Here is a 72,089-nt window from a genome sequence, read left to right on the forward strand (position 1 = left end):
ATGACGCTATGTGCTGGACTAGCAGGCACTCTAAGGGAGCCTAATTGTAACGCCCCGGATATAACTTTCCCTATTTGTACTCCAACTCTTGCCGTTTCCGGCGTTAAGTATTATTTATTTCTCGGGTTCGGGTCTTTGTCTCCGTGTGTTGTTTTCATTTTCGTGCATCTCATATCATGTCATCATGTGCATTGCATTTGCATACGTGTTTGTCTCATGCATTCGAGCATTTTCCCCGTTTTCCTTTTTGCATTCCGGCGCTTCGTTCTCCTCCGGTGGTCATTTATAGCTTTCTTTCGTGTGTGGGGTTTAAACTTTTCCGGATTGGACCGAGACTTGCCAAGCGGCCTTGGTTTACTACCGGTAGACCGCCTGTCAAGTTTCGTATCATTTGGACTTCGTTTGATACTCCAACGATTAATCGAGGGACCGAAAAGGCCTCGTGTGTGTTGCAGCCCAACACCCCTCCAATTTGGCCCAAAACCCACCAAACTTTGCTCCATGTCCAAGAGCGTTCGATCACGATCGCGTGGCCGAAAATAAATAGCCCCCCCCCGTTTTCGGATCATCTCCTCCCACGAAACCCTTGTCTAAAAAAACAGATCCCTGCACCGATGGACATGTCCGGAGCCTAGCCGGACACGTCCGCCACGCCCCCCCTCAGCCTACCAGACGCTGCCACGTGGGAAGCGCCAACCACCGCCGCCGCCGGCCCGGGAGGCCCGATCCGGGCCCCCGCGAGCCCGTACGCGCGCCGCCGCCCGACGCCGCTCTCCCCGCCGCCTCTCCCATCCCCGGTGACCGCCGCCGCTGCGGCCGCCACCGCCGCCGCCGCCCGAGCCGGCCCCGCGCCACCACCGCTGCCCCCGTCCGAGCCCGGCGCCGCCTTGCTCCAGCCGGCGTGCCCCGGCCTCTCCTCGCCCGGCGACCCCTCCTACTCCGGCCGCCGCCGTCCTCAACGCCGGCCGTCATCGTTTTTCGCGCCGGTGAACAGTGCCCCGAAACCTTAGATCTGGATCCAGAGGTTGTTTTTTTGCTAAGTCCCGGAAATTTTTACTCCATATGCTCCTGTTCGAGGCCCCGTAACTTTGCATCCGTACCTCCCGTTTTGGACATATAATATATCAAAATGTTCATCTCGACGAGTACATCATTTCATTCCATTGCATCATTTTCATTTGAGTTCATCTTGATGCCCAAAATTCTGTTAGAAGGAGGCTTCGTGAGTTAATTGTCAGATCTGCTAGTTCATCTTAGACTTTTGTCATTTTTGCCATGATTAATGTGTGCATGATATGCCTGTGAGTCCTTCATATGTTTTGATAAGCATTTTGTCTTCTCTCCATAGGTGCAACCCATGCATTTTTAGGATGTGTGTGGTGACTTGTGCAAGCTTGCAAAGTGAGGCACCCGGTAAATCTGTTTCAGGGACTTAGTTGTTTTCACTAAGTCTGGGATTATTTAGTTCATGATGCCATATGTTCTGCTGGTTTCCTAGTGATCCGTGCCTCTTTTGAGTCAATCGAGCTCTACTTTTGCTTCGTGGTGAATCTGGGCAATTCGTCAACTTGTTTGCGATTTTGCCGATGCTATTGTAGTTGATCCGTGCATGCTATGCCTTTGTTCTTGCCATGTCTAGCTTGTATTTTGTGCCTTCTTAATGGATGTGTGCTTGCCTTGCCATGACTTGCACCGTAGTGAGTGCATCGAGCTCGTTTACATGCCTTCGTGAGTTATATTTCAGCATGTCTCAGTTTTCACCAAGTCTGAAAACTGATTGTGTTTTACTGTGTTCGTGTGCTTATTAGTATATTTTGTGAACCCTTTTGGCCTCAGGTCACTTTGGGTCTTTTGTTAAGCTTGTTAAGTAGCTCCATGCCATGTTCTTCTTTTTCATAATCAGATCATGTATCATGTTGTTTTGCTGCTCCGAAGAGGGCTTCGTGATCTGAAATTTCAGACAAGTGTTAATTTCACTAAGTCTGGAATCTGTATTGCATTTGCGTTTTTGCCATGCATTTTTGAACCTCATAATGGATGAATTGGCCGTAGCTCAGTGCTAGTCTTTTGTTAAGCATCTTGTGTGCATCCCTGCCATGTATTTTGTTGTCATTTTTGGTGTCTGTAGCATGTTCATTGCATTGCATTTAGATGCCTACTTGCTGAAAATCGCAGACCGGTGTCATTCTTAAAAAGCTTGCCATTTCCAAACCGTAACTCCGATTCCGGCGTTCTTTATATCGTTTTCAAGCGATTTCATCTCATCTTTCCAGTGGCAACCTTGGAATTCCATGTTGAGGCCAGGTTCATGCATTTCCTGTCATATCTTGCATTTTGCATCCCGCATCGCATCCCGCATAGCATGTCATCATTTCATCATATTGCTTGTTCTTGCACGTGGTTGATTGTATCCTTGTTGCTTGTTTATCTTGTCTGGGTAGAGCCGGGAGACGAGTTCGCTACCGAGGAGCCCGTTGAGTTTGCTTGTGAGGATCCAGTCAACTCTGACAACTGTGCAGGCAAGATGATCATACCCTCGAAATCACTACTATCTTTGCTATGCTAGTTTGCTTGCTCTTGCTATGCCAATTCTATGATGCCTACCTTTTGCTTGTCAGCCTCCCAATTGCCATGTCAACCTCTAACCCACCATGTCCTAGCAAACCATTGATTGGCTATGTTACCGCTTTGCTCAGCCCCCTCTTATAGCGTTGCTAGTTGCAGGTGAAGATTGGAGGCCGTTCCTTGTTGGAACATCATTTTTTTTTCTTGCTGGGATATCATTATATTGCCATGTTATCTTAATGCATATATATACTTGGTAAAGGGTGGAAGGCTCGGCCTCTCGCCTAGTGTTTTGTTCCACTCTTGCCGCCCTAGTTTCCGTCATATCGGTGTTATGTTCCCAGAATTTGCGTTCTTTACGCGGTTGGGTTATAATGGGAACCCCTTGATATTTCGCCTTGATTAAAGCTTGTCCAGCAATGCCCGACCTTGGTTTTACCATTTGCCACCTAGCCTTTTCTTTCCCTTGGGTTCTGCAGACTCAAGGGTCATCTTATTTTACCCCCCCCCCCGGGCCAGTGCTCCTCTGAGTGTTGGTCCACCTGTCAGCTACCGGTGGCCACCAGGGGCAACTCTGGGCTAGCCTACCCGTACCTAGGACAATCTAAGTGTGCCCTGAGAAAGAGATATGTGCAGCTCCTAACGGGATTTGTTGGCACATTCGGGCGGTGTTGCTGGTCTTGTTTTAACCTGTCGAAGTGTCTTGAATAACCGAGATACCGAGTCTGATCGGAACGTCTTGGGAGGAGGTCTATTCCTTCGTTGACCGTGAGAGCTTGTCATGGGCTAAGTTGGGACTCCCTGCAGGGTTTTGAACTTTCGAAAGCCGTGCCCGCGGTTATGGGCAGATGAGAATTTGTTAATGTCCGGTTGTAGATAACTTGAACCTTAACTTAATTAAAATGAATCAACTGAGTGTGTTACCGTGATCGGCCTCTTCCTCGGCGGAACCGGGAAGTGGACACGGTGTTGGAGTTATGTTTGCGCAGGTTGTTCCTTCTAGCTTTTCGCTTGCGCTTTGCCTCCTCTTCTCGCTCTCCTTTGCGAATAAGTTAGACACCATATATGCTAGTCGCTTGCTGCAGCTCCACATATACTTGCCTTATCCATTCATATAAGCTTAAATAGTTTTGATCGCGAGGGTGCGAGATTGCTGAGTCCATGTGGCTCACAGATACTATGACTCCAGATGCAGGTCTAGGTGATTCCGTTCCAGGTGACGAGTACGAGCTGAAGTGGGAGTTCGACGAGGACTCTCAGCGTTATTATGTTTCATTTCCCGATGATCAGTAGTGGTGCCTAGTTGGGGTTTGATTCAGGGCCTTGTCGCATGTTGGGTTCTTTTCTATTTTGGCGCCGTAGTCGGGCCATGAGTGTTTGTTTGATTGGATGTTATTTATGTACTCTGATGTGACGTGGCGAGTGTAAGCCAACTATGTATCTCCCCCTTTTATTATATATTACATGGGATGTTGTAATGATTGCCTGACTTGCGACATTGCTTTCAATGCGGTTATGTCTCTAAGTCGTGCCTCGACACGTGGGAGCTATAGCCGCATCGAGGGCGTTACAAGTTGGTAATCAGAGCCTTTGCCGACCTTAGGAGCCCCATTGCTTGATCGTTTTTAGCAGCCGAGTTGTGTCTAGAAAAATGTTTTGAGTCATTTAGGAATTATATATCGGAGAGCTTAGGAATTCTTTTTACTTCCCAGTCTCCTCATCGCTCTGGTAAGGCATCCTAACGTAGAGTTTTGACTCTTCTCTTCTCAAATTTCACTAAAAAAATTTTAGGATCACGCGAGTATCTTGGATTTGTTCCGATGGCTTATCATGAGAATACTGTCTTGGTGCCTCTTGTCAGGGGTTTAGTGGAAGTGTCCCGGGGAGTTGAGCTCTGAGGTGTTGTCATCATAGTTTTATCGTTGCAATTCTGGAATACTTGAGATATGTTCGCCGACATCAAAAATCTCTTTTATGCAGTTCGTTGGTGAGATAACCTCGACGCCACCCAGTACTGGGGCGGGAGTTCAGGAGTATCGCCATAACTTGTATAACGGATGCTTTTCGAAGGTTGAGGTAGATGGTTTCCGAAGTTTTCTTGGTTATGTGTTGAAGGATGGATACAGCTGGATGTAGGATTTGCTAGTTTGGGTGAGATATTATGCTTCCCCTGTATCCCCAACACCTGATTGCATAACCGGAAAGGTTCGGGAGTTTCATAGGTGGGAATTCTAGTAGCTCTAGTTCTTCTTCCACGAATATTGGTTTGAGATTGGGATTTCTTACCGATTATTCGTTCTTGATCCGTACCTTGTTGAGTTATTTCTCTACCTTAATTCTACGTGGCTTCTCAATTTATTGATATGTGACCATTTGAAGAGGAATGCATTCGTTCATTTTGTTCGGATGTGAAGACTATATGTTGCAATTTTCATTCCATTGGATTCAGCTTCAATATTTATCTGTCTATGTGCTAACGGTGGTCAACCTCTTCAGGATGGCTCCCGCTAAGAGCACCAGTCAGAACTAGAATCAAGATCCGCCACCGCCTCCACCTCCTCCAGAGGCATGGCAAGCTGTGATGGCCGCAACCAATGCAAACACTCAGCTGATCATGCAAATTCTTCAAGAGCGCAATCAAGGCAGTCAAGGGAATCAAGGCAGCAATCAGAGTCACTTTGCTACACTCAACCAGTTCCTTGCTAACGGGCCAAAGACTTTCAGCAATTGTGTTGAGGCAACCGATGCTGACGATTGGCTTGTGGATCTGTGTAAGCATTTCGAGTGCAGTAACATCAGGCCTGAGGACTTTGTCAAGTTCGCTTCCTTCCAACTCAAAGATCAGGCAGCAGAATGGTTCCAGCAGTACAAGGATTCCAGAGGTGGACGTGTTATCACTTGGGATGATTTCCGTCGAGATTTCCGAGCTCATCATATTCCGCAGAGTGTGGTTGAAAGCAAGCGTGAGGAATTCCGCAATCTGAAGCAAGGCTCTTTGTCTGTCTATGACTACAACAAGTTGTTCCAGAAGCTTGCCCGCTTTGCCAAGCAGGACGTGCCTGATGAGAAGAGCATGATATATCAGTTCAGGGGTGGTCTCAGAGAGGATATTCAGCTCGCTCTTGTTCTCTTTGATCCCTTGAGATACGATGAGTTCTACAACATGGCACTGAAGCAAGAGGCTGCTCAGTTGAGGTGTGATGCTTCCAGGAAGCAAGTCAGAGATGTTACTCCTTCTTCCTCTACTCAAGTGGCCAAGCAGCAGAAGTTTTGGCTTCCTCCTCCTCCGTTCCGTCAGCCGTATCAGTAGAAGAGCAAAGGTGGCAGTGGTTCTTCCCACCCACCCAACCCTGGCTTTCAAAACAAGACTTCGTCTCAACCTCCAAGATCGAGTGCTCCGTATCACCGTCCGCTTTTTGAGGTCACGTGCAACAAGTGCCAACAGAAGGGTCACTATGCCAACAAGTGTTTCAACCAGAGGCGTCTTCCTCCTCCTCCTCCTGTCAGATCGGCAAGTACAGCTGTGGTCAAGCATAACCCCAAGCATGCCAAGGTCAATTTGATGAATGCAGCTCAGGCAGAGGACTCGTCAGATGTGATCATGGGTAACCTTCCTGTTAATGATATTCCAGCAAAAGTTCTTTTTGACACTGGTGCATCGCATTGCTTCATCTCGAGACCATTCACAAATAGGCATGAATTGGTTTCACAAGTTTTGCCTAGTCCTTTAGCAGTTGTCTCTCCCGGTAAGCGCATGCAGGCTAACTCCATCGTTCCGGATGTTTCTATCACTTTGGGTGACTACAAGTTCTTGGCTTCTCCTACGGTTCTCGGTGACTCGGATATTGATCTTATTCTTGGAATGGATTGGCTTTCTAAACACAAGGCTCAGCTTGATTGTGCAGCCAGGCAGATTCAATTAACTCATTCGTCTGAGGATGTAATTGTCTTTGCCGCTCGGGATAATACTATCTGTCTGTTTTCTCTCAATGAGAAGGGTGAATTGGATGCCATCTCTCAAATTCCTGTCATTTGCGAATATCAAGACGTCTTTCCAGAAGAGCTCCCAGGAATGCCTCTGCACCGGCCAGTTGAATTCGTTATTGAACTTGAGCCTGGCACGGAACCTGTGTGCAAACGTTCTTACAAGCTCGGACCTGAAGAGTTGAAGGAGCTGAAGAAGCAACTCGATGAGCAAGAAAGAATGGGTCTCATCCGGCCTAGTTCTTCTCCGTGGGGTTGTGGTGTTCTTTTTGTGAAGAAGAAGGATGGAACGGACCGACTTTGTGTTGATTACCGTCCAGTGAACAAGAAGACCATCAAGAACAAATACCCACTTCCCAACATCAATGAGCTGTTCGAACAACTCAAAGGTGCCCAAGTATTCTCCAAGCTTGATCTCCGTATGGGTTATCACCAGATTCGCATTCGTGAAGAAGATATTCCCAAGACAGCATTCAGAACAAGCTTTGGTTCATATGAATACACTGTCATGTCTTTTGGCCTCGCCAACGCTCCTCCGACGTTCTCTCGCATGATGAACTTCATCTTCAACGCCTACACCAATGACTTCGTTTTGGTCTATCTCGACGACATTCTGGTTTTCTCGAAGAACAAGGAAGATCATGCCAAGCACTTGCGTTTGGTTCTTGATAAGCTCAGAGAACATCAGTTCTACGCCAAGTTCTCCAAATGTGAATTTTGGCTCGATGAGGTTCTTTATCTTGGTCATATCATCTCTGCCAAGGGCATTTCTGTGAATCCCGAGAAGGTGTCTGCAATTGTGAATTGGGAACCTCCTCAGAAGCCTACACCAATGACTTCGTTTTGGTCTATCTCGACGACATTCTGGTTTTCTCGAAGAACAAGGAAGATCATGCCAAGCACTTGCGTTTGGTTCTTGATAAGCTCAGGGAACATCAGTTCTACGCCAAGTTCTCCAAGTGTGAATTTTGGCTCGATGAGGTTCTTTATCTTGGTCATATCATCTCTGCCAAGGGCATTGCCGTGAATCCTGAGAAGGTGTCTGCAATTGTGAATTGGGAACCTCCTCAGAACGTGAAGCAACTCCGCAGTTTTCTCGGTCTCGCAAGCTATTGCCGAAGATTCGTTGAAAACTTTTCCAAGATCGCGAAGCCTCTCTCAAATCTTCTTCAGAAGCACGTCAAGTACGTTTGGTCTCCGGAGTGTGATATTGCTTTCAACACTTTGAAAGAGAAGTTGATCACTGCTCCAGTTCTGACTCCACCTGATGAATCCAAGCCGTACGAGGTCTTTTGTGATGCCTCTCTCCAAGGTCTTGGCGCAGTATTGATGCAAGAGAAGAAAGTTGTTGCTTATACATCTCGCCAGTTGAAGCCTAATGAGAAGAACTACCCCACTCATGATCTCGAGTTGGCGGCAGTTGTGCATGCTCTTTTGACTTGGAGACATCTTCTATTGGGAAGAAAAGTGGACATTTTCACTGATCACAAGAGTCTCAAGTACATCTTCACTCAGCCTAATCTCAACCTCAGGCAAACTCGATGGGTCGAAATGATTCAAGAGTATAATCCGAGTATCGAGTATACTCCAGGCAAGCAATGTGATCTACGCTATCTAAGCGAGACCTACAATAAAACAACTATTATCCAAGCTCTATCCCCACGAGCTATGATCAGACATTCCGCCCCTTCCTCTCCTTTGTCTTCATTACATCCCCACCTATCAATCTCTACATACACTTAAACACCCAATAAACCAAATCCTATCCAGCTATTTTTCCCAAAATCAGATCGACCATCACCTGCCTCCATCCACCTTACGATGATCAACTTAAGAATTGGACTCAGAAAGGACGCGCAATTCTAATGAGTTATGGTCGAGACTAAAGCAGACACCAAACCAGCAGGTCTCAACCTCTTGCCATTCAATGGAAGTTGACCACATTGAATGACTCGACCTTCCAAGTCAAGCGTGGCAATTAGCTAGTTCATCGACAACTCACCAAGTGGCTCATTTCTCCTATCAAAGAGTCGATCACTGCAGCTCAATTGGCGGAACTCTATACCTCTCGATGTCTCTCTGCACGGTATTCCACAAGTGATCTCTTCAGACCGTGGCAGCATCTTTACCCGAAGTTTTGGGATTCTTTTCAGAAGGCCATGGGCACAACATCCGCTTCAGCACAGCTTTCCATCCTCAAACAAGCGGTCAAGTCGAGCGTGTCAACCAGATTCTTGAAGATATGCTCAGGGCTTGTGTGATCTCCTCGGCATGAAGTGGGAGGATTGTCTTCCTTATGCTGAATTCTCCTATAACAACAGTTTTCAAGCAAGTTCGGGCAAGGCCCCATTTGAAATTCTGTATGGCAGGAAGTGCCGTACCCCTCTCAACTGGTCTGAAACCGGTGAACAGTGCTGGGTAATGACTTAATCACAGAAGCAGAAGAAATGTGCAAAGTCATTCGTGATAACCTCAAAGCAGCCCAATCCCGCCAGAAGAGCTACTATGATAGTAAGCACCGTGATTTGGCTTTCGAGATCGGAGATCATGTTTACCTCCGTCTCTCCTATGAAAGGTACTCGTCGCTTCGGTATCAAAGGGAAGCTTGCCCCTAGATACGTGGGACCTTTCAAGATTGTCAGCAAGAGAGGCGACCTCGCCTATCAACTCGAGCTTCCTTCAAACTTTGCAAATGTTCATGACGATGTTCCATGTCTCTCAGCTTCGTAAAGTGCTTCAAGACTCCTGACCGCAACGTCAACTTCGAGGACATTGAGCTCCAAGAAGATCTCTCTTATCGTGAGCACCCAGTTGCTATTCTTGAAGAGACTAACGCAAGACTCGCAACAAGTCAATCAAATTTCTCAAAGTCAAGTGGTCACACCATTCCGACCGTGAAGCTACCTGGGAACGCGAGGATCACCTCCGTTCTGAGTACCCGGCGTTCTTTCAGTCCTAGATCTCGGGACGAGATCTTCGTAGTGGTGGAGTGTTGTAACACCCCGGATGTAACTTTCCCAATTTGTACTCCAACTCTTGCCGTTTCCGGCGTTAAGTTATTTTATTTTCTCGGGTTCGGGTCTTTGTCTCCGTGTGTTGTTGTCGTTGTCATGCATCTCATATCATGTCATCATGTGCATTGCATTGCATCTTCGTTCTCTCCGGTGCATTTCTAGCTTTCTTTCGTGTGTGGGGATTAAACATTTCCGGATTGGACCGAGACTTGCCAAGCGGCCTTGGTTTACTACCGGTAGCCCGCCTGTCAAGTTTCGTATCATTTGGACTTCGTTTGATACTCCAACGGTTAACCGAGGGACCGAAAAGGCCTCGTGTGTGTTGCAGCCCAACACCCCTCCAATTTGGCCCAAAACCCACCAAACTCTGCTCCATGTCCTAGAGCGTTCGATCACGATCGCGTGGCCGAAAACCGCACCTCATTTGGACTCTCCTAGCTCCACTTATGCCTATAAATAGCCCCCCCCGTTTTCGGATCATCTCCTCCCACGAAACCCTAGTCTAAAAAAAACAGATCCCCGCACCGACGGACATGTCCGGAGCCTAGCCGGACACGTCCGCCCCGCCCCCCCTCAGCCTACCAGACTGCCACGTGGGCAGCGCCAACCACCCGCCGCCGGCCCGGGAGGCCCGATCCGGGCCCCCGCGAGCCCGTACGCGCGCCGCCGCCCGCGCCGCTCTCCCCGCCGCCTCTCCCATCCCGCGGTGACCACCGCGCGCCGCCGCCCGAGCCGGCCCCACCACCGCCGCCCCCGTCCGAGCCCGGCGCCGCCTTGCTCCGGCCGGCGCGCCCCGGCCTCTCCTCGCCCGGCGACCCCTCCTACTCCGGCCGCCGCCATCCTCAACGCCGGCCGTCATCGTTTTTCGCGCCGGTGAACAGTGCCCCGAAACCCTAGATCTGGATCCAGAGGTTGTTTTTTTGCAAGTCCCGGAAATTTGCACCGTAGCTCCGTATTTGACATATAATATATCAAAATGTTCGTCTCGACGAGTACATCATTTCATTCCATTGCATCATTTTCATTTGAGTTCATCTTGATGCCCAAAATGCTGTTAGAAGGAGGCTTCGTGAGTTAATTGTCAGATCTGCTAGTTCATCTTAGACTTTTGTCATTTTTGCCATGATTATTGTGTGCATGTATGCCTGTGAGTCCTTCATATGTTTTGTTAAGCATTTTGTCTTCTTTCCAGAGGTGCAACCCATGCATTTTTAGGATGTGTGTGGTGACTTGTGCAAGCTTGCAAAGTGAGGCACCCGGTAAATCTGTTTTCAGGGACTTAGTTTGTTTCACTAAGTCTGGGATTATTTAGTTCATGATGCCATATGTTCTGCTGTTTCCTAGTGATCCGTGCCTCTTTTGAGGATGATCAGTAAAGGAGTTTTGTTAATCATGTTATGCTCTATCCATCCATGTCTTTGTTTGCAATTATGGAGCATCCTAGCTTGAGTCAATCAGCTCTACTTTTGCTTCTGTGAATCTGGGCAGATCGTCAACTTGTTTGCGATTTTGCCGATGTATTGTAGTTGATCCGTGCATGCTATGCTATGCCATTGTTCTTGCCATGTCTAGCTTGTATTTTGTGCCTTCTTAATGGATGTATGCTTGCCTTGCCATGACTTGCACCGTAGTGAGTGCATCGAGCTCGTTTACATGCCTTCGTGAGTTATATTTCAGCATGTCTCAGTTTTCACTAAGTCTGAAAACTGATTGTGTTTTAGCTATGTTCGTGTGCTTATTAGTATATTTTGTGAACCCTTTTGGCCTCAGGTCACTTTGGGTCTTTTGTTAAGCTTGTTAAGTAGCTCCATGCATGTTCTTCTTTTTCATAATCAGATCATGTATCATGTTGTTTTGCTGCTCCGAAGAGGGCTTCGTGATCTGAAATTTCAGACAAGTGTTAATTTCACTAAGTCTGGAATCTGTTTTGCATTTGCGTTTTTGCCATGCTTGTTTGAACCTCATAATGGATGAATTGTGTAGCTCAGTGCTAGTCTTTTGTTAAGCATCTTGTGTGCATCCCTGCCATGTATTTTGTCATGTTTGGTGGCTGTAGCATGTTCATTGCATTGCATTTAGATGCCTACTTGCTGTAAATCGCAGACCGGTGTCATTCTTAAAACGCTTGCCATTTCCAAACCGTAACTCCGATTCCCAATGATCTTTATATCGTTTTCAAGCGATTTCATCCTCATCCAGTGGCACCCTTGGAATTCCAAGTTGAGGCCAGGTTCATGCATTTCCTGTCATATCTTGCATTTTGCATCCCGCATCGCATCCCGCATAGCATGTCATCATTTCATCATATTGCTTGGTCTTGCACGTGGTTGATTGTATCCTTGTTGCTTGTTTGTCTTGTTGGGTAGAGCCGGGAGACGAGTTCGCTACCGAGGAGCCCGTTGAGTTTGCTTGTGAGGATCCAGTCAACTCTGACAACTGTGCAGGCAAGATGATCATACCCTCGAAATCACTACTATCTTTGCTATGCTAGTTTGCTCGCTCTTGCTATGCCAATGCTACGATGCCTACCTTTTGCTTGTCAGCCTCCCAATTGCCATGTTGAACCTCTAACCCACCATGTCCTAGCAAACCGTTGATTGGCTATGTTACCGCTTTGCTCAGCCCCTCTTATAGCGTTGCTAGTTGCAGGTGAAGATTGGAGCGTTCCTTGTTGGAACATTTTTATTTACTTGTTGGGATATCATTATATTGCTTGTTATCTTAATGCATCTATATACTTGGTAAAGGGTGGAAGGCTCGGCCTCTCGCCTAGTGTTTTGTTCCACTCTTGCCGCCCTAGTTTCCGTCATATCGGTGTTATGTTCCCGATTTTGCGTTCCTTACGCGGTTGGGTTATAATGGGAACCCCTTGATAGTTCGCCTTGATTAAAGCTTTTCCAGCAATGCCCAACCTTGGTTTTACCATTTGCCACCTAGCCTTTTTTCCCTTGGGTTCTGCAGACTCAAGGGTCATCTTATTTACCCCCCCCGGGCCAGTGCTCCTCTGAGTGTTGGTCCCCGTCAGCTGCCGGGCTACCAGGGGCAACTCTGGGCTGGCCTACCCAGACTTTAGACAATCTGAGTGTGCCCTGAGAAAGAGATATGTGCAGCTCCTATCGGATTTGTCGGCACATTCGGGCGGTGTTGCTGGTCTTGTTTTAACCTGTCGAAGTGTCTTGAGTACCGAGATACCGAGTCTGATCGGAACGCAGCTACCGGTGGCCACCAGGGGCAACTCTGGGCTGGCCTACCCGTACCTAGGACAATCTGAGTGTGCCCTGAGAAAGAGATATGTGCAGCTCCTATCGGGATTTGTCGGCACATTCGGGCGGTGTTGCTGGTCTTGTTTTAACCTGTCGAAGTGTCTTGAGTTACCGAGATACCGAGTCTGATCGGAACATCTTGGGAGGAGGTATATTCCTCCGTTGACCGTGAGAGCTTGTCATGGGCTAAGTTGGGACTCCCCTGCAGGGATTGAACTTTCGAAAGCCGTGCCCGCGGTTATGGGCAGATGGGAATTTGTTAATGTCCGGCTGTAGATAACTTGAACCTTAATTAATTAAAATGAATCAACTGAGTGTGTTACCGTGATGGCCTCTTCTCGGCGGAATCCGGGAAGTGGACACGGTGTTGGAGTTATGCTTGCGCAGGTTGTCCCTCTAGATTCTCGCTCGTGCTTTGCCTCCTCTTTCTCGCTCTCTTTTGCGTATAAGTTAGCCACCACATATGCTAGTCGCTTGCTGCAGCTCCACATATACTTGCCTTATCCTTCCTATAAGCTTAAATAGTTTTGATCGCGAGGGTGCGAGATTGCTGAGTCCCTGTGGCTCACAGATAGTATAACTCCAGATGCAGGTCCAGGTGATTCCGCTCTAAGTGACGAGTACGAGCTCAAGTGGGAGTTCGACGAGGACTCTCAGCGTTATTATGTTTCCTTTCCCGATGATTAGTAGTGGTGCCTAGTTGGGGTTTGATTCAGGGCCTTGTCGCATGTTGGGTTTTCTTCCATTTTGGCGTCGTAGTCGGGCCATGAGTGCTTGTATGATGGATGTTATTTATGTACTCTGATGTGACGTGGCGAGTGTAAGCCAACTATGTATCTCCCCCTTTTATTATATATTACATGGGATGTTGTAATGATTGCCTGACTTGCGACATTGCTTTCAATGCGGTTATGTCTCTAAGTCGTGCCTCGACACGTGGGAGCTATAGCCGCATCGAGGGCGTTACACTAATGTAGTGCACTAGAATTCCTACCTGCCACCTACAATTTTGTGTAATGTACTACCTTTGTTCTTAAATATATATCTTGGTAGAGATTCTAGTATGGACCACATACAGATCTATATAGATGCATTTTCGAGGGTAGATTCACTCATTTTTCTCTATGTGTAGCATATAGTGGAATCTCTAGAAAGAGTTATATTTAGGAATGGAGGGAGTATCATGTATGACATCTACATATCAAATTCAGCCAGTAGTAGAAATCATTATCTGCACAAAGGGATTACTGGTTGAAAATCCTATCAAAGCAAGCTGGCAGGCACACAACAATATAAGAGAGAGAGAGAGGCACACTTACAAGATCATATCAATGCCTCAGTCCAGGATCTTGGTTGGCCAAGCTGATAGATCCAGAAGAAACATCGTCCTTGTAGTTTTTGCCAGCTACATAACATGTAACAGCGACCTGTTAGTATATTTGAAGTACATCGGGCAGATGATGCTGGACAGGCTTAAAGGTGACAAGTACCTAAGTCATGGCGTGTGCTTGGTATCTTGCCAGACAGTGGGAATCAGGTTAGAAACGTCAAGGGTGATGACGCTGCGCTGGCTGTCGGGGTCCGGTAAGGACATCTAGAATGTCGAGTAGGGTGTTTATGGAGTGGCGCAGGTAGGGTGAACTATGGTGTGGGCGAAGCAGATCTGAGGCCATGGATGAGGGCGTCTGTGAAGCTGCTCTGGTGGTTGTGTTCAGGACGGTGTCGATGATGCGGATTTGTGGCCGTTGACGGGGCGTCAGAAGCTGCTCCGGTAGGTTGGACGAGGGTGCGACGAAGCGGATCTGAGGCCATGGACTTGTGAGTGGGCAAAGCGGCCTCGGCAGGGTTGAGAATGGTATAGGTGAAGCTACTCTGGCAGGGTTGACGATGGTGTCGGCGAAGCGGCTCTGATAGGGTTGAGGAAGGTGTCGGCGAAGAGGATCATAGGCCATCGACGGGGGCGTCGGTGGGGCGGCTACAGGGGGTGTGGACGAAGCGTCTCCAGTGGGGAGTACTAAGGAGCCGCTGCAGATGCGCTGAAGTTGATGAGAGTACCGGCGAAGCAAATCTGGCACCATGGACAAGGCCGACACTGAATGGGTTGTGGTACAATGGTGGATGAGCAATCTACTTGTTTCTAGGGGAGGTGGGAGGGGTAGATGCGGCCGCAGAAGCAGATCCGGCGAGGTGGATGCCGCTGGTAGTGAATGGGCTCTGGTACACTGGTGGATGAGCAGTCTAGGGTTTCAAGATAGGAGGGGTAGAAAGGTCGATGGAGTACGGACGTCGTGATGTAAGATGCTCTGGTGTTGTGGAGTTAGTCATTTTTGCAGGAGGGGGAGAGGAAATGGAGTGCCATGTGGTGGGGGGAACCGGAAGTTACCAAAACTGCCCCGGCCTATTATGTAAATGAGGGTCATATTGTAATTGTTGTTCTCCGTGCACCAAGGACAAAAGGGGAATTTTGCATGCTAAAGACTAGGTGGCAGAAATTTTAGAAGGATGTGGGAGATTTTGCCGCCCGCGGGATCGTTCGTATCCAGTTTCAAATAAATTTTGGATAGTGCTAGCGGGAAGGTCATGCGAGACTTTGTACATGGGGCACACATCAGCAGTTAATAACTGGTGTGAAGTCCACCCAAAAAAACAATAACTCAGGCTGATGCACCGATAACTTGGACGTTCACACGGGCGCGACCAACTGTACGAGTGTAGAGGCGCGTTCACAAAAAAGAGATCAAACACTCAGCATGTGTATTTCTCGTGTAAATAGATAATTTATTACCATTGGTTATTTACTTTAAACATAATGCATTGACGTGTTATTGTAGAGGTGCACAAAAAGAAATGGATATTGTAGTCCCACAAAATAAATGGATATTGTAGTCCACTACTTAAAAGTGTTACCTCATATGATTACACAGCCTCTGAGGGAGTCCTGGATTAGGGGGTCTCCGGACAGCCGGACTATATTCATTGGTCGGACTGTTAGACTATGAAGATACAAGATTGAAGACTTCGTCTCGTGTTCGGATGGGACTCTACTTGGCGTGGAAGGCAAGCTAGGAAATACGGATATGTGAATGTCCTCCTTTGTAACCGACCTTGTGTAACCCTAACCTCTCCGGTGTCTATATAAACTGGAGGGTTTTAGTCCATAGGACAACATATAATCATACCATAGGCTAGCTTCTAGGGTTTAGCCTCTCTGATCTCGTGATAGAACTACTCTTGTACTACCCATATCATCAATATTAATCAAGCAAGACGTAGGGTTTTACCTCCATCAAGAGGGCCCGAACCTGGGTAAAACATTGTGTCCCCTGCCTCCTGTTACCATCCGCCTTAGACGCACTGTTCGGGACCCCCTACCCGAGATCCGCCGGTTTTGACACTGACATTGGTGCTTTCATTGAGAGTTCCTCTGTGTCGTCGCCGTTAGGCTTGATGGCTCCTACTATCATCGATGGCGATGCAGTCCAGGGTGAGACTTTTCTCCCCGGACAGATCTTCATGTTCGGCGGCTTTGCACTGCGGGCCAATTCGCTTGGCCATCTGGAGAATATTGAAAGTTACGCCCCTGGCCATCAGGTCAGGTTTGGAAGCTTAAACTACATGGCCAATATCTGCGGAGACTTGATCTTCGACGGATTCGAGCCTCTGCCTTGTGCGTCACGCGGTCACGATGGGTACGATTTAGCTCTACCATCAGACAGCATTCTGGAGATCGCACCGGCAGCCGCTCTGACCCTCAATTCATAGCCAGTTGCGCCGACCATGGATGGGGGGATGGACCCCGCCACGGAGGCGTTACCCTCAGCGGCGATCGACCCGAACATCAACCTTAACCTGCCCGAGAGCCGTGTTGTTAAACTGCCGAATTCTTCTCCGGCCACGGACTCTGAACCGCCTGCCCCGTTCCTATCGAATCTGATTTGGTGCCGATCATGGAGTTTACCTTTGCGGATATCTTTCAGCACTCTCCCTTCGGTGACATACTGAACTCATTAAGGCCTCTCTCCTTGTCAGGAGAGTCCTGGCCGAACTACGTCCGGCAGGACTGGGATGCGGACGATGAAGAAGTTCGCGGCCCACCCACCACCCACTTAGTAGGCACTGTCGATGACTTAACTGACATGCTCGACTTCGACTACGAAGATATCGACGGTATGGACGACGATGCGGGAGACGAAGAGGAACCACTGCCCACAGGGCACTGGACAGCCACCTCATCATACGATATATACATGGTGGATGCACCCAAAGAAGGCAATGGCAATGAGACGGCGGGGGATGACCCCTCCAAGAAGCAACCCAAGCGCCAACGTCAGTGGCGCCGCTCTAAGTCCCACCAAAGCAAAAGTGGTGATACCGGCAGAGGAGGTAATAACACTCCGGATAGCGCCGACGACAACAACAACCCCCTCCAGCAAGATTTAGAGCAGGAGGATGGAGCAGCTAGCCCTCATGAGAGAGCGGCAGACGGAGAGGCGGAGGATGATAATTACATGCCCCCCTCCGTAGACGAGGCAAGCCTCGGCGATGAAGAATTCGCCGTGCCAGAGGATCCCGTCGAACAAGAGCTCTTCAAGCGCCGGCTTATGGCCACAGCAAATAGCCTAAGAAAAAGCAGCAGCAGCTTCAAGCTGATCAAGATCTGCTAGCTGACAGATGGACTGAAGTCCTCGCGGCCGAGGAATATAAACTCGAGCGCCCCTCCAAGAGTTACCCAAAATGCAGGTTGCAACCTCGACTAGAGGAAGAAGCGTATGATGCGGCTGATCGCAACCTCGTGGCCGTGATAGAGAGGCATTCCAGCCAAAAGCTCAGCCCGCACCCCGACGCCATTCAAATAAAAAAGCATGGGGAAACATGCCAGACCTGTGACACGTATTGGAGGACAAAGCAAAACATGCAAGATCAATCTAGGATCACGAGGGCGCGCCACTATGCGAGACGATAAACGTCACGCCGGATACAGTAAAAGTAAATCCGGCCGGGCCGAACACAACGGGCAAGACCCATTTGAGCTACGTCGTGATATAGCCCAATACAGAGGCGCCGCACACCCCTTATGCTTCATAGACAAAGTAATGGATCATCAAATCCCAGAAGGTTTCAAACCTGTAAATATTGAATCATACGACAGCACAATAGATCTTGCGGTATGGATCGAGGATTTCCTCCTCCACATCCACATGGCCCGCGGTGTTGACTTACACGCCATCAAATACCTCCTGCTAAAGCTCAAAGGACCAGCGCGGCATTGGCTAAACAGCTTGCCAGCAGAGTCCATCAGCTGTTGGGAAGATCTAGAGGCCGCATTCCTTGACAACTTTCAGGGCATTTATGTGCGACCACCAGATGCCGATGACTTTATCCAAATAATTCAGCAGAGAGAAGAATCGGCCAGGCAATTCTGGACTCGGTTCCTAACAAAGAAAAATCAAATCGTCGACTGTCTGGATGCAGAGGCCCTAGCAGCTTTCAAACACAACATCCGTGACGAGTGGCTAGCCCGGCACCTTGGTCAGGAAAAGCCAAAATCTATGGCAGCCCTCACGACACTCATGACCCGCTTTTGTGCGGGAGAAGACAGCTGGCTGGCTGGGCAGTAACAATATGCCAAAGAACCATGGTACCTCGGATACCAAGGACGGCAATAGCAGGTCCCGTCGCAACAAACATAAGCGCCACATTAACAGCGATAATACTCAGGATACGACAGTCAATGCCGGATTCAAAGGCTCTAAACCCGGTCAGCGGAAAAAGCCATTTAAACAAAGTATGCCGGGACCGTCCAGTTTGGACCGCATACTCGATCGCTCGTGTCAAATACACGGCACCCCAGACAAGCCAGCCAATCACACCAATAGGGATTGTTGGGTGTTCAAGCAGGCCGGCAAGTTAATTGCCGAAAACAAGGATAAAGGGTCACATAGTGATGACGAGGAGGATCCCCGGCAGCCACACACTGGAGGACAGAAGAGGTTTCCCCCACAACTATGGACGGTGAACATGATATACGCAACCCACATCCCAAGAGGTAGCGGAAGCGTGCGCTCAGGGACGTATATGTGTTGGAGCCAGTCGCCCCAATGTTCAACCCATGGTCCTCCTATCCGATCACTTTCGATCGCAGGGACCACCCCACTAGTATCCGTCATGGCGGATTCGCTGCACTGGTTCTAGACCCAATCATTGACGGGTTTCACCTCACTCGAGTCCTTATGGATGGCGGCAGCAGCCTGAACCTGCTTTATCAGGACACACTGCGCAAAATGGGTATCGACCCCTCAAGGATCAAACCCACAAAAACGACCTTTAAAGGCGTTATTCCAGGCGTAGAGGCCCATTGCACAGGCTCATTTACACTGGAAGTGGTATTCGGATCACCGGATAACTTCCAAAGCAAAGAGTTAATCTTCGATATAGTCCCGTTCTGCAGTGGTTATCATGCACTGCTCGGGCGGACCGCATTTGCGAGATTCAATGCGGTACCGCATTATGCATACCTCAAGCTCAAGATGCCAGGACCTTGTGGGGTTATTACAGTCAACGGAAACACAGAGCGCTCTCTCCGAACAGAGGAGCACACTGCGGCCCTCTCAAGGCAATCCACCAGTTCGGCGTTTCAAGACCCGGACACCTTCAAGCGCGCTCGGAGCAATCGGCAACTAGACCGCCTAGCGCGATCTAAGCTCGCGTAGCAATGCGGCCCCCACCCCAGTCCCAGCCAAGCGACGAAACTCGTGCCACGCGTACATAATTACGCATTAAAAATACCATGGGCAGAGGCGGGGAGGGGGGCACAACTGCGGCACGCCCCAAGACGCGGCTTAAACCGCACTAGGGGCTTCCCGCTTGGTTATTTTTCTCTTTTTCAGGACATTAATATCTGGAAACCCTGTCCGGCAGCACTATTGCCGAACACATGATGCAGCAACCAAGGAGGCAGAAACCTACGTCACACCACAGAATTCCCAGGTGGATTACAGTAACGAGCGAAATATTTGATTTAATACTATTCCTCGGCATGCCCTTGGAAGGGACATGGTCCTACTCTTTTCTTATCGCACCATTTGTATCATTCTGCTTTAACAAACCTTTTTGAATAAACAATGCACATTACGACTATTATTGCATTCATGTTTTATATATATGTGTTCATTAATGACGCCTTGCAACTGTGCAATTTGGTACGGCCAATACACCAGGGGCTTACGTACCCCACAATATGGTGTGAAAAGTCCGAACACTTCCACAAGTGCGGCACCCCGAACTTATGGCATTATATGCATCAGCTCCGAATCATGTCTTTGGTCAAATGTTGGGTTTGCCTGGCTCCTATGTTTTGGTACCTTATGTTCCGCTCTATCGACTAAGGTAGCGCTAGGAGAACTACTGCGATTCTGCCCCGGTTCTGCTGGGCTAAGCACCTCAGTAGAGAAAGCTAAAACTGACTGTCATGATAAGGCGTGAGACTGGTCACTGTTCGGTGAGGTTTTCGAGTCCCTAAAGACTTATGCCGCTTAGAGCGAGGGGCCGGCCCTGTCCGGCTTAAAGGCGTGTATCGCACCCTGAATTCGGCCTTCCGAATACCAGGGGCTTTGCCGAAATTTAAAATTATAGAATTCTATGGCTAAGTGAGAGTGATAAAGCATTATTAGTCCGGTTGCCTTGTTCGTTGTGCTGAGCGCTTCCCTCGAAGGACCCAAATATGGGAACAAGAGTGCTCAGGTTTATCCCGAACACCCCAGCACTAGTGGCATGGGGTAGAAGCCGAGGACCAGCCATCTCTCAGATTGGATAAACAGCCAAACAGAAGGTAATATTTTAAATTCAAACAAGTGTTGCATAACGCATATGAAACAAGTTTTCATAAATACAGGATCACACGAGCAAGTTTCACTCAAATATTACATCTTTTGTACACTCGTCCGCTATGAGATGGGCACCCGGCAGAACACCCTCGTAGTACATCTCGGCGTGGCAGTGCTCCTTGCCCTCCGGCGGCCCTTCCTTGATTAGCTTCACAGCGTCTAGCTTGACCCACTGCAATTTCACATGGGCAAAAGCCCGACGTGCACCTTCAAGGACGGATCGCTTGACGACCTCCAGCCGCGGGCAGGCATCCACAAGCCGCCTCACCAGGCCGAAGAAGCTGTTCGGAAGGGCGTCGCCAAGCCACAGCCGGGCTATAAAGCCCGTCATGGCCTGTTCGGCCACCTTATTTAGCTCGACCAACTGCTTCAGCTGGTCGCTCATTGGCACCGGGTGTTCGGTCCCAGTATACTGAGACCAGAACAGCTTCTCCGTTGAGCTTCCCTCCTCGGCCTGGTAAAATTGTGCGGCATCGGACACGCTGCGGGGCAAATCTGCGAATGCTCTTGGAGAGCTTCGGATTCGGGTAAGTAATCGGTAATTTACTTTTACATGCTTGTTTTGCATATAGAATGCCTTACCTGCCACTATCTTCTTCATTGCGTCGATCTCCCAGAGGGCCTTTTGGGCTTCGGCCTTGGCACTTTTTACGCTCTCGAGGGCCGCGGCAAGCTCAGACTCTCGTGTCTTCGAGTCAAGCTCCAACGCCTCGTGCTTCGTCACAAGATCCTGGAGCTCTTGCTGCACCTCGCCCACCCGAGCCTCTTGCTTTTCTCGCTCGGTGCGCTCCTTGGCCGCTTTATCTTCGGCCTCGGATAGCGCTTGCTTTAGCGTCGCCACTTCGGTCGTGGCCCCTGGCAAAGTCATGATGATCCTGTCATTTTGCAATCGCATTCTTTTTATACATATCCATAGACTAGGTACTACTTACCTTTCTTCTCCTCGAGCTGCCCCTTGACAAGGCCGAGCTCATCCTGGGACCCTTTCAGGTCCTGCTTCAGTATGGCGACCTCCGCAGTCAGTGCGGCGGATGCCAGCAGCGAAGCCTACATATGCATATTGACATACTTATATTAGACTCCTGCGATATTGTTTGATCCTCTGTTCAGCTTTTCTTTGTGAACACCGAACAGAGCATCAGGGGCTACTGTCTATGCGGTAATATTTTTCCTACATTTTAAACACTTACCTCAAAGCCTGTTAGAAGGTTGGCACAGGCTTCAGTCAATCCGCTCTTGGCGGACTGAACCTTCTGGATCACCGCACTCATAATAGTGCGGTGCTCCTCATCGATGGAAGCGCTGCGAAGCGCTTCCAGCAGATTGTCCGGCGCCTCTGGATGGACAGAGGTCACCAGTGCAGGCGTCTTGCCCCTCTTAGAAGGAGGCCGCCTGCCCGAGTCCAGAACCACTGGAGGTTCCGGCGCGGTGTTCGGCCGAGGGCCGAACTCGGAGCCCTCAGGGGCCTTATCCCCTCTGCTCCTGGAGTCCAGGAGGCCGCCTTGAGGCGCCTCCGGGACTGTCTCCCCTCGACCCAGTGCCTCTTGAGACAGCACCTCGGCATCGTCCGCATGATGAGGGGAGGTGGCGGTCGGAACTGGATCGCTATCCATATCCGACGAGCCCAGGGAGCCGTCCGATGATACATCGATACTGGCTCGGGGCGGCCTGCATTATCACATTCGGTGTTAGGTAAAGTAGTGCGAAAAAGGGGTGCTATGAGTGGTTCTGGTATCCGAATACTTACGACTTCCCCAGGGGCTTAACCATGGGCAGCCACTCGTCTTCGCCGTCTGTGGCGGTGGTAAAGCTGTCCGGAAGGAGAGTCCTACCCTTCTTGGACCCTTCGGCCTCCCCAGTTGGGGCGGCCTTCCTTTTCTTGTCTCCCCCGTCTGGAGGGGGAGCATCTTCTTCTGCCTCCTCGTCTTCGGGGGAGGATTGCACCGTGGAGTCCTCGGACGGTGAGTCCGATGACGCCTGGCGCCGGGAACTCTTTCGGGTTCCCTTGGCCTTCTTGGTCTTCTCCGGCACCTTATAAGGAGCCAGGGTCAGCATCTTTGTCAGAAGAGCATTTGCTAAGCCTTCGAGCAAAGGAGCGGGACAGTCAATCTGTCCGGCCGTCTCCTGCCAGTCCTATCGAAGGTACGGGAGTTTAGATCCCGCATGGAGTCAAGCTATGAAAAACAAGTATCCTATAAGAGGTAAAGCTGCTTACCACACTGCCTTGGCGTTTCGCGCTGAATCCGCGATCCTCAGTAGTGGGAGGGGGGACCACGGCGCTCTTGAACAGCACCCTCCAGGCATCTTCGTGAGTTGTGTCGACGAGCCTGTTCAGAGTTCGGTGCTGCGCCGGGTCGAACTCCCACAAGTTGAAGGCCTGTTGTTGGCACGGGAGGATCCGGTGGTTGAGCATGACCTGTACTACGTTGACGAGTTTGAGCTTCTTGTTGACCATGTTTTGAATACATGTTTGGAGTCTGGTCAGCTCTCCCGAACTACCCCAGGACAGGCCCTTCTCTTGCTAGGAGGTGAGCCATGTGGGGAAGCCAGATCGGAACTCGGGGCCCGCTACCCATGTAGGGTCACGCGGCTTGGTGATGTATAACCACCCCGACTGCCACCCCTTTATTGTCTCCACGAAGGAGCCCTCGAGCCATGTGATGTTGGGCATCTTGCCCACCATGGCGCCTCCGCACTCCGCCTGGCGGCCGCTCACTACCTTCGGCTTGACATCGAAAATCTTCAGCCATAAGACGAAGTGGGGCTTGATGCGGAGGAAGGCCTCGCACACGACGATAAACACCGAGATGTTGAGGATGAAGTTTGGGGCCAGATCGTGGAAATCTAGGCCGTAGTAGAACATGAGACCCCAGACAAATGGGTGGAGAGGAAATCCCAGTCCGCGGAGGAAATGGGTAAGGAACACCACCCTCTCATGGGGCCTGGGGGTGGGGATGAGCTGCCCCTACTCTGGGAGCCGGTGCGCGATGTCATCGGGCAAGTATCCGGCTCTCCTCAGCTTCTTGACATGTCCCTCCGTGACGGAGGAGACCATCCACCTGCCTCCCGCTCCGGACATGGTTGGAGAAGGTCGAGGTGGGGAATGCGAACTTGGGTGCTGGGGCTCGAGTGTGCGAAGGTGGATGAGCAAAGGAGGAAGAAGGCATGGATGAAAAGGCAAATCCTTATCCCTTTATATGGGCGGACGAAACTATGCATCCCCACTAGCCTGGTAAAACTCGCTTGTCCCCCAAGCGCCGCAATCGATGGCGCGCTTGGGTTACCCACACCCGTATTGATGAGAATCCCGTGATAAGGGGACACGATCTCTGCTTTGACAAGACGTGTCAAAAAACTGCCTCGCGTTATGTGTGGGGCTAGTTAAAGGAAACAGTTCGAATAATCACCGGGCCGTGACGTAATGTCGTGTTGCCAAAACAAGTCAGCAAATTGGATATGTGGAAATATTATTCTCTCTACGGTGGTATGTGGAACTTATTTTGCAGGGTCGGACACTATCCTTGTATTCAAATTCTTTCGTGGTGTATTCGGATAAGGAACCCGCCTTGCAATGCCGAAGACAATACTGCACGCCGGAATCATCGTCATTGAAAGCCTGGTTCAGGGGCTACTGATGGAGTCCTAGATTAGGGGGTCTCCGGACAGCCGGACTATATTCATTGGCCGGACTGTTAGACTATGAATATACAAGATTGAAGACTTCGTCTCGTGTCCGGATGGGACTCTACTTGGCGTGGAAGGCAAGCTAGGCAATACGGATATGTGTATCTCCTCCTTGGTAACCGACCTTGTGTAACCCTAACCTCTCCAGTGTCTATATAAACTGGAGGGTTTTAGTCCGTAGGACAACATACAATCATACCATAGGCTAGCTTCTAGGGTTTAGCCTCTCTGATCTCATGGTAGATCTACTCTTGTACTACCCATATCATCAATATTAATCAAGAAAGACGTAGGGTTTTACCTCCATCAAGAGGGCCCGAACCTGGGTAAAACATTGTGTCCCCTGCCTCCTGTTACCATCCACCTTAGACGCACAGTTCGGGACCCCCTACCCGAGATCCGTCGGTTTTGACACCGACAGCCTCCGTTTCATAAATTGCGTACCCGTTGAATTCATATATGAGTATTGCATATATTACTTCATAATAGAACCTTAAATCAACCAAGACTAATGAAATTGAATGCAATCCTAACAATGGTGCATGTACATGCTAGCACAATTGAAAAGGATTATTTAGAAAAAATGTGATATGTGAGTGTCCAATCTTTATAGCGTTGAATCGATATTGTATATTTGGCCACGATACGAAGTAGATATTCCAAGGTCGCTAGATAGTACTACCTCTTGAGCTTGCGTTGGTTTTTCCCTTGAAGAGGAAAGGGTGATGCAGCAAAGTAGAGTAAGTATTTCCTTCAGCTTTTGAGAACCAAGGTATCAATCCAGTAGGAGAGAACGCACGAGCCACCGAATATCTCCACAAACAAACACCAACTTGCACCCAACGCGATAAAGGGGTTGTCAATCCCTTCACGGTTATTTGCAAAGTGAGATCTGATATAGATGGATAAACAGTAAATTAATATTTTTGGTATTTTTGGTTTATGGAACGGAAAGTAAAAGATTGCAAAGAAAGTAAATAGGAAACTAAAATTGTAGATCGGAAAGTTATATGATGGAAAGTAGACCCGGGGGCCATAGGTTTCACTAGAGGCTTCTCTCAAGATAGAAAATATTACGGTGGGTGAACAAATTACTTCCGAGAAATTGATAGAAAAGCGCAAAGTTATGACGATATCTAAGGCAATGATCATGAATATAGGCATCACGTCCATGTCAAGTAGACCGAAATGATTCTGCATCTACTACTATTACTCCACGCATCGACCGACTCCTGCCTGCATCTAGAGTATTAAGTTCATAAGAACAGAGTAACGCATTAAGTAAGATGACATGATGTAGCGGGATAAACTCAAGCAATATGATGAAAACCCCATCTTGTTATCCTCGATGTCAACAATACAATACATGTCGGTTTCCCTTCTGTCACTAGGATCGAGCACCGCAAGATTGAACCCAAAGCTAAGCACTTCTTCCATTGCAAGAAAAACCAATCTAGTTGGCCAAACCAAATCGATAGTTCGAAGAGACTTGCAAAGATATCAAATCATGAATATAAGAATTCCGAGAAGATTCAAATAATATTCATAGATAAGATGATCATAAATCCACAATTCATTGGATCTCGACAAACACACCGCAAAAGATTATTACATCGAATAGAACTCCAAGAACATCAATGAGAACAAGGTATTGAGAATCAAAGAGAGAGAAGAAGCCATCTAGCTACTAGCTATGGACCCGTAGGTCTGTGGTAAACTACTCACACTTCATCGGAGAGGCAATGGTATTGGTCTGGAAGCCCTCCATGATCGAATCCCCCTCTGGCAGGATGCCAGAAAAGGTCCCTAGATGGGATCTCATGAGTACAGAAGGTTGCGGCAGTGGAAAAGTGGTTTTGTGGCTCTCTTGGAAGGTTTTGGGATATTTGAGAATATATAGGCGGAAGAAATATGTCGGTGGAGTCGCGAGGGGCCCACAAGGGTGGGGCCGCGCCCTACCCCCTGGGCGTGCCTCCCGACCTTGTGCTCACCTTGTGGCTTTCCTACCGTGCACTCCAAGCCCTCTATATGTCTTCTAGTCCAAGAAAAATCATCACGAAAGTTTCATTCTGTTTGGACTCTGTTTGATATTCCTTTTCTGCGAATCTCTAAACAAGGAAAAAACTGGAACTGGCACTGGTCTCTAGGTTAATTAGTTAGTCCCAAAAATAATATAAAATATCACATAAATGCATATAAAACATCCAAAATAGATAATATAATAGCATGGAACAATCAAAAATTATAGATACATTTGAGACGTATCAGATAGTGGTACGTGAATGAATTGTGCAATCTCTCTCACACGCATACATATCTCATTTCTTCGTGGGCATCAGAATCACACACGCACACTTCGTGTATTTCTCTCCCTCCGTCAAGGTTAGAAATCGTCTTTCTACCCCGTCTTAAAAGTCTCTTACACAGAAACACACACAATCTCTCTTTCGAACATGCCCACACCTTTAATTCCTCCCACCCACCGCCACTAATGTCTCAAAGTATAATCATGTCTCTCACACATATGCCTAAGGTTAACTCAAGTCTCAAAACCATATGAATACATACAATAGGATTCCAGCAGAGCACCTTTTGTTTTGATACTTCTTGATACGTCTCCAACGTATCTATAATTTTTGATTGCTCCATGCTGTATTATCTACTGTTTTGGACTATATTGGGCTTTATTTTACACTTCTATATTATTTTTGGGACTAACCTATTAACCAGAGGCCCAACCCAGAATTGCTCTTTTTTGCCTATTTCAGTGTTTCAAAGAAACAAAATATCAAACGGAGTCCAAACGGAATGAAACCTTCAGGAACGTGATTTTCTCACCGAGCATGATCCAGGAGACTTGGACCCTACTCCAAGGAGCCAAAGACGCGGTCACGAGGGTGGGGGCGCGCCCCCTGCCTCGTGGGCCCCTCAGTGCTCCACCGACGTACTCCTTCCTCCTATATATACCTACGTACCCCCAAACGATCAGAACAGGAGCCAAAAACCTAATTCCACCGCCGCAACTTTCTGTATCCACGAGATCCCATTTTGGGGCCTGTTCCGGAGCTCCGCCGGAGAGGGCCGTCATCACGGAGGGCTTCTACATCATCATAGCCTCTCCGATGAAGTGTGAGTAGTTTACCTCAGACCATCGGGTCCATAGTTATTAGCTAGATGGCTTCTTATCTCTTTTTGGATCTCAATACAAAGTTCTCCCCCTCTCTCGTGGAGATCTATTCGATGTAATATTGTTTTTGCGGTGTGTTTGTTGAGACCGATGAATTGTGGGTTTATGATCAAGTCTATCTATGAATAATATTTGAATCTTCTCTGAATTCTTTTATGTATGATTTGTTATCTTTGCAAGTCTCTTCGAATTATCCGTTTGGTTTGGCCAACTAGATTGGTAGTTCTTGCCATGGGAGAAGTGCTTAGCTTTGGGTTCGATCTTGCATTGTCCTTTCCCAGTGACAGAAGGGGCAGCAAGGCACGTATTGTATCGTTGCCATCGAGGATAACAAGATGTGGTTTATTTCATATTGCATGAATTTATCTCTCTACATCATGTCATCTTGCTTAAAGTGTTACTCTGTTTTTAACTTAATACTCTAGATGCATGCTGGATAGCGGTCGATGAGTGGAGTAATAGTAGTAGATGGAGAATCGTTTCGGTCTACTTGTCACGGACATGATGCCTATATACATGATCATGCCTAGATATTCTAATAACTATGCTCAATTCTATCAATTGCTCAACAGGAATTTGTTCACCCACCGTAGAATACTTATGCTCTTGAGAGAAGCCACTATTGAAACCTATGGCCCCCGGGTTTATTCTCATCATATCAATCTCCATCACTTTAATCTTGCTTTGCTTTTTAATTTACCTTTTACTTTTCACTTTGCATCTCTATACCAAAAATACCAAAAATATTATATCTATTAGATCTCACTCTCGTAAGTGACCGTGAAGGGATTGACAACCCCTAATCACGTTGGTTGCGAGTAGCTATCGTTTTGTGCAGGTACGAGGGACTTGAGCGTGGCCTCCTACTGGATTGATACCTTGGTTCTCAAAAACTGAGGTAAATACTTACGCTACTTTGCTACATCATCCTTTCCTCTTCGGGGAAATCCAACGCAAGCTCAAGAGGTAGCAAGAAGAATTTCTGGCGCCGTTGCCGGGGAGGTTCGCGCAAGTCAAGATTTGACTCTCGACAACGAGCCATTTCTGGCGCCGTTGCCGGGGAGTCTGCGCAAAAAGTCAACATACCAAGTACCCATCACAATCCCTATCTCCCGCATTACATTATTTGCCATTTTCCTCTCGTTTTCCTCTCCCCCACTTCACCGTTGCCGTTTTATTCGCCCTCTCTCTCTATCCTCCCTCTCTATTTGCCTCTTTTGCTTGTTTCTTGTTTGCTTGTATGGTTGGAATAGTCATTTATTTATTACTAAACAGAGAACCTAAGATCTATGGATCCTCATCCGCTTGCTAATCTTCTTAAGAGATCCAATTATGGTGAACCAATTGCTAGTGAGTTCTGTGCACTAGGTTATCTTTATGAGGTTTGGCTTGAAATTCGTGAATCTGAAAAGTGTGATGAATTACTTTATGAAGCGATTCATGATAGATCTTTGAATAAAAAGCATGATTGCAATGATTTTACTATAAACTCTCTTGATGTCAATTGTGCTAATAATATGCAAAACCCTAAGCTTGGGGATGCTAGTTTTGCTATGTCCTCTACATGTTGGAATGATCCTGATTTGGGTGATTCTTCTTATGATATTGAAAATTTATTTAAGCCCCATGATGAATATGAGATTGATAATAGTGTTTGCAATATTATTGAAAGTGGGTTTGGAAGAGTGTCAACTTTAGATTTTGCCAGGGGCTTGGCCTTGGGCGGCCACTCCTCTTCACCGTCGTCGGCGTTGTAGTCCGAAGGAGGGGTTCTCCCCTTCTTGGACCCTTCGGCCTCCCCAGTTGGGGCGGCCTTCCTTTTCTTCCCTTCCCCCGCTGGAGGGGGAGGGGTTTCTTCTTCCTCCTCCTCGTCTTCACGGGAGGAATGCGCCTCGGAACCGTCGGCTGATGGATCCGACGCCTCCTGGCGCTGGGCACTCTTTCGAGTCCCCGCGGCCTTTTTCGCGGCCTTCTTCTCTGGCACCACATAGGGTGCCGGAACCAGCAGCTTCGCCAAGAGGGCATCGGCTGGGTCTTCGGGCAAAGGTGCCGGACAGTCGATTCATTCGGACTTCACCTGCCAATCCTGTCAAAGGTAAGGGAGCTTAGATCCCACACAGAGTTGAACTATGAAAAACTAGTGCCCTGTAAAAGGTACAAAAAAACTTACCGCGCTAGCGTGACGCTGCGTGCTGTATCCGCGATCCTTGGTAGCAGATGCGGGAGCCTCGGCGCCTTTGAAGAGCACCTTCCAGGCATCTTCGTACGTCGTGTCGAAGAGCCTGCTCAGAGTTTGGTGCCGCGCCGGATCAAACTCCCACAAGTTGAAAGCCCGTTGTTGACACGGGAGGATCAAGCAGATGAGCATAACCTGGACTACATTGACAAGCCTGAGCTGCTTGTTCACCAGGGATTGGATGCATGTTTGTAGTCCGGTCACCTCCTTTTTGCTGCCCCACGACATGCCCATCTCTTTCCAGGACGTGAGCCGCGTTGGGGGTCCGGACCGGAACTCGGAGGCTGCGACCCACTTAGGGTCGCGCGGCTCGGTGATGTAAAACCACCCCGATTGCCACCCCTTCAGGGTCTCCACAAAGGAGCCCTCGAGCCATAGGACGTTGGCCATCTTGCCCACCATGGCGCCTCCGCACTCCGCCTGGTTGCCGCGCACCACCTTCGACTTGACATTGAAGGTCTTGAGCCATAGGCCGAAATGGGGGCAGATGCGGAGGAAAGCCTTGCACACGACGATAGACGCCGAGATGTTGAGGACAAAATTCGGGGCCAGATCATGGAAATCCAGGACATAGTAGAACATGAGCCCCCGGACAAATGGATCGAGAGGAAAACCCAGTCCGCGGAGGAAATGGGGGAGGAACACCACCCTCTCATGGGGCCTTGGGGTGGGGATGAGTTGCCCCTTTTCGGGGAGCCGGTACGCGATGTCGTTAGACAGGTATCCGGCCTTCCTCAGCTTTTTGATATGTCCCTCCGTGACGGAGGAGACCATCCACTTGCCTCCCGCTCCGGACATAGCTAGAGAAGGATGAGGTGAGGAGTGCGGACTTGGGCGCTGGAGCTCGAGTGCGCAAGAATGGATAGGCGAAGGAGGAAGAAGGCGTAGGTGAAAAGGTGGATCCTTATCCCCTTATATGGGTGGACGCAAGTACATGTCCCCACCAGCCTGGTAAAACTCGCTTATCTCCCAAGCGCCGTAATCAAAGGCGCGGTTGGGTAACCCATGCCCGTATTGATGAGAATCCCGGAATAAGGGGACATGATCTCTGCTTTAACAAGACGTGCCAAGGAAACCGCCTCGCATAACGCGCTAAGATGGGACAGTAAAACGGTTCGAATAAAAGCTTGGCCGTGGTGTGATGTCACACTACGGAGTGCGTCAGCAGATTAGATTTGTGTAAATATTATTCTCTCTATGGAAATATGTGGAAACTTATTTTGCAGAGCCGGACACTACTTTTGTGTTCAAAATCTTCTATGAAGTACTTGGAGGAGGAACCCGCCTTGCAATGCCGAAGACAATTTGCGCGCCGGACTCGTCGTCATTGAAGCCTGGTTCAGGGGCTACTGAGGGAGTCCTGGATTAGGGGGTGTCCGGATGGCCGGACTATACCTTCGGCCGGACTCCAGGACTATGAAGATACAAGATTGAAGACTTCATCCCGTGTCCGGAAGGGACTTTCCTTGGCGTGGAAGGCAAGCTTGGCGATACAGATATTCAGATCTCCTACCATTGTAACCGACTCTATGTAACCCTAACCCTAGCCGATGTCTATATAAACGGAGGGTTTTAGTCCGTAGGACAACATACACATCAACAATCATACCATAGGCTAGCTTCTAGGGTTTAGCCTCTCCGATCTCGTGGTAGATCTACTCTTGTACTACCCATATCATCAATATTAATCAAGCAGGACGTAGGGTTTTACCTCCATCGAGAGGGCCCGAACCTGGGTAAAACTTCGTGTCCCTTGCCTCCTGTTACCATCCGGCCTAGACGCACAGTTCGGGACCCCCTACCCGAGATCCGCCGGTTTTGACACCGATAAACACCGATAATGTGCTTCACTTATATCTTTTGAGCTATGTAGTTTTGCTCTATGTGCTTCACTTATATCTTTTGAGCGTTATAAATTTGCTCTATGTGCTTCACTTATATCTTTTAGAGCACGGTGGTGGATTTGTTTGAAAGAAACTATTGATCTCTCATGCTTCACTTAAATTATTTTTAGGGTCTCTTAATAGCATGGTAATTTCCTTAATAATAATATGCTTGGTATTCAAGATTTGTGAAACTTTCTTTTGAGTGTGTTGAATACTAAGAAAATATTGAAGCATGATAATTGTTTTGAGATATGGAGGTGATAATATTAGATTCATGCTAGTTGAGTAGTTGTGAATTTAAAGAAAACGTGTGTTGAAGCTTGTGATTCCCGTAGCATGCATGTATGGTGAACCGTTATGTGATGAAGTCGGAGCATGATTTATTTATTGATTGTCTTCCTTATGAGTGGCGGTCGGGGACGAGCGATGGTCTTTTCCTACCAATCTATCCCCCTAGGAGCATGCGCGTAATACTTTGCTTTGATAACTTGTAGATTTTTGCAATAAGTATATGATTTCTTTATGACTAATGTTGAGTCCATGGATTATACGCACTCTCACCCTCCCACCTTTGCTAGCCTCTCTAATACCGCGCACCTTTCACCGGTATCATACACCCACCATATACCTTCCTCAAAACAGCCACCACACCTACCTATTATGGCATTTCCATAGCCATTCCGAGATATATTGCCATGCAACTTTCCATCATTCCGTTTATTATGACACACTCCATCATTGTCATATTGCATATCTCGGTACACCACCGGAGGCATTCATATATAGTCATATTTTGTTCTATGTATCGAGTTGTAATTGTTGAGTTGTAAGAAAAATAAAAGTGTGATGATCATCATTATTAGAGCATTGTCCCAGTGAGGAAAGGATGATGGAGACTATGATTCCCCCACAAGTCGGGATGAGACTCCGGACAAAAAATAAATAAAAGAGGCCAAAGAAGCCCAAAAAAAGAGAGAAAGAAAAGAGGCCATAAAAAAAGAAAAGGCCCAAATAAAAAAATAAAAAAAATGAGAGAAAAAGAGAGAAGGGACAATGTTACTATCCTTTTACCACACTTGTCCTTCAAAGTAGCACCATGATCTTCATAGTAGAGAGTCTCTCATGTTATCACTTTCATATACTAGTGGGAATCTTTCATTATAGAACTTGGCTTGTACATTCTAATGATGCGCTTCCTCAAATTGCCCTAGGTCTTCATGAGCAAGCAAGTTGGATGCACACCCAATTAGTTTCTTTTTGAGCTTTCATATACTTATAGCTCTAGTGCATCCATTGCATGGCAATCCCTACTCACTCACATTGATATCTATTGATGGGAATCTCCATAGCCCGTTGATACGCTTAGTTGATGTGAGATTATCTTCTCCGTTTTGTCTTCTCCACAACCACCATTCTATTCCACATATAGTGCTATATCCATGGCTCACGCTCATGTATTGCGTGAAGATTGAAAAAGTTTTGAAAAAGTTATAGTATGAAACAATTGCTTGGCTTGTCATCGGGGTTGTGCATGATTTAAATACTTTGTGTGGTGAAGATAGAGCATAGCCAGACTATATGATTTTGTAGGGATAACTTTCTTTGGCCATGTTATTTTAATAAGACATAATTGCTTTGTTACTATGCTTGAAGTATTATTATTTTTATGTCAATATAAACTTTTGTCTTGAATCTTTCTAATCTGAATATTAATATCACAATTAAGAAGACTTGCATTGAAATTATGCGAAGTAGCACTCCGCATCAAAAATTCTCTTTTTATCATTTACCTACTCGAGGACGAGCAGGAATTAAGCTTGGGGATGCCTGATACGTCTCCAACATATCTATAATTTTTGATTGCTCCATGCTATATTATCTACTGTTTTGGACTATATTGGGCTTTATTTTCCACTTTTATATTATTTTTGGGACTAACCTATTAACCGGAGGCCCAGCCCAGAATTGATGTTTTTTGCCTATTTCAGTGTTTTGAAGAAACGGAATATCAAACGGAGTCCAAACGGAATGAAACCTTCGGGAATGTGATTTTCTCACCGAGCGTGATCCAGGAGATTTGGACCCTACTCCAAGGAGCCAAAGAGGCGGTCACGAGGGTGGGGGTGCGCCCACCCCCCTTGGGCGCGCCCCCTGCCTCGTGGGCCCCTCGGTGCTCCACCGACGTACTCCTTCCTCCTATATATGCCTACGTACCCCCAAACGATCAGAACAGGAGCCAAAAACCTAATTCCACCGCCGCAACTTTCTGTATCCACGAGATCCCATCTTGGGGCCTGTTCCGAAGCTCCGCCGGAGAGGGCCGTCATCACGTAGGGCTTCTACATCATCATAGCCTCTCCGATGAAGTGTGAGTAGTTTACCTCAGACCTTCAGGTCCATAGTTATTAGCGAGATGGCTTCTTCTCTCTTTTTGGATCTCAATACAAAGTTCTCCCCCTCTCTCGTGGAGATCTATTCAATGTAATCTTCTTTTTGCGGTGTGTTTGTTGAGACCGATGAATTGTGGGTTTATGATCAAGTCTATCTATGAATAATATTTGAATCTTCTCTGAAATTTTTATGTATGATAGGTTATCTTTGCAAGTCTCTTCGAATTATCCGTTTGGTTTGGCAAACTAGATTGGTAGTTCTTGCCATGGGAGAAGTGCTTAGCATTGGGTTCGATCTTGCGGTGTCCTTTCCCAGTGACAGAAGGGGCAGCAAGGCACGTATTGTATCATTGCCATTGAGGATAACAAGATGGGGTTTATTTCATATTGCATGAATTTATCTCTCTACATCATGTCATCTTTATTAAAGCGTTACTCTGTTTTTAACTTAATACTCTAGATGCATGATGGATAGCGGTCGATGAGTGGAGTAATAGTAGTAGATGGAGAATCGTTTCGGTCTACTTGTCACGGACGTGATGCCTATATACATGATCATGCCTAGATTTTCTCATAACTATGCTCAATGCTGTCAATTTCACAACAGTAATTTGTTCACCCACCGTAGAATACTTATGCTCTTGAGAGAAGCCACTAGTGAAACCTATGGCCCCCAGGTCTATTCTCATCATATCAATCTCCATCACTTTAATCTTGCTTTGCTTTTTTACTTTACCTTTTACTTTTCACTTTGCATCTCTATACCAAAAATATTATATCTATCAGATCTCACTCTCGTAAGTGATTGACAACCCCTAATCACGCTGGTTGCGAGTAGCTATCGTTTTGTGCAGGTACGACGGACTTGAGCGTGGCCTCCTACTGGATTGATACCTTGGTTCTCAAAAACTGAGGGAAATACTTACGCTACTCTGCTGCATCATCCTTTCCTCTTTGGGGAAATCCAACGCAAGCTCAAGAGGTAGCATTTCTCTCTGTCTCTCTCTCTCACACACACACGCACACGTAGACATTGTTTCTCTCTTCATTTTTCCGACAATTGCATGCACACACCGCTTGTTTATCTCCATGATGCTTTAAGTATGCCTCGCACACATGCAATCTACCTATCCCTTAATATAGATATGTGTCACACAAACTCCTTCTCGCTATATCTAAGTGTCACTCCCCCCCACACACACCCACACACACACTTCCCGACACCGAAGGACTAGGGTGACACCTCTATCCTGATACTAATCTATCTACTGGATTCTCTCTCAAACAAACACACACACACTACCCAACACCGAAGGAGTAGGGTGGCACCTCGATCTGGATAGTAATCTATCTATTGGGTTCTCTCTCAAACACACACACACACACACACACACCACGTGCACACTCTCGATATGTCTTTCACTCCCTCCCCCCCACACAACAATGATAGCAGAAGGGTGACAACTCGATCTTGATCTTAATCTATCAATTGGTTTCTCTCTCAAACACACACACACACGCTAGTTGTGTCTCTATGCCTCGCTCACACGCACTCGATACATGTTTCTCTCCGTAGCCCCCTTGATATGTAGACTTCTCGCGCGTGCACATCTGTAGTGACGATGATGCTGACCAAGTGAGCCTTGTTTTTACCGGCCTCATGTGATAGTTTTCACCCTGTTTTCAGTTAATTAACAAGGCAACCTTTTCTTTGTTACTACTAGTGAATCTGAAATCATTCGGGGCGGACATAAAATATATCACTTCAACCCAATTACCACAGTAAATATTTTAAAAGAAACTAGCTAGATGCTCGTGCGTTGCACGGAACGTCAAGATGCATTTGTATGAGTAGTTTATCTTGTGAGAGTAAAGGATGAATGAGGGAAGGCCTTATTTGCAAATGTGGAGAGGGGTGTGGGTATATTTTTGAAAAATTGCCATAGTTTCCTTCCTACCCGTTAGATATAAATCCGACAGTCTATATTGCAGGATGGCAGGCACACCATCATCACCAACTCTGTTTTCTACTCCCTCCATTCCTAAATGTTTGTCTTTTCAGAGATTTCAACAAGTGACTACATCCGGAGAAAAATTAATGAATCTACACTCTAAAATATGTCTATATACACATCGGTATGTGGTAGTCCATTTGAAATCTGAAAAAGACAAATATTTAGGAATGGAGGGAGTATAAGAGTAGACATAGAGATATATCTCCAGCATCGTCCACAATGAAATTATGCTGGACTGGTTAGCGCCGGATGCTCGCAATGCGATGACCTGAGTTCGAATTATGTCTTTAACTTTAGATTTTTATATTATATATTATTTAATATATACTTCGTTCACTATTGTACTAACACTGGAACCCAAAGAGTACTTAGAATACCAGATTAAGGATGGATTTGTTTCTTTTGAACTTTCTGTACGAAGTTGTAGCCACCCTGCAAGTCATGTGTACATTGTACACGCAATTAACTTTTTATAGAGGGAGAATCATACACGCAATTAACTCAAATGGATTGGATGTGACTCTATTGTTTCCAGCATAGGAGCATCTCCTATGGCAGCCGAAAAATTTCCTCCCGCTTCCTTCCGTGGAGGACAACGTCCAACGCCAGCGGCATCTATTTTCACAACTCTAACCAACCAAAGGAAATTCATGCAAACACAGACTGATTTCACACAAGCATGAAGGATTTCGAATAAAAAGGTCGGATCTTCATATAAACATGATGGATTTCATTATATTTACATGAACTAAGCAGTGCTAATCCGGCTCTCGTGGTATAATTAATACCTAATATAAATGGCCGCCCGCGGATCCCTTGGTCGTCCTCATGTCCGGCAGACACTTGCGGGGTCAATGAAGGTCCTCGGAATACACGGAGCAGCAAAGAAACCACCTCAATACACAGTCGTCGCCTCAGTGGTGGCATTCATGGGACCCAAGTGGTGGCATCCTCCCGTGTTCTACTTCTCCTCGATGATGGTGGAGGCCACGGTGAAGCTGGCCACCGACTCGTCGCTCTCCATGCACCCAGCTTCTGTCTCTGCCTGCATGGCGCTGCCGCAGGCACGGGAGACGCACCCTGTCAGCGTCCTGGGAATGGGGGTCCCCAGACTTGCTTGCCTGTGGCCCACGGCGTGGCTTCGCCAGTGGCCCCGTACGGCCCATCTTCACTAGCAAACACTCAAGAACCTCGCGAGAGGCCGAGCCTCGCGAGGCAGACGACGCAAGACCTCCTCGGGGGCGGCCTCACCAGGCTGTCTCACAAGGGGCGGAGAGATTAAGGCAAGGGGCACCTTGTGAGGTTCCTGTGACGCAAGCCATGACGACCAAGGCCAGGCGGGCGCCAGCGCGCGTAGTGTCCTCGTTTCCTCTTTGGTGCTAAAGGGACAGGCGTAGGCGAGGAGTCCCGAGGCATCAGGTAAAGGTTTCCATATCAGTGGAACGAGACCAAGACCAGCGGGATGTCAGGACGGAGGTCACCGTGGAGCCCAGGATGACGTCACCACCAGAGCCTTTGGCAGGCGAAAACCAGCTTTAGTCAGGATAACTTGTACTAGTTTTCTCCCTTCAAATTTGGCCATTGTGGCATCCCTTCCCGCCTAATATTTGGGAAGAGGACTAGGGCCATATAAATAGGACTAGCCACCATCATAGGGAGACACCTAATCCCGAACTGATCCAAACTGGGTGATCCAGGGAGAGTTCCATTCCACCCTCATACACACAAACTCACCAAGAACAAGAGCACCTCTCCTCAGGAGGTTGTTCTTCACTTGTAACTGTTCATCCTCAGCCCAAGAGCCAATCCACCACACCACACTGGAGTATGGTATTACACCACATTGGTGGCCCGAACCAGTATAAATCTTGTGTCCCTTTGTTCTGCGGGTTCGACGCTCTGAGCCTTGAGATCACGGTGAGGGAGAGTGCAAGGGGGAGGAGAGAACTCCGTGCGCACCCCAGTGTTCGAACCTCAAGGGTTTTGCTGGAACCCGAAATCCGACACGCCCACAGACACGGGAGGCGCGCCCACCGCAGACACTGGTGGCGTGGTACAACACAACGGCGATGACGCTCGTGCCACCGTGCCAGCGTGGAGCAACTCACCACTCGTCATCGAGCTGAATTGGAGCAGCGAGTTGCTGAACCACGCGTTGGCTTGGTGCGGCAACTGGCTCCGTCGGGCCAAGCGAGGTTGGTGAAGCACTAAGCGGCCTCGCCAGTATCCGGAGGGCTCGGCGGGCCACCCAGTCGGGTAGTATGCCGGAGAACGGCTCCTCGGAAGCCATCGGAAGAGTGTAGAAAATGGTGAAGGAGGAGATGGGGGAGCAGCAGAGGGGTGCGATTCTTGCCCGCTGTCTGTCTGGCCTCATTAAAATGGAGGGTGGATGGTAGGAGCTTGGCCAGTGTGTGGCCTCGTTTAAACTGAGGGTGGATGGGAGGAGCTCGGCCGGTGTTGCGTTTAATTCCGACCCGCTCAGGAACGAACGTGTGGCCGGAGTAGGTTTCTCGGTTTGCATGCGGGTTTAACGGAGACATTTGATGGAGGCGAGGAGGCGTGTTCAACCGGGCGTGCAGCAGGCGGTGCAGAACTATTCGATTTGACAGCTACTAGTAAACCAGGACAGTTCCCGACATGGCTTTAATGTAGATGAGGGAGAGGGTAGTGGTTCTCGAAATGTTGAATGGCCAATGATGCATCGTGCTTCGATTAGCATCCTGGATGGATGAGGGAAGTAATGGGAGGAGGATGGGGAAAAGAGGCAGCACGGTGTGAATGCAACGCAGTTGGCACTCATATAAAGGCGCCCCTCCATTCCAATGCATCTACCACATCGTACGTATAATGCCCTCGATGCGGCTATAGCTCCCACGTGTCGAGGCATGACTTAGAGACATAACCGCATTGAAAGCAATGTCGCAAGTTAGGCAATTATCACAACATCCCATGTAATATATAGAATAAAAGGGGAGATACATAGTTGGCTTACACTCGCCACGTCACATCAAAGTACATAAATAACATACATCATCCAAACACTCATGGCCCGACTACGGCGCCAGAATAGAAAAGAACCCAACTTGCGACAAGGCCCCGAATCAAACCCCAACTAGGCACCACTACTGATCCTCAGGAAAAGACACGTAGTAACGCTGAGAGTCTTCGTAGAACTCCCACTTGAGCTCGTACTCATCACCTGGAGCGGAATCACCTGGACCTGCATCTGGAGTTATAGTATCTGTGAGCCACAGGAACCCAGCAATCTCGCACCCTCGCGATCAAGACTATTTAAGCTTATAGGAAGGGTAAGGCAAATATATATGTGTGGAGCTGCAGCAAGCGACTAGCATATATGGTGGCTATCTTATTCGCAAAAGAGAGCGAGAAGAGGAGGCAAAGTACGAGCGAGAAACTAGAGAGCAACCTGCGCAAACATTACTCCAACATCGTGTCCACTTCCCGGACTCTGCCGAGAAGAGGCCATCACGGTAACACACTCAGTTGATTCATTTTAATTAATTAAGGTTCAAGTTATCTACAACCATACATTAACAAATTCCCATATGCCCATAACCGCGGGCACGGCCTTCAAAAGTTCAATCCCTGCAGGGAGTCCCAACTTAGCCCATGACAAGCTCTCACGGTCAACGAAGGAATAGACCTCCACCCGAGACGTTCCGATCAGACTCGGTATCCCGGTACAACAAGACGATTCGACAGGTTAAAACAAGTCCAGCAACACCGCCCGAATGTGCCGACAAATCCCGATAGGAGCTGCACATATCTCGTTCTCAGGGCACACTCAGATGAGACTAGCTACGAGTAAAACCAACCCTCAAGTTTCCCCGAGGTGGCCCTGCAGGCAGCTCAGTTCGGACCAACACTCAGAGGGAGCACTGGCCCGGGGGGGGTTTAAAATAAGATGACCCTTGGGCTCCGGTAACCAAAGGGAAAAATAGGCTAGGTGGCGAATGGTAAAACAAAGGTTGGGCATTTCTGGAAAAGGTTTAATCAAGGCGAACTATCAAGGGGTTCCCATTATAACCCAACCGCGTAAGGAACGCAAAATTCCGGGAACATAACACCGATATGACGGAAACTAGGGCGGCAAGAGTGAAACAAAACACTAGGCGAGAGGCCGAGCCTTCCACCCTTTACCAAGTATATAGATGCATTAAGATAACATAGCAATATAATGATATCCCAACAAGTAAATAAATGTTCCAACAAGGAACGGCTCCAATCTTCACCTGCAACTAGCAACGCTATAAGAGGGGCTGAGCAAAGCGGTAACGTAGCCAATCAACGGTTTGCTAGGACATGGTGGGTTAGAGGTTCAACATGGCAATTGGGAGGCTGACAATCAAAAGGTAGGCATCGTAGCATTGGCATAGCAAGAGCGAGCAAACTAGCATAGCAAAGATAGTAGTGATTTCGAGGGTATGATCATCTTGCCTGCACAGTTGTCAGAGTTGACTGGATCTTCACAAGCAAACTCAACGGGCTCCTCGGTAGCGAACTCGTCTCCCAGCTCTACCCAAACAAGACAAACAAGCAACAAGGATACAATCAACCACGTGCAAGACCAAGCAATATGATGAAATGATGATATGCTATGCGGGATGCGATGCGGGATGTCAAATGCAAGATATGATAGGAAATGCATGAATCTTGCCTCAACTTGGAATTCCAAGGGCGCCACTGGAAATATGAGATGAAATCGCTTGAAAACGATATAAAGAACGCCGGAATCGGAGTTACGGTTTGGAAATGGCAAGCGATTTAAGAATGACACCGGTCTACGATTTACAGCAAGTAGGCATCTAAATGCAATGAAATGAACATGCTACAGCACCCAAACATAGCAACAAAATACATGGCAGGGATGCACAAAAAATTCTTAACAAAATACTAGCACTGAGCTACGGCCAATTCATCCATTAAGAGGTTCAAACAAGCATGGCAAAAACGCAAATGCTAAACAGATTTCAGACTTAGTGAAATTAACACTTGTCTGAAATTTTAGATCATGAAGCTCTCTTCGGAGCAGCAAAACAACAAGCTACAGGACCTGATTAGGACAAAGAAGAACATGGCATGGAGCTACTCAACAAGCTTAACAAAAGTCCCTAAGTGACCTGGGGCCAAAAGGGTTCACAAATATACTAACGGGCACACGAACATAGCTAAAACACAATCAGTTTTCATACTTAGTGAAAACTGAGACATGCTGAAATATAACTCACGAAGGCATGTAAACGAGCTCGATGCACTCACTACGGTGCAAGTCATGGTAAGGCAAGCATACATCCATTAAGAAGGCATAAAATTCTAGCTAGACATGTCAAGAACAATGGCATAGCATGCACGGATCAACTACAATAGCATCGCCAAAATCGCAAACAAGTTGACGATCTGCCCAGATTCACAACGAAGCAAAAGTAGAGCTTGATTTACTCAATCTAGGTTGCTCCATAATTGCAAGTAAAGACATGGATGGATAGAGAATAACATAACAAAACTCTTTTACTGACCATCCTCAAAAGAGGCACGGATCACTAGGAAATAAGCTGAACATATGGCATCATGAACTAAATAATCCCAGACAGTGAAAACAGATTTACCGGGTGCCTCACTTTGCAAGCTTGCACAAGTCACCACACACATCCTAAAAATGCATGGGTTGCACCTCTGGAAAGATAACAAAATGCTTAACAAAACATATGAAGGACTCACAGGCATATCCTGCACACAATAATCATGGCAAAAATGACAAAAGTCTAAGATGAACTAGCAGATCTGACAATTAACTCATGAAGCCCTCTTCTAATAGCATTTCGGGCATCAAGACGACCTCAAATGAAAATGATGCAATGGAATGAAATGATGTACTCGTCGAGGCGAACATTTTGATATACTATATGACGAAATCGGAGCTATGGATGCGGAGATACGGCCGGTCAAAGTAGGCATAAAAAATTAGGGTTTGGAGGGAAAAGTCAACCGAGGGGATTTTTCAGATCCAGATCCAGCGCGGTTCCCGATGGACTCGCCGGAGTCTCTTCGGAGTTCCTGTTCACCGGGAAGGAGGACGACGCCGGAGGGGGAGAAGATGACCGGGGCGGCGAGGGGTCGGTGGAGAGGGCGGCGGAGCCAGCCTTGGACGGGGGCGGCGCCGGCTCGGGCGGCCGAGGTGGCGCGGTGGCGCCAGAGCGGCGAGGCGGCGCCGGGCGGCGATGTTGGCCGCGGTGGCACGGTTGCGCCGGCGACGGGGAAGGAGGCGGGGCTGGTGCGAGGCAGCGGCGTGTGGCGATGCGGGCCGCGGGGGCCGGCCTCGGGCTCCCGGGCCGCGGCGGCGGCGGGGTCAGGCGAGCGCCATGTGGCGGCGGCGGATAGGCGGAGGCGAGCGGTGGACGTTGTCCGGCCTGGTGCGGACACGTCCGGCGGCGGCGGGATCTGTTTTTTTATATCTAGGGTTTCGGAGAGGGAGAGAGATCCGAAAACGGAGGGGGTGTATTTATAGGCATAAGTGGAGTTAGGAGAGTCCAAATGAGGTGCGGTTTTCGGCCACGCGATCGTGATCGAACGCTCTAGGACATGGAGCAGAGTTTGGTGGGTTTTGGGCCAAATTGGAGGGGTGTTGGGCTGCAACACACACGAGGCCTTTTCGGTCCCTCGGTTAACCGTTGGAGTATCAAACGAGGTCCAAATGATACGAAACTTGACAGGCGGTCTACCGGTAGTAAATCAAGGCCGCTTGGCAAGTCTCTGTCCAATCTGGAAATGTTTAATCCCCACACACGAAACAAAGCTAGAAATGGCCACCGGAGGAGAACGGAGCGCCGGAATGCAAAACGGACAACGGGGAAAAAGCTCGAGTGCATGAGACGAACACGTATGCGAATGCAATGCACATGATGACATGATATGAGATGCATGAAAACGAAAATAACACATGGAGACAAAGACCCGAACCTGAGAAATAAATATAACTTAACACCGGAAATGGCAAGAGTTGGAGTACAAATTGGGAAAGTTACATCCGGGGTGTTACAACACTCCACCACTACGAAAAGATCTCAACCCAAGATCTAGGACTGAAAGAACTCCGGGTACTCAAAACGGAGGTGATCCTCGCGTTCCCAGGTAGCTTCACGGTCAGAATGGTGTGACCACTTGACTTTGAGAAATTTGATTGACTTGTTGCGAGTCTTGCGTTCAGTCTCTTCAAGAATAGCAACTGGGTGCTCACGATAAGAGAGATCTTCTTGGAGCTCAATGTCCTCGAAGTTGACGGTGCGGTCAGGAGTCTTGAAGCACTTTCGAAGCTGAGAGACATGGAACACATCATGAACATTTGGAAAGTTTGAAGGAAGCTCGAGTTGATAGGCGAGGTCGCCTCTCTTGCTGACAATCTTGAAAGGTCCCACGTATCTAGGGGCAAGCTTCCCTTTGATACCGAAGCGACGAGTACCTTTCATAGGAGAGACACGGAGGTAAACATGATCTCCGATCTCGAAAGCCAAATCACGGTGCTTACTATCATAGTAGCTCTTCTGGCGGGATTGGGCTGCTTTGAGGTTATCACGAATGACTTTGCATATTTCTTCTGCTTCTGTGATTAAGTCATTACCCAGCAGCTGACGTTCACCGGTTTCAGACCAGTTGAGAGGGGTACGGCACTTCCTGCCATACAGAATTTCAAATGGGGCCTTGCCCGAACTTGCTTGAAAACTATTGTTGTAGGAGAATTCAGCATAAGGAAGACAATCCTCCCACTTCATGCCGAAGGAGATCACACAAGCCCTGCGCATATCTTCAAGAATCTGGTTGACACGCTCGACTTGACCGCTTGTTTGAGGATGGAAAGCAGTGCTGAAGCGGACGTTGGTGCCCATGGCCTTCTGAAAAGAATCCCAAAACTTCGAGGTAAAGATGCTGCCACGGTCTGAAGAGATCACTTGAGGAATACCGTGCAGAGAGACAATGCGAGAGGTATAGAGTTCCGCCAATTGAGCTGCAGTGATCGACTCTTTGATAGGCAGAAAGTGCGCCACTTTGGTGAGCTTGTCGGTGACAACGAATATAGCATCATTGCCACGCTTGGACTTTGGAAACCCAGTTACGAAGTCCATTTCAATGTGGTCAAACTTCCATTCTGGAATGGTAAGAGGTTGGAGGAGACCAGCTGGCCTTTGGTGTTCTGCCTTCACTCTTCTGCAGACATCACATTCATTCACGAATTGAGCGATCTCGCGCTTCATTCGAGTCCACCAATAAGCTTGCTTGAGGTCCTGATACATCTTCGTGCTCCCAGGGTGGATGGAGAGGAGAGAATTGTGAGCCTCGTTCATGATCACTTTACGGAGGTCACCTTTGGGCACAACAATACGATCCTCGAAGAAGAGAGTGTCCTTGTCATCAAGGCGGTAGCACTTGTACTTGGACTGACTCTTGGCAATCCCAATCTTCACCTTTTTCACCATAGCATCAAGAAGCTGGGCTTGGCGAATCTGGTCTTCTAAGGTAGGAGAGACTTGAAGGTTGGCGAGGAAACCTTGAGGAACAACTTGCAGATTCAGCTTGCGGAAAGCTTCACAAAGCTCGGGTTGATAAGGCTTAAGAATCAAACTGCTGCAGTAGGCCTTCCTGCTCAAAGCATCAGCAATCACATTGGCCTTGCCTGGAGTGTACTCGATACTCGAATTATACTCTTGAATCATTTCGACCCATCGAGTTTGCCTGAGGTTGAGATTAGGCTGAGTGAAGATGTACTTGAGACTCTTGTGATCAGTGAAAATATCCACTTTTCTTCCCAATAGAACATGTCTCCAAGTCAAAAGAGCATGCACAACTGCCGCCAACTCGAGATCATGAGTGGGGTAGTTCTTCTCATTAGGCTCCAACTGGCGAGATGTATAAGAAACAACTTTCTTCTCTTGCATCAACACTGCGCCTAAACCTTGGAGAGAGGCATCACAAAAGACCTCATACGGCTTGAATTCATCAGGCGGAGTCAAAACTGGAGCAGTGATCAACTTCTCTTTCAAAGTGTTGAAAGCAATATCACACTCCGGAGACCAAACGTACTTGACGTGCTTCTGAAGAAGATTTGAGAGAGGCTTCGCGATCTTAGAAAAGTTTTCAACGAATCTTCGGCAATAGCTTGCGAGACCGAGAAAACTGCGGAGTTGCTTCACGTTCTGAGGAGGTTCCCAATTCACAATTGCAGACACCTTCTTAGGATTCATGGCAATGCCCTTGGCAGAGATGATATGACCAAGATAAAGAACCTCATCGAGCCAAAATTCGCACTTGGAGAACTTAGCGTAGAACTGATGTTCCCTGAGCTTATCAAGAACCAAATGCAAGTGCTTGGCATGATCTTCCTTGTTCTTGGAGAAAACCTGAATGTCGTCGAGATAGACCAAAATGAAGTCATTGGTGAAGGCATTGAAGATGAAGTTCATCATGCGAGAGAACGTCGGAGGAGCGTTGGCGAGGCTAAAAGACATGACAGTGTATTCATATGAACCAAAGCTTGTTCTGAATGCTGTCTTGGGAATATCTTCTTCACGAATGCGAATCTGGTGATAACCCATACGGAGATCAAGCTTGGAGAATACTTGGGCACCTTTGAGTTGTTCGAACAGCTCATTGATGTTGGGAAGTGGGTATTTGTTCTTGATGGTCTTCTTGTTCACTGGACGGTAATCAACACAAAGTCGGTCCGTTCCATCCTTCTTCTTCACAAAAAGAACACCACAACCCCACGGAGAAGAACTAGGCCGGATAAGACCCATTCTTTCTTGCTCATCGAGTTGCTTCTTCAGCTCCTTCAACTCTTCAGGTCCGAGCTTGTAAGGATGTTTGCACACAGGTTCCATGCCGGGCTCAAGATCAATAACGAATTCAACTGGCCGGTGCGGAGGCATTCCTGGGAGCTCTTCTGGAAAGACGTCTTGATATTCACAAACGACTGGAATTTGCGAGATAGCATCCAGTTCACCCTTCTCATTAAGAGAAAACAGACGAAAGGTATTATCCCGGGCGGCAAAGACAATTACTTCCTCAGACGAATGAGTCAATTGAATCTGCTTGGCTGCACAATCAAGCTGAGCCTTGTGCTTAGAAAGCCAATCCATCCCGAGAATAAGATCAATATCGGAGTTACCAAGAACCATTGGAGAAGCCAGAAACTTGAAATCACCCATCAAGATAGAAATATCCGGAACCATCAAACTAGAACTCAGACGCTTAGCTGGAGAGACGACTTGCATAGCTCTAGGTAAAGCCTTAGTACTAAAATTGTTCTCCGATGCAAATGGGAATGACATGAAGGAATGCGATGCACCAGAGTCAAAAAGTACTTTTGCAGGAATATCATTAACAGGAAGGTTACCCATGATCACATCTGACGAGTCCTCTGCCTGAGCTGCATTCATCAAATTGACCTTGGCATGCTTGGGGTTATGCTTGACGGTGATACGGAGCACTCAATCTTGGAGCTTGAGGCGAAGCCTTGTTCTGAAAGCCAGGGTTGGGTGGGTGGGAAGAACCACTGCCACCTTTGCTCTTCTGCTGATACAGTTGACGGAACGGAGGAGGAGGAAGCCAAAACTTCTGCTGCTTGGCCACTTGAGTAGAGGAAGAAGGAGTAACATCTCTGAATCGCTTCCTGGAAGCATCACACCTCAACTGAGAAGCCTCTTGCTTCAGTGCCATGTTGTAGAACTCATCGTATCTCAAGGGCTCGAAGAGGACAAGAGCGAGCTGAATATCTTCTCTGAGACCACCCCTGAACTGGTATATCATGCTCTTCTCACCAGGCACGTCCTGCTTGGCAAAGCGGGCAAGCTTCTGAAACAACTTGTTGTAGTCATAGACAGACAAAGAGCCTTGCTTCAGGTTGCGGAATTCCTCACGCTTTTTTCAACCACGCTCTGAGGGATATGGTGAGCTCTGAAATCTCGACGGAAATCATCCCAAGTGATAACATGTCCACCTATGGAATCCTTGTACTGCTGGAACCATTCTGCAGCTTGATCTTTGAGTTGGAAGGAAGCGAACTTGACAAAGTCCTCAGGCCTGACGTTACTGCACTCGAAATGCTTACACAGATCCACAAGCCAATCGTCAGCATCGGTTGCCTCAACACAATTGCTGAAAGTCTTTGGCCCGTTAGCAAGGAACTGGTTGAGTGTAGCAAAGTGACTCTGGTTGCTGCCTTGATTCCCTTGACTGCCTTGATTGCGCTCTTGAAGAATTTGCATGATCAGCTATGTGTTTGCATTGGTTGCGGCCATCACAGCTTGCCATGCCTCCGGAGGAGGTGGAGGTGGTGGCGGATCAGGATTCGGAGTCATGCGCGTTGGAGGAGCCATCCTGAAGAGGGTGACCACCATTAGCACATTGACAGATAATTATTGAAGCTGAATCCAACGGAATGAAAATTGCAACATATAGTCTTCACATCCGAACAAAATGAACGAATGCATTCCTCTTGAAATGGTCACATATCCATAAATTGAGAAGGCACGTAGAATTAAGGTAGAGAAATAAATCAGCAAGGTACGGATCAAGAACGAATAATCGGTAAGAAATCCCAATCTCAAACCAATATCCGTGGAACAAAAACTAGAGCTACTAGAATTCCCACCTATGAAACTCCCGAACCTTTCCGGTTATGCAATCAGGTGTTGGGGATACAGAGGAAGCATAATATCTCACCCAAACTAGCAAATCCTACATCCAGCTGTATCCATCCTTCAACACATAACCAAGAAAACTTCGGAAACCATCTACCTCAACCTTCGAAAAGCATCCGTTATACAAGTTATGGCGATACTCCCGAACTCTCGCCCCAGTACTGGGTGGCGTCGAGGTTATCTCACCAACGAACTGCATAAAAGAGATTTTCGATGTCGGCGAACATATCTCAAGTATTCCAGAATTGCAACGATAAAATTATGATGACAACACCTTAAAGCTCAACTCCCTGGGACACTTCCACTAAACCCCTGACAGGAGGCACCAAGACAATGTTCTCATCATAAGCCATTGGAACGATTCCAAGATACTCGCGTGATCCTAAAAATTTTTTTAGTGAAATTTGAGAAGAGAAGAGTCAAAAATCTACGTCAGGATGCCTTACCAGAGCGATGAGGAGACTGGGAAGTAAAAAGAATTCCTAAAATCTCCGATATATAATTCCTAAAGACTCAAAACATTTTTATAGACACAACTCGGCCGCTAAAAACGATCAAGCAATGGGGCTCCTAAGGTCGGGGAAGGCTCTGATACCAACTTATAACGCCCTCGATGCGGCTATAGCTCCCACGTGTCGAGGCATGACTTAGAGACATAACCGCATTGAAAGCAATGTCGCAAGTTAGGCAATCATCACAACATCCCATGTAATATATAGAATAAAAGGGGAGATACATAGTTGGCTTACCTCGCCACGTCACATCAAAGTACATAAATAACATACATCATCCAAACACTCATGGCCCGACTACGGCGCCAAAATAGAAAAGAACCCAACTTGCGACAAGGCCCCGAATCAAACCCCAACTACGCACCACTACTGATCCTCAGGAAAAGACACGTAGTAACGCTGAGAGTCTTCGTCGAACTCCCACTTGAGCTCATACTCGTCACCTGGAGCGGAATCACCTGGACCTGCATCTGGAGTTATAGTATCTGTGAGCCACAGGAACTCAGCAATCTCGCACCCTCGCGATCAAGACTATTTAAGCTTATAGGAAGGGTAAGGCAAATATATATGTGTGGAGCTGCAGCAAGTGACTAGCATATATGGTGGCTATCTTATTCGCAAAAGAGAGCGAGAAGAGGAGGCAAAGTACGAGCGAGAAACTAGAGAGCAACCTGCGCAAACATTACTCCAACACCGTGTCCACTTCCCGCACTCCGCCGAGAAGAGGCCATCACGGTAACACACTCAGTTGATTCATTTTAATTAATTAAGGTTCAAGTTATCTACAACCGGACATTAACAAATTCCCATCTTCCCATAACCGCGGGCACTGCTTTTGAAAGTTCAATCCCTGTAGGGGAGTCCCAACTTAGCCCATGACAAGCTCTCACGGTCAACGAAGGAATAGACCTCCACCCGAGACGTTCCGATCAGACTCGGTATCCCGGTACAACAAGACGATTCGACAGGTTAAAACAAGTCCAGCAACACCACCCGAATGTGCCGACAAATCCCGATAGGAGCTGCACATATCTCGTTCTCAGGGCACACTCAGATGAGACTAGCTACGAGTAAAACCAACCCTCAAGTTTCCCCGAGGTGGCCCCGCAGGCAGCTCAGTTCGGACCAACACTCAGAGGGAGCACTGGCCCGGGGGGGGTTTAAAATAAGATGACCCTTGGGCTCCGGTAACCCAAGGGAAAAAGAGGCTAGGTGGCGAATGGTAAAACCAAGGTTGGGCATTGCGGGAACATAACACCGATATGATGGAAACTAGGGCGGCAAGAGTGGAACAAAACACTAGGCGAGAGGCCGAGCCTTCCACCCTTTACCAAGTATATAGATGCATTAAGATAACATAGCAATATAATGATATCCCAACAAGTAAATAAATGTTCCAACCAGGAACGGCTCCAATCTTCACCTGCAACTAGCAACGCTATAAGAGGGGCTGAGCAAAGCAGTAACATAGCCAATCAACGGTTTGCTAGGACATGGTGGGTTAGAGGTTCAACATGGCAATTGGGAGGCTGACAAGCAAAAGGTAGGCATCGTAGCATTGGCATAGCAAGAGTGAGCAAACTAGCATAGCAAAGATAGTAGTGATTTCGAGGGTATGATCATCTTGCCTGCACAGTTGTCAGAGTTGACTGGATCTTCACAAGCAAACTCAACGGGCTCCTCGGTAGTGAACTCATCTCCTAGCTCTACCCAAACAAGACAAACAAGCAACAAGGATACAATCAACCACGTGCAAGACCAAGCAATATGATGAAATAATGATATGCTATGCGGGATGCGATGCGGGATGTCAAATGCAAGATATGACATGAAATGCATGAATCTGGCCTCAACATGGAATTCCAAGGGTGCCACTGGAAAGATGAGATGAAATCGCTTGAAAACAATATAAAGAACGCCGGAATCGGAGTTACGGTTTGGAAATGGCAAGCGATTTAAGAATGACACCGGTCTGCGATTTACAGCAAGTAGGCATCTAAATGCAATGAAATGAACATGCTACAGCACCCAAACATGGAAACAAAATACATGGAAGGGATGCCCACAAGATGCTTAACAAAATACTAGCACTGAGCTACGGCCAATTCATCCATTAAGAGGTTCAAATAAGCATGGCAAAAACGCAAATGCAAAACAGATTTCAGACTTAGTGAAATTAACACTTGTCTGAAATTTCAGATCATGCAGCTCTCTTCGGAGCAGCAAAACAACAAGCTACAGGACCTGATTAGGACAAAGAAGAACATGGAATGGAGCTACTCAACAAGCTTAACAAAAGTCCCTAAGTGACCTGGGGCCAAAAGGGTTCACAAAATATACTAACGGGCACACGAACATAGCTAAAACACAATCAGTTTTCAGACTTAGTGAAAACTGAGACATGCTGAAATATAACTCATGAAGGCATGTAAACGAGCTCGATGCACTCACTATGGTGCAAGTCATGGCAAGGCAAGCATACATCCATTAAGAAGGAATAAAATGCTAGCTAGAAATGTCAAGAACAATGGCATAGCATGCACGGATCAACTACAATAGCATCGGCAAAATTGCAAACAAGTTGACGATCTGCCCAGATTCACAACGAAGCAAAAGTAGAGATCGATTGACTCAAGCTAGGGTGCTCCATAATTGCAAGTAAAGACATGGATGGATATATCATAACATGATTAACAAAAGTCCTTTACTGACAATCCTCAAAAGAGGCACGGATCACTAGGAAAGAAGCTGAACATATGGCATCATGAACTAAATAATCCCAGACTTAGTGAAAACTACAGTCCCTGAAAATAGATTTACCGGGTGCCTCACTTTGCAAACTTGCACAAGTCACCACACACATCCTAAAAATGCATGGGTTGCTCCTCTGGAAAGATAACAAAATCCTTAACAAAACATATGAAGGACTCACAGGCATATCCTGCACACAATAATCATGGCAAAAATGACAAAAGTCAAAGATGAACTAGCAGATCTGACAATCAACTCACGAAGCCCTCTTATAACAGCATTTCGGGCATTAAGATGAGCTCAAATGAAAATGATGCAATGGAATGAAATGATGTACACGTCGAGGCGAACATTTTGATATACTATATGCCCAAATAGGAGCTACGGATGCGGAGATACGGCCGGTCAAAGTAGGCATAAAAAATTAGGGTTTGGAGGGAAAAGTCAACCGAGGGGATCTTTCAGATCCAGATCCAGCGCGGTTCCCGATGCACTCGCCGGAGTCTCGCCGGAGTTCCTGTTCACCGAGAAGTAGGACGACACCGGAGGGGGAGAAGATGACCGGGGCGGCGAGGGGTCGGTGGAGAGGGCGGCGGAGCCGACCTTGGACAGGGGCGGCGCCGGCTCGGGCGGCCGCGGTGGCACGGTGGCGCTGGAGCGGTGAGGCGGCGCCGGGCGGCGACGTTGGCCGCGGTGGCGCGGTGGCGCCGGCGACGGGGAAGGAGGCGGGGCTGGTGCGAGGCGGCGGCGGGTGGCGATGCGGGCCGCGGGGGCCGGCCACAGGCTCCCGGGCCGCCGCCGCGGCGGGGTCAGGCGAGCGCCACGTGGCGGCGGTGGATAGGCGGAGGCGAGCGGCGGACGTTGTCCGGCCTGGCACGGACACGTCCGGTGGCGGCGGGATCTGTTTTTTTATATCTAGGGTTTCGGAGAGGGAGAGAGATCCGAAAACGGAGGGGGGTGTATTTATAGGCATAAGTGGAGCTAGGAGAGTCCAAATGAGGTGCAGTTTTCGGCCACGCGATCGTGATCGAACGCTCTAGGACATGGAGCAGAGTTTGGTGGGTTTTGGGCCAAATTGGAGGGGTTTTGGGCTGCAACACACACGAGGCCTTTTCGGTCCCTCGGTTAACCGTTGGAGTATCAAACGAGGTCCAAATGATACGAAACTTGACAGGCGGTCTACCGGTAGTAAACCAAGGCCGCTTGGCAAGTCTCGGTCCAATCCGGAAATGTTTAATCCCCACACACAAAAGAAATCTAGAAATGGTCCTTGATGTCGGCCTGTGGCATGGCACCGAGGATCGTCCCTAGACGGTGTTAGCGACCGGCTGGTTCATGGCCATCATCGATGCCAGCTATGACTCTTAGTTGGACCAGATGATCGTTGCCACCATCAACAAGTTCACCGTCATCAAGAAGCTCGCAGACGACATCGCCGTACTCCTCCAGCCCATGCGCCCGGGCTCCTCATTGTCTGCCACCCTAATCGGCCTCCATGGCGAGAACCTCTTTCAAGCACCGGTGGTCCTGCGACTGCCCGTCGACACAACGAAGAATGTTCACCTACAGGTCGCACTCGCCGCGAGGCGCCTCACCCTCCAAGAATTCGTCGAACTACACATCCACGTGTACGAGCAAGTTGTGTACATAACATAGGTATCTACAAGGCTGGTGAGCACACTGCGACGTTGGCCTTCATCAACCAGCTGGAATCATTGGACGCCTTTGTTGAGAAGCACCTTGACCTCGCCACAAAAGCCGGCGCTCCTAAGCCACCGGATAGTGGCCCAGCGCACTGAGTCGAGCAGTAGGAGGTCATACGTAGATGGATGCATCTTTCTTCTTGCCTCGTGTAACCACCACTGTGATCGCATTATCGTGGCCTTAATTCTTATTGCGCTATTGCATTCTTGTTGCAGTCAATAAAGACATGTGCGATCCCTTTGCTCACATTTGGAGGCAATTATATGTCTCACTATACCTAGTACTCCATCCGTCAATTTTTAAGTTGTGCTTAGCTTTTCCATCAACATCGTGCAACACACAGGCATCTTGCTAGAAACACTACAAGTTGTCAAACCACATGTGGCCAAACCGATGATGCGCCAACCTAGCTACTACCCTGCTTATCTGGTGGAAAAAGCCCTGCCCTAGCGTTTCCAATAATTTTTTCTATCTATCGATCGTGCCAAGGAGCAGAACCAAATGTTAAAATTTATACATGTTTCTCTATCTCTACTCTTATAAAAACAAAGTTTTTTTGATGATGGTGTGCATGCCATCCTGCAATATAGGTCGTCCAATTTATATCTGACAGATAGGAAGGAAACTATGGCAATTTTGCAAAAAGATACCCACACCCCTCTCCACATTTGCAAATAAGGCCTTCCCTCGTTCATCCTTTTCTCCCACAATATAAACTACTCATACAAATGCATCTTGATGTTTCATGCAACTCATGGGCATCTTGCTAGTCCCCTATAAATGACTCAGTTGGTGATGGGGATGTGTCTGCCATCCATCATTTCTGACCATTAGATATGTATCTAACGGCTGTGAGGTAAGTTGTGACATTTTTGCAACAATAACCCACTTCTCTGCTCCAATTCGTAGAATACCCCTTATTATCTTGAAAGCAACCACATCGCTCCATCACCTCATCAAAACAGCCTAAGAAATATATTTTGAGTGAAAATTAATATATTTTCAGTGGTATATATGTATATCAAAACAAGAGTGTTTTCTTTGAAGTTTGTGAACAAGTACTATTCTGCTTTGGATCTGTCGCAATGCATAGGCACATTGCTAGTAAAAGAAAAAGGCCTGCCACGTTCATGTCGCACCCCCACACGCCTGAGAATCGGGAGTACTCCATAGCCCGTCGGGCATGCCACATAGCTAGGGAAGGCGTGTTGCCTAGCATTTTCACTTTCATGTGGGACCGCAGTTGAGCAAACCGACTATCAGCAAACCGCACCCGCCCACCACGTTGGAAAACAGAAAATGAGGAGGGGAAGCTCTTAGCACGGAAGCCAAGAAATTTGGTGTCAAATGGAGCCCGTTGCTAGAGTAGGAGCACTCCATACTACTACTCCTACAAGTACGATGTTTGTACTACAACTAGTACTACCACTATACAACTAGGTACGTGCACGGCACATCATCGTAGGAAACAAAAAAGGGAAGATCTTGTTTTGGGTGATTTATCTCTTTTTCATTCAACATAGTATGAATAATATGATGTGGGGGGCACCCATGAAGCTTATGTGGCTTGGTTGCATGGCTAGGAAAGGCTAGAGAAAAATAAAAAGATAATGTGTTTAGAGTGCACTCCACTAAATAGATACTTTGGATCCATTGCAACGCATGGGCCGGCACATTGGTAGTAGTAAGAAACAAATTCCGGGTTTGGCACGAGTTCGTACTGCGGGAGCACCACAGAGCCTGGCGCAGGAGTTACATTTCCCTCTCGGGGCCCACAGAACAGAGCTTCAGCGGCTTAATGCCCCGTCCTTTGAGTCAATGACATGTGGAACCTAAATGCGGCTGGCCCACATGTCATCCTCATGAAGCAGAGCGGCGGTGGGCCGAGAGGGGTGAGGCGCAGGTCGGCAGACATGTCATGTCAGGGGTTCGAGCGGTGTTGGACGAGGCTTGCCTGCGCCCCTCCCATGCTCTGATCTGTATTCCCGCACCATTACTTTTCATCCAATTGTTATAATAGATTTCCTCGTGTGGGTCATCTATAGCCTCAAAGAAAGGTAAATAAAGTTTGTATTTCCAGGAAATATTTTCCTACATGAATCTGTACACGCATGCAAGACCCTTTCCTTTCCTGCTCGTCCTCCTCTGGATCATCAGCTGCATTGACTATGTCGGTGCCAACCCTAGAGCATCGTAATAGGTGCCTGCCTAAGCCATGTATCATGCTACGGCGCCAGCGAGTACCACCTCCTCCACGCCAACATCGGCGTTTGGGCCATGCACATGCAGCTGCTCCCGTAGTATTTTACCCGCATGTTCGACTGCAGTACCACACCGATCTTGGACGAGAGCATGGAGCTTGTGGCCAAGAAAAGTATATTCCTGGCCGATACATGTCAAGGTGCTTGATTGTTGTGACGTGTCACACGACGTTTACTAGCTCGCTCTTTGGATGAGCACCAGGGTGCAGCTCCCGATGGTTAGTGGTGCGACGGCAATGACGGCCGGGTGGCAGCTCGGGCGGGAGCCAGTGATCTACTCGGGGCACATAGCTCAACTTGGGCTCCAAATTCCGACCGCTTGCACCATCCCTGTGATGTACCATTCAGCAACGAGGGTTGAATGTTGGATACATATAGGCGTGTGCTCGTGGGCCGGAGCAACCTGCTCAACGGATATCAGTTTGTGAACGTGATGTACTCGAAGTAGTTGAGCCAGTGAGCCTGGAGGCGTTCCTGCCATCGTACATTGACGTGCGGCTCAACGATGTGCGACCACATGCCAGCATAGGTCGACTACGGGGAAGCAACATCGGTGTGGTTCGACATGCCCAACTGGCCATTGTCGCGACGGCGTATGCGACTCACTTGTTCGAGTTGAACCGGCCAGTAGTGTCCTGGCTGTGGCGAGGGTGCCACAGCTGGACATCGGGGCGTTATGATGCGTAGAGATATCCATGGAAGGAAACTATGGCAATTTTGAAAAAAGATTCCCACACCCCTCTCCACATTTGCAAATAAGGCCTTCCCTTGTTCATCCTTTCCTCCCACAAGATAAACTACTCATACAAATGCAACACACATGCATCTTGCTAGTAAGAAATAAATCTCGAGTTTGGCACGAGTTCGTGCAGCGGTAGCAACACAAGGAATGGCGCAGGAGTTACATTTCCCTCTCTGGGCCCACGTGAGTGAGCTTTAGTGGACCCGATAGGTGGCTGGTCCACATGTCATGCTCCCGGAGGCAGAGGAGTGGTGGGGTCGAGAGGGGTGAGCCGCAGGTCAGGGGATGTGTGGTGTCATGGGTTCGAGTGGCATCATGGGAATCGCATGTGGCTATGGTAGAAACTTGATGCTCGCCGCATTTCAGCTCGGCCACATGTCATGCACACAAATGTAGAGGGCGGTGCGGCCGAGAGGGGTGAGGCGCATGTCGGGGGACGTGGTGCCGTGTGTTGGAGCGGCATCATGGGAATCGCGAGTGGCAGTGTATGAAACGTGATGGTCGTCATAGTTCAACTTCCATGGACAAGCTATCACGTCTACTGACACATGCATTGCATACCGATCACTGGAAGGAGTAGTAGAGAAAGCTAGGCGAATAAATAGTTCCTTATAGTCAAGCGGACCTACGTTCCTACTTGTTCCAAAGACATGCACACCATCGAAATAGCTCATCTATATCAATATACAAAGAGAGGAAATATATTTTTTACAAGAGGGGAAATAGTTCATCCATCCATAATGCTCTGTTGCTGGTGCAGCTTCTTCTTCTTCTTCTCATTTTCTATGGGAGACGGCTTCTCAACAAGCTCTTTGGACCTTGCAGGTATTTCAAAACTCACACGGTCATCGAGAGCAGCATATTTTATACTTTCATACGTCAAGGGATAATTCTCCCATCCAGACAACCTTAATGCCAGCGTGTCATCACCCTTGTGAAGATTTGTACCGAGCACAAAATTTCCTACGTTGAATAGGTATGGTGTCTGTTTATCACAATCTTCTACAGGAATTTTGATTCTTGTTTGTAGGTCAACGATGCTTTTCAAATCAAGGTTGTATGGCGCCAGCTTCTGTTTGTCCCCTTCGATGGCTGCCCCACATAATTATATATCCTCCCGAGACAAGAAATCATGGAGATCACCTGGTATAGAGGGTGCGTGTATGATGTGGTACACCAAAACAACATCTTTGAGGCACAGCTGAAGGACGGCGGCGCGTTGGATCTTCCCAGTGGCACACTTCATCTACTCTGCGTCGAGACCGATGACCTTCATCTCTACCTTTTGGAGGGAGTTGGATACATTGTTGATCCACTTCCGAACAACCCTTGGGTGGTCGGTGACGGTGGCAACTATGCTCAACAAGCCTTCGACGAGGACATGTTGGACACTAAAAACCTGCATCTCGATCTCTTTCGACATTTGGAACCGTTGGACCGGAGGGCTATTGTTTGGAGAATTAGGATTAGATGGCTAGTATAACTGAAGAAGATTATTATTTAAAGGGGCTTCGGAATTACTCCAGGAGTATGTGAAGATGTTAAAACAATGTGAATGCAGTGGGGTTTGGATGCAAATGAAGATGAAGGAGAGGTGAATAAGGAGAGGAAAATCGGTTTCCTGGTGGGGAAGTAAATGGGAGAAGTGGCCTGCACGCAGTTGATTAGAAGGCTAGGTAGACTAAAAGAAAAGGCTATGCGGGTAGACTGAGGAGTGGTACCTGTCCGTGTACGTGCCCATCCTTCTAGTGCTACAGGTGCCACTGGCTAGTTGGGGTCACTCTTTTGAATCACCATGGCGAGACATTTTATGATTCCTTTTTATTTCTGCACCCCTCCTGATAGGTGGGACCTATGCAAACAGATATAAAGAACTATGTCGTAGCTGGTTCGGATGGATATTGGCGTGTGCATGGGAGACACAACTTTCTCTAGTTAAGGAATATGCAGTTATCCTCAAAAAAGAAAAAGCCCTTCTTCGCGTTTCCGCATGCACGAGAATTTGGTTATGCTCACAATATGGATGATACCTGGAGGATGAAGTGAACCCAGAGGCATGCTAGCACGGGAGATCTATTTCTTCTATACAGTATTACTTTTTTATGTTCCTACTAGTAGTAGTACAACTGTGGTACACTTGATGGCCAAAATATTATTCATCTTGTCCTCACAGTGAAGTGACAAGGACCTGCGCCTGAGGTGACACTAGTACAGGCGGCGTGTTCGGGTTACCAAAGTCAGCCTCACCTTGTGCACTATGCAGTCACTGTCACCGCTATTGTATAGCGTGCCTCGCCTCGTCTCCCTCTCCCGTAGCACCACTCCATCTCCATCTCCATCTTACCGGAGATCCTAAGGTCACTCTTCATCATCTCACTGTGCCCTCGCGTACCCTCGCCTCGCTCTCCTCCCCCAGTACCACTATTCCCTCGCTAGCCGCTCCAGCACTGAGAGCCTTCTCTCGCGTAAATCAAGCCCCCATAAACCCCACCTTCCAAACTCCACCATGGCCGAATGCGAACCGTGCAGCATCCATATGAGCCGCGATTGGAGCAATCTCCCTAGTGACATCCTCGGCCTCTGTTGTTCATGTATGGCTATGTTGAGCGCCCTGTGGCTGGCTGCATGCTTGAGGTACATGCACATGGCCATGTCGTCGAAGCGAGGCCTTAGATTTTCAAGACACCCTCTGGCTGCTATCTGGTCTTGCAAGATTTTCTCACCATGATACGGAGACGTACATGATGCCCCTCGACTTCAATCTAACCTCCATTACCCGAAAATTCTTTGCACGTATGTAGTGGGTCGCCATACATCATTTCCCTCGGCTTCGATTCGATCACCATCGCCCGAAACTTCTTGGCAGGTATGTACAGGGTCGGCATGAACTCCCACTGGATGGCTGCCGTCAGAAAAGACCGAAAAAAGTTGGTGCTCGTTGAGGGAGTTCTGGACTCAGGGGTCCTCGAGTGTCCGGCCTATTATCCATGGGTCGGACTGATGGGCTGTGAAGGTATGAAGGCTGAAGACTGTACCTCTGTCCGGATTGGACTCTCCTTGGCGTGGAAGGCAAGCTTGGCGACTGACTATGAAGATTCCTTCTTATGTAACCGACTCTATGTAAACCCTAGATCCTCCTGGTGTCTATATAAACCGGAGGGGTTAGTCCGGAAAGAGCATATTCATTACCATATCCATATCGGCTAGGCTTCTAGGGTTTAGCCACCACGATCTCGTGGTAGATCAACTCTTGTAACACCCATATTCATCAATATAAATCAAGTAGGACGTAGGGTATTATCTCCATAGAGAGGGCCTGAACCTGGGTAAACATTGTGTCCCCTGTCTCCTGTTACCATCGATCCTAGACGCACAGTTTGGGACCCCCTACCCGAGATCCGTCGATTTTGACACAGACATTGGTGCTTTCATTAAGAGTTCCACTGCGCCTTCGACAAAAGGCTCTATGGCTCGCCTTGTCCTTAATGACAACATCACCTCCGGGGGAGCTCTGGCCCCAGGCCAAACCCTCCACTTGGGAGGATTTACTATGATCGCCCGTTCGGCCGTTGAGCCGACGATGACCTCTCGGGCCATCGAAAATCCCCTTCACATCAACTCCAAGCACTCCAAGCAGATGGATCCAACAGAGCTTTCATATTTAAACGAACTCCTAGATCGCATCACCTCTTTGGGAATAGCCACAGAATACTATCGGATCGGGCCTAAAGCCAATCAAGGAGAAATCGAGACCCTACCGGTCACCCACCAGATTGCGGTAGTCGTGGAGCAGGACGGCGAGTCTTCGCCTATACAGAAGACAGACTATGATCGGACTGCTGATCAGGAAGAGCCCGATACCCACCCGCGAAAGGACGTGACCAGCCCTCCGAACATAGCATCGGACGGCGGTGCTAAACAATCAGAAGATATTCCGGAACCCGGACTCTTAAGCCCAGAAGGTCGTCACACTCCGAATAATCGGTCCGGTCGGGGTTCGGATTTAATTCCACCCACCCACCCGGATATAGACTCTCTCATGAGCATAAAACAACAGTCTTAGGAAACGGTCCACCACTTCTAGGCTAGATTCCTCCTTGTCAAGGACAATATAAAAGATTGCCCTGATGAGGACACAATATCAGTGTTCTGCAACAATTGCGCAGACGAAGGTATCCTCAATGCCATCAATCGCCGCCGCATACTGAAATTCACTGACTTAGCGACCATGGTACGAAAGTACAGCGCAATGGAGAGCACCTAGAAAACTCAGGCAGCTCGCTGGGAACCGTCTGTCCCAACTCAACTCCCCATACAGGCGAAAAGGGCGCACCCTCGCGGCACCCCCAGTCCAACATTCAAGAAACACAAAACCGCTATGCGACATGGCACCGTTCTGATGGGATGGCTCGATGGCCCATGCAAAATACATACAACGCGAGATACCGTGGCAACCCACAGCCTTAGAGCATGTTTGATACTACGACATGTAGCCAAGAGCGGCGAGGACATCCTTATCAAGGACGACCCAGAACGGCATCCCCCAGGGGACGATAACTCAAGAGTATTGACAGTCTTTGAGACATTCGCTTCAAACAACAAGCGCAAAAGGGCGCTTCGCAAGTTCACCGAAGTCTGCCAAATTTCTGCGATAAACCCCTGGAACGACAAGGCTATAACATTCAACGCCGGCGACGAACCAAAGTACAGAACAGTACAAGTGCCAGCCGCATTAGTCCTCAGTCCCATCGTGGACGGGTTTCAACTTACCAAGGTCCTCACGGACGGCGGCAGCGGACTAAACCTCATTTGCGAGGACACACTCCATAAAATGGAAGTAGACAGGAGCCACATCATGCAAAGCAACACAACCTTCCGAGGAATTATCCCCAGTCAGGAGGCGCGATGCGCAGGCAAAATCACACTTGACGTAGTATTCGGCATGCCAAAGAACTACCGGTCTGAAGAAATAACTTTCCAAGTGGCTCCTTTTAGGAGCGGATATCACGCCCTGTTGGGCCGGGATGCTTTTACACACTTTCAGGCCTTACCCCATTACGGGTATATGAAGCTCAAAATGCCCGTCCCAAACGGCATAATCACTCTCGTCAGCGATCCGGACATAACACTCTGCGCTAAAAATGAAACCGCATCCCTGGCACTGGAGGAGCTGTCTGAAGCCCTCGCAACCAAAGAATGAACCGCACTACGCTCCACGGTGGACAGGGACGATGTGATCCTCGACAAGCGCCCTAAATCCACCTCCTTCAAACCAGCAGAAGAAATAGTCAAATTTCAGGTCCACCCAACGGACCCCAAGAAGACAGCATCTATCGGAGCTCACCTGAACCCAATAGTTGATAACGCACTACGAGAACTCTTGCATGAAAACTGGAACATATTCACCTGGCACCCTTCAGATATGCCAGGGATTCCACGGGAGCGGGCCGAACATAGCCTCAATATATTAAAGGGGTTCAAACCGGTCAAGCAATCACTGCGGCACTTCTCCGAACCCAAGCGACAAACCATGGGGAGGATCTTGCTAAACTCATCGAGGCCGGATTCATTAGGGAAATCAAACACCCGAACTGGCTGGCAAACCTGGTGATGGTACCACAGAAGGACAAATCATGGCGCCTGTGCGTCAATTTCAAAGACCTCAACAAGGCTTGCCCTAAGGATCCCTTCCCCCTCCCCCGCATTGATCAAATCATTGACGCCACCGCAGGACATGACTCACTGTGTTTCCTCGATGCATACTCTGGATACCATCAAATCAAAATGAAGGAATTCGATCAAGCCGCAACAACATTTATCACCCCATATGGGCCATTCTGCTTCAACACCATGCCCTTTGGGCTCAAGAATGCCAGCGCCACATTCCAACGCATGATTCAAACATGCCTGGAGAAACAGATCAGCAAAACAGTAGAAGCTTACGTCGATGACATCGTCATCAAAACCAGGCATGTCGAAACACTAATAGACGACCTACGTCTTACATTCGACAACCTCCGGACGTATGACATAAAGCTCAAACCAGAAAAGTGTGTCTTCGGCGTCCCCCGGGAAAACTGTTGGGCTTCATCATTTCAAATAGAGGAATCGAAGCAAACCCAGCCAAAATCCGAGCTTTGTCACAATTGGCTACGCCAACAGACCTTAAACAAGTCCAAAAGCTTGCGGGTTGCGTAGCAGCTCTAAGCCGCTTTATCTCGAGATTGGGAGAAAAAGCACTGCCACTCTATCGCCTTCTATGATGAACCGACCACTTCGAGTGGATGGATGCGGCAACAGCCGGACTGGAGGAAATAAAAACCCTTCTTGCGGGCAATCCAATTCTGGCCGCACCAAATGCCGGTGAACCGATGTTATTATACATATCAGCAACACACCAGGTGGTGAGCACCGTACTCGTCGTCGAATGAGAACAGGACGGACATAAATTCCCGCTTTAGAAGCCAGTATACTACATATCTACTATCCTTACACCATGCAAATCCCAGTACCCTCATTATCAAAAAATAGCATATGCGGTCTTCATGGCATCCCGAAAGCTCCGTCACTACTTCCAGTAGTGTCCGTCACGGTGGCCTCCGAAGTACCACTCAATGACATAATAAACAACCGTGATGCTGCGGGCCGGATTACCGAATGGTCCATTGAACTCCTCCCATTTGACATTACATATAAACCGCGTCAAGCTATCAAATCCCAAGTACTGGCCGACTTCGTCACCAAATGGACAGAGGCCGAACTCCCTAAAGAGTACGGCACATACTCCAATTGGGTCATGTACTTCGACGGATCCAAAATGCTGGCAGGGTTAGGAGCGGGTGTCATTTTAACGTCCCCTACTGGAGACATTGTCTAGTACATTCTCCAAATACTATACACAGACTCCAATAATGCAGCCGAATACGAGGCCTTATTACATGGTCTCCGGATGGCTGTCTCCACGGGCATAAAATGCCTAGAAGTACGCGGGGATTCCAGCCTGGCAATATCTCAAATAAACGGAGATTTCGACGCTAAAGATCCGAAGATGGCAACGTATCGTAACACAGTCATAAAAATGTTGGCCCGATTTGAGGGGCTCGAGTTCCATCATGTGCCCCAAGGAAGTAATCAAGCGGCGGATGTTCTTGCTCGTATCGGCGCTAAGTGCGACCTCATTTGTCGGTGTCAAAACTGGCGGATCTCGGGTAGTGGGTCCCGAACTGTGCGTCTAGGGCGGATGGTAACAGGAGGCAGGGGACACGATGTTTTACCCAGGTTCGGGCCCTCTTGATGGAGGTAAAACCCTACGTCCTGCTTGATTAATATTGATGATATGGGTAGTACAAGAGTAGATCTACCACGAGATCAGAGAGGCTAAACCCTAGAAGCTAGCCTATGGTATGATTGTATGTATATGATATATCGACTAGCCTGGCCTCGGTTTATATAATGCACCAGAGGCCTAGGATAACAAGAGTCCTAGCCGAATACGCCGGTGGGGAGGAGTCCTTGTCTTGATCGCCAAGTCTTGTGGAATCTTCCATGTATGCGGCAACTGTCCGAACTGGCCCATGAGTATACGGCCATGGGGGTCCTCAGCCCAATCTAACGGATCGGGAGATGACATGGTGAGTACCTCCTAGTCCAGGACACCGTCAGTAGCCCCCTGAACCGGTCTTCAAGTTAGTGACGCTCCTCGATTCTTCCGAACTGTTCTTCATCTTCAGTTGTTGGTCTTGAAAACTGGTTCAACAAATCTTCTCATCTTCGATCTTGAGGATCGCCGAAATGCGTTCGACGAGTTTACACGTTGGGTATCAGAGGAGCCCCTTTAAGTTTCCGGCCTTTATCAATGCCTCATTATTTTTATGCCACACCTCGGGTTTGAAGCAGTGTCCTCTTGCTCCGAGCTCTAACGCCAGACTGCATTCGAGGTATCTTTTGCAGCCGAGCACCAATGCCGGATAGTTTTTGAGCTCCAACGCCGAAATGTATCCGAGCTCCGACGCCAGACTGTGTCCAAGCTCCAACGCCGGACTGTGTCCAAGCTCCAACGCCGGACTATATCCAAGATGTCATAGATCATCTTGGTCCAAAAAAGTTGAAGGAGTTTAGCCGAGCTCAATGCTGGAAATGCCCTCTATGGAGCCAGCCACTAGCGCCCGAGCTTTACGCCGGACTGCTTCCGAGGTGGTGCACCATCTGATAGCGGGCTGATATTTTGTGAATATATTTTTTATTGGTGCAATTTATTCTCTGCCGAGACATATAACCGGTATATGTATATCCAGTTGCCCTCAAGGTGTGTGTCGGTCTAAAACCCGAGATGCACCTGAAGGAAAACATGAAACCGCTGTTCCCAGTAGCCCCTGAGACTCGGGCCGATGCACGAAATCGGCCTGAGGATCAACTCCTAGCTCGGCAGCATACATAGGAATGAAAACGCAGTGTAATATATTAGAGATAATAGTGATCGGTGAACGGGCCCTTGAGAGAGGGTCTTGAAAAGTTGTCGTAATTTATTTAGCTTGACGCCGAATAGGTCCAAATGGTACCTATTGTTATCCGAAGACACGTTTGCCCATAGTTCGGTCAAGCCGAACACTTGGCATTCAGAATTTTCTGCATTGAAATAGGCAATGCAGTAGCCCCCGAGACACTGGTCGGGTGGGAACACCAGATCAGGGGATCGATGTGCCTCTTTAATTTTTGTAAATGATGAGCGCAAAGCCCAGTAGCACCCGAGCCTTAATGTGGGCACGGGTGGCCGAATTAAGGATCGATATCCAGAGTAAAATCACAGATTATGTGTAATGATTCTATGTATCCAAGTACTTTACATCATTATTTTGACTCCATTGTGACCGTTTATCAGTTGAAAGTGGCCCATCGTCGGCTTCTACCCCTTGGTAGAAACTACGCAGGGTGTTTCCGCACTAACAAAACAACCCTTAGCCGATGTCTCGGTGCCCGGAGGCGGTAGTGTTAGCAGAAACGAAGTAATCAGATATGCGGGCTTTATAACTTTCCCTTAATCATAGGAGCTTTAAACTGGGGAAGCTAGCTATGAGCCCCCGGTTACTGTTCGGCGACATCAGAGGTCAAGCCGTAAACACTTCGGCCAATGTTATGAACTGCCCGTCATTTAATATAGTCATCGAATCGCTGACTAGTTTACGCCTATTGTGACAGTCAGTTTTCGGCTTTCTCCACTAAGGTGCTTGACCATGCGAGCTGGAAGCACAATCGCAGTGGTTCTCCCTTTGCACACCTAGCCGAACAAAGCGGAACGTAGGAGGCAAGCACAGGAGCCAGGCAACCCAACTATTGACCGAAGACATAATTCGAAACCGATGCATATATAGCAATATCCGAGAATGTTTTTGCTGGATCCCTAAAGGTGTCCGGCGTTGCACTACAAGACTAATGCTTGAAACGCACAAATAGTTTAAAAGTGCCATAAGCTTGGAAAACCAGAAAACGTCAGTAAAAACTTGACGTCCGAACAAGATCAAGTGTTCGGTGCCAATCCGAAAATTGAGAAAAAAAATTGTGTTTCTGTCGTGCATGAATATGACACATCCGATCTCAAGACTTCAAGCGGGTCAGCCTACGGCTGCAGCCTCCTATCCCGAAGGCAGAGTGCTTCTCGTTAGACCAGTTTAGCAAACTAAACACGAGTGATCACTAGAGAGAAAATGGGTTATCTTGCTATTGACCACACAATCACGTCGAAAAAGGAGCGGTAGAAAAAGACTTTGCCACGACCAAGAAGAAAACACATTTACGATAAAATAGCTCATATAAATCTTAGGAGCCTCTAAGTGACTTGGGTAAAAGAATTTTATGTATAATGATTGTATGTACCGAAGTACTTATATCATATTTGTGTTCACCCGAACTTTAAACATGTCTTAACCGGCCGTCGGCTTCTCCCTCTTTGGCCAAGGGATGAAAAGTGTCATGTACTCCGCCTGTCGAGAGTATCGAAGGTGTTTCTGATGACCAGGCAATCTGGCCATAAGGCTGTAACAGACAAAGCACGCTCAGGGAACTTATGCTAAATTACTAACAAAGTGTAAGAAGCATCTTCGAAGAAAATAGTACCCCCACCGATACCTTTCTTCGGTGCTCATTATTACTATGAGACTTGTGCAATAGATTTTTTGTACTCATGAGTTCCGTTGTGCGCCGACCATGATTGAAAACAATAGGAGCGCTAGCTTTCGGCTTCACACAGTTGAGGTCAGAGCTCGGAGGACCCGGTCGTAACAATCGCAGAGGTGCTCCCTTTACTCCCTAGCCGAACAATCGGGAACGTAGGGGTAAGCACAAGAGCCAGGCAACCCAACTTGCAAATCGCTTAAGTCAATATGGTGCATATTATGGCGTAATACACGAACAAGGAACAAAGCCATACAAGTATAATCATATGCAAGAGGAAAAAGCTTCATGAAGGAAGCCCCCAAGTAAACGGGGTATTTGAATTTGCATGTCACAAACAAAGTTTTGACAAGGAGATTTTTTACAAGGAACTTTTTTCCAAAAAAGTATAACGCTTGGTCGAACCGAACACAAGTTAAAAATTAAAACTTTGAGCATGAAAGCGACTTAGCTGATTAATGTGTTCGGCATTGATGACGTGGTCCGAGCTTGATGCGGGACAAGGTTCCATCCCCCAAGCCGGTCCCGAGGTGGAGGAGCGGAGAGCTTGACACGCCGAAGTGGTGGCATAGCACGGTCAATGCAGGCCGGCAAAGTGATGCCGAAGTCCCCGGCATGGGGTAATGAAGTGTTGACGAAGCCCCCCGTCTAGCCGAGGTGGCGTGGTATGTCAATAGGCCGAGTTGACGATACTACCCAACCCGGATCATTTTCCTGTGCACAAAAAGTGATGCAAACCGGAGATTAAAAAAGTCGTTGCATAACAAATAATTTATGCAAAGTGAGTAATAAAAGAAATATGGGCTGGCGCCGAAGTCAATGTCGATGCAGGGCATCGGCGTGATGCGGTAAATGCGTGGCAAAGTCTGAATTCACAGGTCGGTCCGAGTTCCGGATGCGGCATTTGCCGGACTATGTACAGAGACTTACCAAACCACCATGCGACCTCGTTAATGCGGCCACCATTTGATAGACCTGTGTACATATGATGAACAAGCCAGAGTAATAATTCCTTGGAAAAATGAACCCAAACAAGCAAAAAATACTAGGATTAATAGCACCTGGTTTATTTGTTGTAGCAATCCGAAGGAAGGTGATTCCCAAAATTGGGACTCGATCCGCACACCCATTGGCTGATGGGCGATAAAACGACGGCATGGCAATGCTGGTAAAGGTTGGCTCGCCGAGGCAAAGCCCTCGGTCCAGCTAACGTGATGGAGCTGGTCGGCTAGTGACGCCGAAGTGTCCGGAGTAGGTTGATGAAGAGATGGTGAAGCCCCCGGTCCAGCCGAGATGTCGAAGCCTCGATGTCAGCCGATGAGTCGAAGTAGGTCGGCGTGATGGACACCTGCTTGAAGAAGTAATAGTGCGGCCCTGCCGATGCAGGTCGTGACGTGGTCGATGCCGGCTTGATGAAGCGACCGTGCGGCGATGCCGATATGACCGCTCCGTGTAATCCGTGGGGGGGCGATGCTGGTGATGATTTATCCTTCATGATGTCGGACTCTTGTTCGGCTTGCCGAGATGATGATCCGAAGAAGTTGAGCTTGGCTCAACAAAGTGATGATGTGTCTAGCGCAGGTCGGCAGCCGTGCAGCAATATTGCCGGACTGGTTTGACACCAGCATGATGTTGAAGATCATGTTCAAAAGATCTTAAAGTTAGTGGGATGTGTTCGGTAACAAAACACAATACCCCATACAAAACTTCCTTCAAAAGGATGTCCGAACTCGGGTTGGATTGGTTTTCGCGCAGAAAACAGATCCGAAAAGTGATGCACTAATCGGAAGGTTCCTGGAGTTTGGACGGTCGGATCGAGCTGACATTTTGAGAGGTGGTAGATATAGGAATTCCGCAGCCTGTCAACGGTTGGATCTTCAAAAGGACGTCCGAGCTAGAAGCTGGACACCATGCCCTAAACTCGTCCAGATTCCCGTCCAGATTTGATAGGGCTCTGATATATCATGGATTACCAGAGATTCCTCCATCGGAACTTGACGAAATTTTCCAGGGTTTTTTTAGACTCAATTCCGCACAATTCCACCGAAGCAATAGTTAAAAAGACACTTGAGGAGGCGGTGGCGGCGGACACAAGTTTGCTGTCTAGAAAAACAACACGGTCGCCCGAGGGCGATGTTGACGTTGAGCCCTCGGGCTCCCTGGATGATTCCTCCAAGATCTTGATAGAGATCGGAGTTGATGTTTATAAAGGCCCTCATCTGAACATGACGATCGGAGGTAGGGCGCAGTCCTTGGTCGAACCAAGGTGAACAGTCGAGCTGGTGACGAAGATGCTGAAGTCGTAGTTGATCTGCAGGCGAGCCATCAACCTTTTGCCGAACACACAGCGGAACTCCCAATGAAAGCACCAATGTCGGTGTCAAAACTGATGGATCTCGGGTAGGGGGTCCCGAACTGTGCGTCTAAGGCGGATGGTAACAGGAGGCAGGGGACACGATGTTTTACCCAGGTTCGGGCCCTCTTGATGGAGGTAAAACCCTACGTCCTGCTTGATTAATATTGATGATATGGGTAGTACAAGAGTAGATCTACCACGAGATCAGAGAGGCTAAACCCTAGAAGCTAGCCTACGGTATGATTGTATGTATATGATATATCGACTAGCCTGGCCTCGGTTTATATAATGCACCAGAGGCCTAGGATAACAAGAGTCCTAGCCGAATACGCCGGTGGGGAGGAGTCCTTGTCTTGATCACCAAGTCTTGTGGAATCTTCCATGTATGCGGCAACTGTCCGAACTGGCCCATCAGTATACAGCCATGGGGGTCCTCGGCCAAATCTAACGGATCGGGAGATGACGTGGTGAGTACCCCCGAGTCTAGGACACCGTTACTGTCCCACCTAATATTTTCCTCGAAGGGCTATTCAAGCCATCCGTGCTGTGGCAGGGGGAAAACGGCAATACTAGTCCTTAGCCAAATATAATTCAGGACCCCAGAAACACCGACGTCGTCGAGGGCTCATCCATCGAAATAACACCATCGGTGCATCTCATCATGGTCGTCATTGCCCCATGCACCGAACCCTTCCTGGCCTACCTCAATAGGAAAGAGCTTCCCGAGGACCAGAATGAGGCCCACTGTATTGTCCGGCATTCAAAGGCCTACAAGGTTCATGATGGAGAGCTCTACAAGAAAAGCACCACCGGAATCCTTCAACGATGTATATCCGAGGAAGAGGGGCAGCAGCTCTTGGCTGAAATTCATGCAGGGCTCGGCGGTCACCACGCCGCAGCTCGGGCCCTTGTTAGCAAGGCCTTCCGTATAGGGTTTTATTGGCCGACGGCCCGAGCAGATGCACAGGACCTTGTCCAACATTGAATCGGATGCCAACTCTTTGCCAATCAAAGCCATATGCCCTCCACCGCCTTACAAACAATCCCCAACACTTAGCCTTTTGCGGTCTGGGGACTCAATATGGTTGGACCCCTTAAAGGGGGAAGCCATAAGAAAAAAATACCTCTTGGTTATGGTGGATAAATTCACTAAGTGGATAGAGGCCAAGCCGGTCAAAACGGCTGAGCCCGGCCCAATAATAGACTTCATATCCGGTGTTGTGCACCGTTACGGTGTCCCACACAGCATCATCACTGACAACGGCTCCAATTTCATAGCCGACGAAGTAAAAACCTGGTGTACTAATCTGGGTATTAAACTCGATTACGCCTCCGTCTACCACCCACAAACCAACGTCAAGTCGAACGAGCTAACGGTCTCATTGTGAGCGGCATCAAGCCCAGACTAGTGCGGTCCTTGAAAGAATCAGACAAGCACTGGTTTGAGGAGCTCGACTCCATACTCTGGCGGCTGCGGACCACGCCCAACCGCACTACCGGATACACACCTTTCTTCATGGTGTATGGCATAGAGGCCATATTGCCCTGCGATATTATTCACGACTCACCTTGAGTGCGTATGTACGAAGAGAGAGAAGCCGAGCTTGATCGGCAGGATGGCCTAGATGCCCTGGAGGAGGAACGCGATGTCGCAAAAGCTCGTTCAACATTTTACCAATAGCAGGCTTGATGATATCAAAGCAGAAAAGTATGGGCCAAGACTTACAACGTTGGCGAACTCGTTGTACGCCTACCGGAGAAGAAAAAGGAAAAACTCAAGCCCAAATGGGAGGGTCCCTTCATAATTGACCAAGTTCTCACCGGAGGAGCGTACCGTCTTCATGATGTATCAGACAATCGCCTCGAGCCGAACCCCTGGAACGCGGCCAGACTCTGAAGATTCTATGCCTAGCGCCAAACCTCGTGTTCGTCTCCTCCTCCCCTGTAGCTTCGATTATTTTTTCTCTCTTTTTCGATTACTTTCTTCACTCTTGCTTTAAAGCTTCGGTACAGCTAGACCGCACAACATCGACACATACATCTTTAAATATGTATGTTACTTGTACCTGGCTTCTCGGACAGAAGTTCTTGTCATTCCTTGAACATTAAGCTCCTCACATATGAGTTTTTCCATATGTACCTTTTCTTCGCCATTATATGCATCGATATGACTTATGTTTTGGCCAAGCTGGGTTGCTTGGCTCCTGTAATTATGCCCTACGTTCCCGTTAGCTCGGCTAGGGCATAAAGGGAGCACCTCTGCGATTGTTACTGCCGGATCATCCGGATGTGTACCTCAGACTGGGTGAAGCCGAAAGCTAGCATTCTTAAGGGAATATTCGGTCGGTGAATTAAAGATGTTTTCTAAACTCACTCCATTGTGCGCCCCCAGAAGTCATACAAATTGTGGTGCTCGCATCACAATTCGGACATGTACATTAAATGCATGCACACCCAGAGAAAGGAACCCTTAACAGAACTATTCTCTCTGGAAGATGTTTCTTACGATATCAATGTAATATAACATAGCTAGCCGAATATAACTCGTCTATTCAAGCAACTATGACCCCTACGCCTAGTTTTCCAGGCATACCCCGGCCTATTCGGCCACGACAGTATTCGGAAACACTCTGCACCTTCGGGTCCGGAGGTGGAAGCGAAAAGGTCTGCCATGACAAATGATATACAATTCAGCTAGATGAGGAAACTACATAGTCACTTGGACTCGAACACCTCTTCCTCTATACCTTCCAACAGGCAGTATAACTTACAATCCTGTTGAGAATATTTGGCGGCCACCTCTCCTTGCTCATATACTATACTAACGGGAATTTCTTCCCAATTCGGCCCTACCATCCTGACACGAGCCATGTGATTAGGATCCAGCTTGGTATAGCGCGTCTTCACCATGGCCCAGGCCTCTCGCGCACCCTCTTGACTGGCAGATATCTTCCACAGCCGGATACGCCGCCGCGCTCCCTTCAACATCTCTACCAGCTTCTCCATGCTTCCTGGAGGGGAGTCGGATGGCCATAAAGCCTTGGCTAGACTCCGCATAGCCTGCCGAGCTTGCTCGTGCAACTACGACAGCTCCTATAGAAGATCATTTGATGATCCGGACACTTCCTCTTCAGGGCGATTCATCAAAACACCTTCAATTACAGCTATATCAGCTACCACTACCTCCAAACTGTTATAATATAAAAGCGGCCACATACTGAATATGTCGCCTCGGAGCTTCTTGTTCTCCTTCACAGAGTCGGCTAGCTGCACTCGCATATCTTTTAGTTCTTCGCCTAGGTTGACGTTTGAATCCCAGATTTTCTTTTTCTCTTCAATGACCTTTGTCAATACACGCTCGCCCGCTGCTAGTAGCTTTTTGGCTCCGTGTTCTTCGCTTTGAGCGGCGTCCAACTGCTCTCATACTTGGTCTAAACGACGCAACACAAAGATTAGAACCCAGATTCACACTATCGGTGCAGCCTTATGAATTTTAGATGGAGGAAAATATTACCTGTAGATGCCTTGTATTTCTCCAGTTCGGCGTTAGCAGCAAGCAGTTGGCGCTGACACTTTTCTAGTTCCTGAGCCAGCTGGGTATTCTTCTCCATAAGCACCTAGTTGTACATTGATCCTTAAATTAGTTGTTTCAACTCCTTTAAGTCTCGGGGGCTACTGGCATATGGTTATCATAGTCAGACAAAGCGAATTTACCTGCACATCTTTCAAATGTTGCTTTCTGGCGCTGCTAATCACATCTCGAGCCGCCCGGATGTAT

Source organism: Triticum urartu, chromosome 5 (genome assembly GCF_003073215.2).
Source record: "Triticum urartu cultivar G1812 chromosome 5, Tu2.1, whole genome shotgun sequence".
In the NCBI taxonomy this organism is placed as follows: domain Eukaryota; kingdom Viridiplantae; phylum Streptophyta; class Magnoliopsida; order Poales; family Poaceae; genus Triticum; species Triticum urartu.